The 62,022-nt window shown below is 43.9% G+C and overlaps 2 protein-coding genes and 1 pseudogene across 3 annotated transcripts; 2 read left to right on the top strand and 1 right to left on the bottom strand.

The window, feature by feature from the left end:
* The first annotated feature begins 3,342 nt into the window (after positions 1 to 3,342).
* On the top strand, positions 3,343 to 19,230 carry CTSH (cathepsin H). The gene is made up of 11 exons (XM_024742725.1): positions 3,343 to 3,372; positions 4,040 to 4,145; positions 5,710 to 5,780; positions 6,365 to 6,469; positions 9,021 to 9,107; positions 9,869 to 9,924; positions 11,742 to 11,823; positions 13,095 to 13,163; positions 15,940 to 16,046; positions 17,859 to 17,984; positions 18,802 to 19,230. Exons 1-11 carry the CDS (start codon positions 3,364 to 3,366, stop codon positions 18,875 to 18,877), a joined length of 894 nt encoding a protein of 297 aa, XP_024598493.1. The 5' UTR covers positions 3,343 to 3,363; the 3' UTR covers positions 18,878 to 19,230.
* An 815-nt stretch (positions 19,231 to 20,045) lies between these two features.
* On the top strand, positions 20,046 to 22,766 carry LOC112398273 (40S ribosomal protein S20 pseudogene; annotated as a pseudogene).
* An 8,988-nt stretch (positions 22,767 to 31,754) lies between these two features.
* On the bottom strand, positions 31,755 to 54,242 carry MORF4L1 (mortality factor 4 like 1). 2 transcript variants are annotated; one of them, XM_024742765.1, is made up of 13 exons: positions 54,043 to 54,168; positions 49,567 to 49,613; positions 47,799 to 47,866; positions 44,425 to 44,541; positions 42,810 to 42,896; positions 41,922 to 42,002; positions 38,950 to 38,975; positions 38,380 to 38,468; positions 37,230 to 37,331; positions 35,962 to 36,050; positions 34,298 to 34,470; positions 33,931 to 34,015; positions 31,755 to 32,508 (listed from the first exon to the last, which is right to left on the bottom strand). In XM_024742765.1, exons 1-13 carry the CDS (start codon positions 54,080 to 54,082, stop codon positions 32,424 to 32,426), a joined length of 1,089 nt encoding a protein of 362 aa, XP_024598533.1. In that variant the 5' UTR covers positions 54,083 to 54,168; the 3' UTR covers positions 31,755 to 32,423. The 2 variants fall into 2 exon arrangements, with proteins under 2 accessions (XP_024598533.1, XP_024598531.1); XM_024742763.1 differs by lacking the exon at positions 44,425 to 44,541 and having other exon boundaries at positions 54,043 to 54,242.
* Positions 54,243 to 62,022: the final 7,780 nt, after the last annotated feature.

Raw genomic sequence — 62,022 nt, 5'->3', positions numbered from 1 at the left:
AGCAGAGGAGCGGGTGGCTAGGTGCCCAGGGTCCCTCTTGCTCGGGGCGCGGCAGAGACTAGTACGCCACAGCAGTCTGCGGCCCCTTCTGCCCTCCACCCCCCATCTGGAGACTTAGAGGACGTTGATCTGCCCGTGCCAGAGGCAAGCAGGGACTTTCCAGCCTTTCCTAGTAGCTTTCAGGGACTTGCACATAGGGGATCCCCAGAGGTGCCTTGAGAGCCCGTCTGTACGATGGGCTGGACGGGCTGTTCGGAGAAGTGACTTGCACTTAGAGCAATAGCAGTTTTAGCCCCTGAAGACTGAGGGTGTCTGTTCCAAGGGCTCAGGGTGGTAAGGTCCAGCCCCAGGGCTCCCCTTTATGGCCAAGTGGGCTGTGAGTGGCCCAGCTTCATGCTGCTCTTACACCCCTTCTATTGCTGGGGGTCCAGCCACCTCCCCCGGCTGAAGGCTCGCCCCTGCAGCGTCCCTCCTGCCCTGCCACTCCCCACCCTCAGTCTCTGCCCACTGCCCACAGGCTCTGACCTCAGCAGACCACCAGCCCCCTCACCCTGGTCGGGGGACAAATTGTAGCCAAAGAGCAGCCTGGGGATGGGACAGAGATCACTGGGGCTGAATCTTTTCGACCAGAATCTTGCCTTATTCCTCCCGACCCATTTGTCCAAGGAAGTCCCCCAGTCTTGCAGACCTGGGAGGACGCCCAGCTCCAGCTCAGTCCCAACCTAAGGAAAACCCAGCTGCCCCCAAGCCAGGGCTCTGCTTTACCCTGGCTGTGTCCTGCGTGGAGGAGGAGGGCTGGTGCTGGAAGCCATCTTAACACCAAAGCAGGGCTTGGCAAACTTTTCCTTATGTAAAGGGCCAGATAGTAAATATTTCAGGCTTTGTGAACCACACAGGCTCTGTAGCAGCTACTTGTGTTGAAAGCAGCCATAGGCAGTGTGCAAATGAATAAGCGGGTTGTATTCCCGGAAACTTTTACGTATAGACACTGAAATTTGAATTCAAATGATTTTAAGGTGCTACAAAATGTCATTTTTAAAAAACCATTTAAAAGTGTGAACACTTTTAGCTCGTGGGCCATACAAAAACAGGCTAATTCCTGTTCTAGACACTCCCACATGGTCCCCGAGACAGGGCGGTACATAAAGGATGTGTGCTTTCTTCCAAAAGTCACAATGGATTGAAATGGATCTATCTGAGGTTGGGGTGAAAGGTCACCAGAGATCTCTCTCGCCCAAGATCATCTCTGGCTTTTTCTTCTGCTGACCTCCAGCGAATGAGAACTAATACTGGGTTTTCACACCTGCTTGTTGCTTTTGAAACCTCTGGAGGCAAACACTGGTCAGTTGTCCTAAACTCCATCTGCCTTAAATCCTGGTCCTAAATTGAGATCTGTCTTCCTCTGAAGCCATCCGCTGTAGCAGGCCTTAACTAGGATTTGCAATCCTCTGAAACCCCACGCAGGGCATATATTGGGGAAATGTGCATTTCTTCCCCAGGGAAAATGGCTATCACTTGCTTTCTGGAACAGATCTGTGACCCACAGGGGGAGATCCTAAGTTCCATACAACAGTGATCTTCAAACTGTGGGGTGTAGATCAGTGGGGAAACACAAAAAAAGTTGTAAGTGATACCGGCACAGACAGGGAATCTATTTCCAAACCCTTTACTTCCAAGAGAAGAGAGGACCTCACCAAAGTATCAGCTGCCGGGGTCCTAGAAATAATGTTGCATAATAGAGCACCATGTTATTTGGGGCGTAGGAAGGAGTGCAAGGAATTGAGTGACATTGCTCTAAAAATTGCCTTCTGTTCCCAGAAGCAGTAAGCAATGAACAATCCTGTTTATTTGAGCAGAATTTCTCAGGCCTTTCAAAGGGCTGAGACAAAGACCAGAATTAATGCTAACCCATTCAAGAAAATCGGTAATATTCACCCGTGAATATATAAATCCATGGGGAGGGGGGTTGTTAGTAAAGTTTAATTTACCTCATTAAGAGATGCCTTTCCAATACAAGTTTACTTTTTATGTTTAACAAATACTTTTCATAAGGCATATTTGACATGTTTTAATCAGTGTTAATAATGATGGTGATGATGATGACTTAATCCAGAATAAATTTTTATAATAGTCAGAGGCATATGGGTCACAGGGAGTAACAGTAATTTCAATTTATACTTTCTGTTCTTGTTGTTGCATAAAAGGATGCTAGAGCGACCAAGTATAAACAGATACTCCCTTAGGGTAAAATTCTGTGAGATGTGGGTGGAGATGGGCGTTCGAGGAGAAGAAGAAACTATCTGAAATATCCAGCTCTTATAGAAGGGCTTGTTCGTGTTACTGATGGTGGATATCAAATCATGATGGTATCGTGGATCTTTTTGGCCGGCTTTAAAAGAATGATGTAACAGTCTTATTTTTATATGTCATTCTTTACAATAAGCTGGAATACATCCTTTGCAGCTATGAACATTTGAAGTGCAGTTTTTAGATAGCTTAAAAATGTACAAGGGTCGGGCTCCCCTGGTGGCGCAGTGGTTGAGAGTCCGCCTGCCGATGCGGGGGACGCGGGTTCGTGCCCCGGTCTGGGAGGATCCCACATGCCGCGGAGCGGCTGGGCCCGTGGGCCACGGCCGCTGGGCCTGTGCGTCCGGGGCCTGTGCCCCGCGTTGCAGCTATGAACATTTGAAGTGCAGTTTTTAGATAGCTTAAAAATGTACAAGGGTGGATATAGCAGGGGTCTACAAATGACTGGCCAGCCCGTTTTTTGTGAATAAAGTTTTATTGAAACAGTCACACCCCTTCATTTTCACACACAAGGGCAGAGTTGAGTAGTTGTAACAGACTGTAGAGACAGCGAAGTCTAAGATGTTTACCATCTGTCCCTTTAACAAAATTTTGCCCACACTTGGGATATATAGGTTTTGAAATTAACTTCTTCCTGAAGTATAGCGCAGAAAAAGGCACAAATCATTAAATATGCATTTTAATGAATTTTCATAATCTAAACATACTCGTGAAACCAGCACCCAGATGAAGACATAGAACATCACCAGCACTCCAGAAGCCCCCTCTCTACCCCCACTAAGGACCACCACTATCCTGACTTTTAATACTATAGGTTAATGGCATGTCGTTTTTCAAAATTAATTTGGAGTACAAAAGCGGTAAGAGTTTGAGTTCCTCTTCACGTTCAGCATTAGATGACACCATTTTGGGTGCTTTAAATTTAGCCCAGCTCCCTAAAATGCAAATCAGTTCTGATGTGCCCTACTTGGCTATAGACGTTACTGCGAGACACCCAGGCCTAATTTTTTTTTTTTCTTTTTTCTTTTTGCAGAGAAGTTTCACTTTAAGTCATGGATGTTGCAGGTCAGTGTCCACCTTCTTTCTGAAGTTTTTCACTTCACTAAGTTTCCTGTTATCAAACGAAACTGTGCTGGATTTGAGATAATGAAGAGGGATTTTCCAACCCCATCTCCCTGGGTCTTTCCCAACTGGGAATCGGTCAAACACTGGGAACGATTCAGTTAAGTGAATTCCTTCCAAACAGTGGTCCCCAGTGATGAAGTTGGCTAGCAGCCTTTCAAGCCTTGAGATTCATTTCTGTATTTTGTATTCACGTCACATTGTGTGTTTGCTGCAAAATCAGTTGGAAAACGCTAGTGTGTGTATTTTTGAAACATGGTGATTTCTGCCATTAACTTGACCTAGTACCAGTTGCGGCGTCCAGAGGTGACCTGCACTTGGCAGGTCCTTCACCAGGGCCTCTTGATCTCTTGGCTGACTCTCTGGCAGCTGCATGGGCTTCATTCTGGCCACAGGTCCCCAGAGGCAGCGGGGGGCGGGGGGGGTTGCTTTGTAACTTCCTGACTTTCACTACAGAGACCCAGGGCAGTGTCCTGCCTGTGATACAGATTTGGCCTGAGAATCGTGGCAGAAAGAAAACCTGCAATCCTCCTCTTAGAAAACAAAACTGTCTCCCTCTGGTGAGCTGCATTCTGTTTCTGTGACTTATTGCTGATGTGTTTTGTTTCAGCACCAAAAGAAATACAGCTCGGAGGAGTACCACCACAGGCTGCAGGCGTTTGTCAGCAACTGGAGGAAGATCAATGCCCACAACGCCGGGAACCACACATTCAAAAGTACCGTGGGGACACCTTTCCTGCGGGCTTCTCGCCCATGGCAGGAGGGAGCATCTCAGATGGGGAAGGAAATCAATGAGTGGCGCCACTGATTAAAGGGCCCACTAGGGGCTTGGGGTGGACAGAGCAGCAAGCCAGGCTCTGAAGCTGGGCTTGGCTGACCTCAGATTCTGGCTCCCCCATTATTTTCTGAGATTCAAGGGGTTGTAGCTTTAGGACCATGCTGGTACCCCTGGATGGTTGTGAAGTTTACGGGAGGTGTACAGAAGCCCTGCCCTGTTCCTGCCATCTGTGGGTCCAGCCCAGAGGCTAAGCCCCTGGATTGCTGTTGGGGCAGCCTCTTTAGAGACGTGCCCTGGACTCATGAGCAGCCTCTTAGGACACCTGCCTTCCCTCCGGGTTAGTTTCACTAGAAACACACACACACTGCATGTATACTGAGGGCTCAGAAATGACGGTAGTGTCAGCCAAGTTGGTATTGTGGTCAAAAGCATGAGGTGGAAGGAAACCAGAGCTTGAATCTCACTTCTGCCCAGTATTGACTGTGTGACCCCGCTCTGAAGTTTTACTTGACTGTAAAGTAGAGAGGATAACGCTCCCCTCGCGGGTTAGGAAGACTGAAGGAGGTGGCAGGTGGCCAGGCAGTTGGCGCAGGTGTGCTGGTTCTGTACCCTGCCGTTCACCAGACTCACTGATGGGGTATCTAAAAATATGGGTGCCCAGGCCCCACCCCAGACCCATGACGTCTGCATCTCCAGGGTGCAGCCCAGACATTTGTACTGTGGAAAAACTCCCCCATGGGACTTCCCTGGTGGTCCAGTGGGTAAGACCCTGCACTCCCAGTGCAGGGGACCCGGGTTCAATCCCTAGTCAGGGAACTAGATCCCGCATGCGTGCCACAGCTAAGAGTCCTCATGCTGCAACTAAAGATCCCACATGCCGCAGCGAAGATCCCGTGTGCCACAGCTAAAACCTGGCGCAGCCAAAATAAATCAATAAATATTACGAAAAAAAAAGAAAGAGAAAGAAAGAGAAGGCAAGCTCCCCAGGGAATTCTGAAGCACAGTGAAGTTGACCTTGGTATATTGGATTACAGTTGAACAATGCAGGGTTAGAGGCACTGACCCTCTGCACCGCTGAGAATCTGAGTAAAATGTATAGTCTGCCCTCCACACACACGGTTTCTCTGTATACCCAGTTCCTCTGTCTCCACGGTTCTGCAACCAAGGATCCAACCCACCTGGGATCGTGTTGCACTGCAGTGTTTACTATTGAAAAAAATCTGTGTGTAAGTGCATCTGCCCAGTTCAAACCATGCGGTTCAAGGGTCAACTGTAAAACCAACTATACTTCACTAAAAAATAAATTAAAAAAAAACTTTTTTTGAAAGGGTCAACTGTACACGACATTTAAAAATTTGAAGGAGCCAAGTTGCAGGGGGCTGTAAATCGGACACACGTGAACGTGGCGTTTCATTATTTTTTCTCTTTATTAGTGACTTACTGAGCTCCTCTTTTTTGTTGTGTTTTTTTGTTCATTTATGGGTTTTCCTTCTCTTTTTCAGTGGGACCGAACCAGTTTTCAGACATGAGCTTTGCTGAATTAAAACGCAAGTATCTTTGGTCAGAACCTCAGGTGGGTGTGATTCATTGTGACCAAACCTGAGTCTTTTCGCTCAAACCTTTGGAATCAGCTCATAGCCCGCTCTGCTTCCAGAGCGGTTCGGCCCCTCGCCAGCTGCAGCTGGGGAGCCCCCCCCCAGGTTCTTGGGGGATCCAGACACGTCAGCTCCCAGCAGTTTGTCAGTCCATGCTCATGGCCTCTTGCAGACCCCAAACTTAGAGTTGCTGGAGAAAATACAGTTGCCCCTTAAAACTGAATTTCGGATAAACAACAAATAGTGTTTTAGCATAAGTATATCCTAAATATTGCAAAGGACAGACACTACAGACTTATTCATCATTTATCTGAAATTCAAATTTAACTGAGTGAACTGTATCTTTATTTGCTAAACCCGCCTACCCTGTCCTAACGACCCCCAATCTGGGCTCCCAGAAGGACCTGTCATTTAGCATTTGGAACCAACGGGTAGAGGTGGGATGGTTCTGACAGCTACAGTCTTTCTTATTCTCTCTTGGTGATTCCACTTTAATGACATACTTTTCCATCAAAACGGTTTCTCTTCTTCCCCCTGAAAAAAATGTAATTCGTTGTTTCAGAATTGCTCAGCCACCAAAGGTAACTACCTTCGGGGTACTGGTCCCTACCCACCCTCCATGGACTGGCGGAAAAAAGGAAATTTTGTCTCACCAGTGAAAAATCAGGTATGCATGACAATCCCCACCTTTCCCCCCACACACACCAAATAGCCACATTTTCAGGCAGTATGCCAGGAAGAAAAACTCAAAAGAATCCCAAAACACAGAGAGTATATCCCCAACTCTATTTTTTTTCTCATCATCTCTCTAGCTGCCTTCCTCTGAAAGGCTGGGAGGTCATTGTTTTTATGGATGGCTCTGGGGGATAAAAGCGTATTTCTTCATTGGGCTGAAGTTTACCCATCCCCCTTGTTCCACCCCACTGTGTAAAGTTCCCCGTTGGCCCTAGGTCTCTTCTACAGTCACCCAAAACATCACGTTCTCTGTGCCCTTCAGTAACTGCACACCGGGCGGGACCCCGTTCCTACTGCCCACACATCTTTTCTTCCCTGTCCTCCATACGCTGCACGAGGCACCAGGGCCCAGCCCCTCCCTGGCTGGCTGCTTTCCCACAAGGGAGGTGCAGGTGGTTAGCGAACAGAATGGAACCCAGCGTTTCAGACCTGTTCTCAGGAGCACCCCCACAGGGCACAGCATGCCTGGCAAGGGGAGTGGCGGCGTCTTCCCCGCACTCACAGAGGTGAGGACCCGGCCGCTGGCTGGAGGGTCCCAGCACATTGCTCTGTCCTGGAGAGTCCGGACCCACCCCTTGTGTCCCCTGGAAGTGACAGTGCAGTGGCCTTCTTCAGGAAGATGCCGACCTCTCGATCCCAGGAAATACAGGTGAAGGTTTCCCTCCTGGAAGCACTTTGCTTTCCACTGAAACTCTCCATGAGAAACATTTTCTCCCTTTCCTTAACGCCACATGGCACAGCTCCAAATCCTCCCAGGCTCACTGGGTTCCCAGAACCTGCCTAGTGATCTAGACGTTTAAACCAGCACCCGGAAGCCGAGACAAGTCTCCCCTCCCAGCAGTCGGAGGGGTAGAATGAAGTCAGCCCTCTGCCCCAAGCCCCAAAGGCAGCTTTTAGACCATCTGAGAATTCCACGACCGTTCAAAGCAACAAGCGTTAAATGTGGAAGCCCGAAACCTGCTCACCCTGTGGGCAGGTGAGAAGGGGAAGTCTGCCAAGAACGTTCCGGGTCCTTGTGTTAACTGACCCTCGGGCAGGACGGAGCCCCGGGGCGGAGGGGCCAGAACAAGGCGATTACCCTCATGGGTGTGTGTGGTCTCTCGCTGTAGACACCATGCGGTGACCGGATCTGACATTAGCTCAGCAGCCTTGAGGGTTTCTCACTTTACAGAGGAGGAAGCGCTGAAGGTACAAGGCAAGCAGATGACAGAGGGCCCTTCCATCCAGGTCTCTACTCAAGGCCAGTGCTGGCCACTCGGCCCTGCCCTGCCTCCTGCAGTGGTGGCCAAGCCCAGCCTCTGACCAGCCAGAGACGCTCTGACCAGGCCCTCCCTCCCTGCCGAGGGAAGGCTTTGAGAGGAAGAACTGGGGCCCGGGGTAGGGTGAAGGCTCTTTCCAGGGAGACAGCAGTGAGGACTCAACAAGGACAGCGAAGGCGGGAATCTTAGGAGAAGTTTCAGAAGTAAAATATGGAAGACTGAACCAGCAAGGGGCAGAAAAGAGACCAAGATGCGGCTGAGAGAAAAACACAAACAACAGCTAATATTACGGAGCCCGTGGGGTAACTGCACGACGGGCAGGATCTCATCTACCCCTCTGACAAACAGCCCTGTGAGGCAAGCACGGCTGTTCCCACGTTACAAATGATGAGACCGAGGGTCAGAGTGGGCAGCAGCTCGCCCAGGTCGCACGGTGGGTGTGGGGCAGAGCTATGATTTGGACCAGGCTGGCAGTTCCAGCGCCCGACTCTGAGCCCTCGGGAGGCGCCAGGAGGAAGGTGGCCGGGCAGCGGCAGTGACCGTGGCAGAGGACGGGGAGATGGACGGGTGGGGCAGGACACGCAGAGTCTGAGGGGTTTGGGGCATATACGGGTGGGATCATCTGGGAGACAGGGTGTCTGGGCCTGGGTGGAGGTGAGGGCTGAGCGTTTGGGGAGTTGTCAGTTTAACAGTTGGGACTGTGGGTGAGATTCGAGGTGGAAAGGTGAGAGAGAAGCTTCTAGAAACAGGACTCTGGCGAGTCCTTCTGTTGGAAGACAGTGGGAAGAAGACGAGCCAGCATAAGATTCAGAAGTAGAGGGACTTCCCTGGCGGTCGAGTGGTTAAGACCCTGCGCTTCCACTGCCGGGGCATGGGTTCCATCCCTGGTCGAGGAACTAAGATCCCGCATGCCAAAAAAAGATTCCGAGGAACAGAAGAGCACAGAGTGGGGTCGGAGGGAGGGCTCTGGCCGTGTAGGCCAGTGGGAGTTGGTAGCGGGGGCCCAAGATTGGGAGTGCACGGGCGCTCGTGAGCGGTGGCGGCCGCTGCTTCCCCTGTGCGAGCCTCGGCCTCCTCGTCTGCAACACGGGGAGAAGGATGCCGGCCTCGCGGGCCTCGTGAGGGTCAGAGTGGACAGTGTGGGCCAGGGCTTTGTCAGCTGAAGTCACGGGAGCCCGCGGGGTCCTGGTCCCTGACCTCCCTCCCCCTCCCCTTGGCCTCTAGGGCAGCTGCGGCAGTTGCTGGACCTTCTCCACCACCGGGGCCCTGGAGTCTGCTGTCGCCATAGCAACTGGGAGGCTGCCCTCTTTGGTGAGCGATCAGCCATGGTGCTGGGGGAGGGATGCGGGAGAGGGGTCACAGCTTCACTCCAAGGCCTGATTCGGAGGGCCCGGCCTGGGCCGTCAGGCTTCTTTGTGGCTTTTGCTGACACTGCCATTTCAGTTGGACTTCAGGTGTCCCAGCCTCACGGACATGCAGCGTGCAGACCTCAGCTGACACTTCAGAAGGAATGAGGCTTGTTGAGGAGATGGCCCAAGGGCTCATCCGTGGGTGGATCGGGGTGTTCCTCGGTGTGGCCACCTGGGGCCTTCCGAGAGCAGAGCCTGCCTGGGTGGCAGCCCTGTAGGAACTGTGCCCCTCTCAAGCTGGTTACCTTCAGGCAAGGAAGAGTGAGCGGGGACTCCTGAGCCCCTGGAGTGAGGGGTGACTGCCCAGCCGCTGCCTCCTATGTGGGGAAGAGGGGCCGGCAAGGCTGGTGAGGGCCACCAGGAACCAGCTTGAGGGAAGGCCTGTCCCCTCCCCCTCTCATCTGCCACCACGGGACCCCAGGAGCCGCACATACGTGCACACCGCCAGGGCCCCCGCGCCCTCTCACCTGCCCGCTTGGCTGCCAGGCCATCGCTGAGCTTCTCCCCGACAGGGGCTGGCTGCTGGGGAGACAACCCTTGCCCTCTGGAAGCTTAGCATCTGGTGCCCTTGGGCCCGGGCGGGCGGGGCTGCAGGTGTGGGTCGGCTCGGGAGGCATGGCGCTGGAGGCGCTCAGCTCACCGGGCGTGCGTTCCTCCCTCCAGGCCGAGCAGCAGCTGGTGGACTGCGCCCAGAACTTCAACAATCATGGCTGCCAAGGGTACGGCCCTGACCGGGGTGGGGGGCTGGGGGGCCCAAAGCCCCTGCTCATTTCCCGGGGTCACTTCTGTTGGGCCTCGTACGGGTGGGGCACTGCCACAGCCTCTGCCCTCGGTGGGAACAAAATCGGCCCCGCTTGTGGAGGGGGAAGGTCACCTCACACGCCCAAGGTCCCTCAGCTGGAACGGGCAGAGCTGTAATGCAAGCCCAGGCCTGGCTGGTTCCAAGATCCGTCCTCGTTCCCTGGTGTCACCCGGATTTCACCCCACAGCACACTTGGCCTCACCGGCCACCAAGGCCTCTGGCGAGTGGCCGAAAGAATTAATAGAATGAGAAGCACACCATCCTCCAAAACCAAGATCCACACACAGGTGTCTGCGTTTGGCCTTTCCACAGGTTCTCTAAAGCTCTAGCCACCCCAGCTTGGCAGGCCGCGTCGAGGAGCTTTCCTGTAGATGTGGTGCAGGGTTCAGGCATAAAGGCTGCGTCTCTGCTGGGCCTGCTTTCCTGGCCCTTTTATTTATTATTATTTTTTTAATTTATTTTTTTGGCCATACCACATGGCTTGCGGGATCTTAATGCCCCGACCAGGGATCAAACCCGAGTCCACAGCAGTGAAAGCACCGAGTCTTAACCACTGGACCGCCAGGGAATTCCCCCGACCCACGGGTTCTTAGGGATTTACCCACGTTTCTCTGTGTCTCCAGCCCTCATCTCCTCCTCACGTGCTCTGAGACCTTTCCTCGGGATGAGCGGCTTTCCCAGAACATACGTGTGTAAAGCCAGGCCCTCGTGCTCCCCTAGGGCACGCTCCCAGCCTCGCCTCCGCTCGCCTACCTGCAGCCCATCCCTCTCTCCAGCGAGTCCTGGGAAGGCCCGGTGCTCCACCTGCTCTGACAGAGCCAGCACGAGGGCCTCCACGCTCAGGCGGCGTCTGGGAGTCGGGGGTGAAGCCACGGCCTAGTTGCTGATCCACCATCATATCATGGTTAGCCTCATGGCTTTTTGGTCTCTTTCCTCTTTGCAACTTATAAACACCACCCATCACAAGTCTGAAAGGGCATCCTGGGGCCCCACCATTTTTCCGAGGGATCTGTTTGCTTTGGTTTACTTCATTTTTTCGTTCATTCAGCAAGTACGACAGCACCTGCCCTACATGTAGGCACGAGGGATACAGCAGCTAATGTTCTAGCTGTGCCGCAGGTGGGGTGGTGACAGATGCTCTGGACAAAACCCAGAAGGGACAGGAGATTGATGGGGAGTCGTGGCTGGAGAGCTGTTGAGTCTTCTTTACTCCAGGAGGCAACACGAGGTGAAAGAGCCACCTTTGGAACCAGATCCTGGCTGTAGCTCTGGGGCCCTGGGCAAGTTGTTCAGCCTTTCTGAGCTTCAAGAAGTAACAGCAGCTACCTCCCGGTGTTCCGAGGGGTTGGAAAGTCATGTTTGCAGAGCGCCTGCCCAGGCGGGGCCCAGTGGACACGGTGGTGGCAACGACAGTCAGCTGGGCAGATCCTGTCGGGTCCTGTTCCTGACAGAGCGAGGGGCCTGGCTTCCAGAGGTCTCTGTCCCACGGAAGCATGTGTGGCTGGACCTTGGACCCTCCTTGATAGCCTCTTCTGAGTCTGTTGAGCTGTATCCTGGGGCCGGGCAAACAGGGTGGCATTGCTAGCCCCTCAGAGACTTCTCTGCCCCTGGGATATGCCCCAACCACGGCCTCCCAGCCCTGCCAGGGCAAACATCTCCAAGCTCCAGCCCCTGCAGGCCCCGCCTCCATCGGGGCCAGTCTCAGGTGGGCACAGATGTGTATGCTTCTTGCAGGGGTCTCCCCAGCCAGGCCTTCGAGTACATCCGGTACAACAAGGGCATCATGGGTGAAGACACCTACCCCTACAAAGGCCAGGTAACTCTGGGCAGCCTGGGCTCTCTCTTCTTGATCTGTAGTGCTCCCCATCTCCGTTCTTGTCCCAGCCTCGGAACACATCTCTTCCCCTGCACCCCCCTGGAGGACCCCCTACTTCCACCTGGATTCTCAGAATTGTCTCTTGCAGCTCACTTTTTCCCCTCTTCTACTTGCCCAAGCCCCATCTGTCAGCCAGCCGGGGGGGCTCTTACTGCCCTGTGTGTGGCAGCACCATCAGGCTGCCCCGCCCTGCCGTGAGTGCACCGGGACGCCGTCTGTTGGCTTCTTCCCTCCCCGTTTGTGCGGACAGCACTCCTGGGCCCATACCCGCTTTGTCCAGGGCCTCCCCTGCCATCACCTCAACCCCGCCTGTGCACGGCTGGACACCTCGACTGTCCCACAAACCTGGGATTCCTCCTGTATCTCCCCTCTCAGCGATGGGAGGACCACCCTTCCCTAAAATGTCTTGGCGGCCAGTGGTCCGTTCTTGGGGCGGCCCCCTGACCCAGACCTCACCTCAGTCAGCCTTCTGACCAACTTAGACCTTCTCGCATCTGCTCCTTTGGTCCATTCTGTGTCCCTGCCTGCACTCGGACCTTGGCTTCCCTTCACCCTAGATCACTGTGGGTGCCCTCTCCTTGCCCCACCCACCCACCCAGGGGCCGCCAGAGTGGCCTCTGAGACTCAGCTCTGACCACACCCTGCCTTGTTCAGAACTCTTCAAAGGCTCCTCCGGGCCTGCAAGAGAAACTCCAGACTCTTCGGCCTGCCTTTCGAGGCCTGCCCTCCCCCCACGTCGCACAGATCTGTCTTCCCAGTCTTGGCTTTTACTTCACTCTCCCCTTCATAAGCCTTCTGCTCCCACCCACCCACTTGCTGGTTCCTAAACGTCAGGTCCTGCCTTCTTGTCATCCTGACCGTCTCTCCCGCCTCAGAAGGGCTTGATCTTCCCTCCGTGTGTCCTCTGCACCTGCCTCTTGCAGGTGAAGTTCCTTGGGCTGAGACTGGCCCCTTCCTTGTGCTCCCAGCAGGTGCCATGCGAGCCCACCTCTGCCAAAGCCAGCACAGGACCCTTTCCTCCCACTAGACTGTGAGGTCCTTGAGGGCAAGGAGGCCTCTAGTTCTCTCATAAGTGACCTCATCACCCAGGCCCTGGGACCTGTAGCTTTTGCTTTATAAATGTTATCAAATTGCATAGGGGAGGACTGAAGTCTCAGCCCGGGGCCGAGCATCCCTAACCTGTATCCCATGACCTTTGCCACCCTGAACAGGATGGTGACTGCAAGTTCCAGCCCAGTAAGGCCATTGCTTTTGTCAAGGATGTAGCCAACATCACAATGGTGAGTACCGATCCTTCTCTCGGATAGGGAACGTGTTCGGATCAGGAGGCCAGTCTCCACTGCCGTCAGATGGCCAGTGGGCACTGCAGGGCAGCCTTTCTGAGCAGCACATCACTTTGACTCACGAGTTTTGATTATCCTTGAATCTCAATCACCATGACGGGGGCAGGATGGAAGACAGGAGGGAAAGAGCAAGAGACGCATTCGGGTGCTCTGGTTCTGACCTGGGTCTGTACGACTCTTCCGTCTTGTGTTTCAGTTTTCTTGTCTGTAAAATGCAAGAATTAATCCCCATCCTACCAAAGAGGATGTGAGGATGTGTGTGATATCAGGTATGTGTGTGAGAGATTGAATGTGAATGCACAGAGTATGAATGTGTGTCAGTCAGGATAAACCAGGTTATGCTGTAGGAACAGCTCCAAACTCTGGATGGCTTAAAACAATCAGATTTTATGTCTCATTCGTGTGACATGTCCCTTGGTTTAAGCAGGGCTGTTCTCTGTGTCCTTGGCTTCACTCCAGGACCCAGGCAGATGGAAAGAGTGGTAAATTATGCACTGGCTCTTAAATCCAAAACAAGTTACACAGCCACACCTAACCTCAAGTAGATGGGGAAGTCCATAACTTCAGTACAGCACAAACCATACTCTGTCCGAGAGGGAGCTGGAATAAGTGTGAACAGCCCTCGTGACTCCACTGTTGGCATGTTTGCAAGCATGGGCGAACATGCATAAAGAGTGAAAGAATATTTCCACGGGTGTGTGTAGGTGTGACGTGTGCTGATGAGAGCAGTAGGCTGAGGGTGTGTGCCCACAAATGTGTGCGTAAATCACAAACGTGATGACTGTGTAATGACAGTAGCTACCATTTAATTAAAGCATGTGCCATGCAGTCAGCAACAGTAATGAAATTTATGGAGTGCTGACAGGAGCTATACCAACCACTTAACATGTATTATCAAGACAACCCTAGGAGATAAATGTCATTATCACCTTCATTTTATAGGTGAAGAAAGGTTCAGAGTGGTTAAGTAACGTGCCCAAGGCCACAAAGCTAGAAGTGGAAGCTGGATTTGAACGGAAACCGTGTCATTCCAAAATCTACACCCTGTATTTGGGATGTTTCTGACTATGGTAGATTTATCTTCAAACAAGAGCCAGTGGGCTTCCCTGGTGGCGCAGTGGTTGAGAGTCTGCCTGCCGATGCAGGGGACGCGGGTTCGTGCACCGGTCCGGGAAGATCCCACATGCCGCGGAGCGGCTGGGCCCATGAGCCATGCATGGCCACTGAGCCTGCGTGTCTGGAGCCTGTGCTCCACAACAGTGAGAGGGCGCGTACCACAAAAAAAAAAAAAAAAAAACAAGAGCCAGTTTCTCTTAGATACACTCACCAAGGGCTGACCGACTCTGGCCCATTCGTATCCCATTAGGCAGTGAACCGGGAGCTCAAAGGTATCCCTTTTGCCTGGTGCCCAGGAGAGCCTTGCCCATGGCACCTGCAGGGCCCTAAGAGCAGGCCAGCACTGGCGTCCGGCCCTCCTTGGCAGGGCCGAGGGATGGCCACAGGAACGGCTGGCCCCACGACATGCTCCCCCTCTAGGTGAGCAGGCCTCCGTGCCTTCCTAGTCTCATCTGCCCTGACCTGTCTGTGCTCACAAGGCCTTTTCTGAGCACAGGGAAGGGAGCGGCTTGCTTATCAGGCAGCTGTTTGCTCTTTGCAGTTGTGTCACTGCCTGCCCCTCCACGGAGGTAGGACGGAGGAAGGGCTGGTGCCCCAGCCCCTCCAACCTGACCCTCCCTCAGCAGAGCCCTGGCCTCAGCTCACCCTCATTTCGACTCCCTAAGTCTCCAGCCAGGGGAATGGCCTCCTTAGCTCGCGCTAACCCAGCGGGTCCCAGCAGGGATGCTTTAAGAAATCCTGCTGCATGGGACCCACCCTGGAGATGCTGATGTAATCGTCTGGGGCGCAGCCTGGGCACTGGGATTTTGTAAAGCTCCCCTGGTGATTGCAACTGCTGCTCTCGCCCAGTCTCCGCAGCTCTGTTCCAAAGCCACAGCCTCCAGGAAGCCTCTGACTTCCTCATGCCACCTTCCCCATTGGACGGGGATGCATCCGCCTCGGGCACACACACACATTTCTACCACCGTCTGGGCCTTATCTGCTCATGGACTTCTAACCCCTGAGTTCTACCAAAAAAAGCTCCTTAGACTGGCGTTGTGGGTGCAGGGGTTCCTGCGGGTGGGAGTGGGGGAGTCACACCCATCTCTGCACCCCCTGGAGCCCCTGGTCCATGGGGGGGCCTTGGCATGTGGCTGTGAGTGAGCGAGCGAATGAGTCCACGCTGTACCCTGGGCCTGACCCGGAAGGGTGCAGGATTCCCTCGGAGCAGAGCAAGGAGGGGGAGAGAGAGGAGCGCGCAGTCCAGCCCAGCAAAGCCGAGGGAGGTCACAGGGGAGCCAGGATTTGGGAGGAGGGGCCCACAAGCCAAATAAAAAACCCCAAGGATCCCGGCCATTCAGGCGCAAGAGAGCAGGGGCCCCCATACCAGCCCCCAATACCCAGGGCTTGGCTCTGCTGTAAGGAGGGGCAGCTCCCCCTTGGCGGCAGCTTCCCCTTGGCGGCAGCTTTTTGGCCTAAAACAGACTTCTCTTCCCTCCACAGAATCATTGCTTTGAGCCTCTGTCCCCTACTTTGGGGCAAAGGGCCATATTTCACAAGTGGGGTGGGGAGGTGGCAGAGGCCACGTGTGTCCACCTGTCGGCCCCTCTGTCCACAGAACGACGAGGAGGCGATGGTGGAGGCGGTGGCCCTGTACAACCCTGTGAGCTTTGCCTTCGAGGTGACTGATGACTTTCTGATGTACAAAAAGGGTGTCTACTCCAGGTGAGTCGGGGAGGGGCTGGGTGGGCATTTCGCACCTTCCGCCAGTGCATCAGCCTGCAGCCCTGAAGGTCAGGATCCACGGTCCCCAAGTGGGAGCAGGAGAGGCGGTCCCATGGTTGGTCAGGCCTGGGGTCCCGGCCCCCATTTGAGCCCAGAGCTCACCCTTCCTCAGCAGAAGAGCTGCCTCTCGTGATGAAAACCTGTGTTCAGAAATCTGAAGATGTGACATGGGAAATGGCTGCTCTCAGACGCCAGAATCCCGTGCTGAAGCCTCCACCGCAGGGTTTTTCAGGAAGCCCGAGTTCTCTAACACTGGTGTCGTCTCACCCAGGCCTCTTGCCTGTTTTGCAATTTGAGCTCAGCCACTTCCGGTAGCATCTCCTTCATAGCCTCTTGTCATCTGGCCATTCCCAAGTGCAGGTGTTCTCCAGGGCTTTCTCCTCAGCCCTCTGCCCTCTTCTCACACACTCCTTGAACTCCACGGCCAGCTGTTTGCTGAGAAATTCCAAGTCTCCATCCGCCAGCCTGGTCTCTGCAGAGCATTAGACCCACAGATCTAAGGGCCTCGCCGCAGCATCAAGCTGGATGGCCCGTGGAAACCTGAGATCCTGCATGTTTCCATCCCTCACCAGACGCTGCCCCATTAGCACTGCTCAGAAGCGTACTCTCCGCTCCCTCCCCGTGTCTCTGCCCACCGTTGCCTCCTTCCTGCTCTGTCCTTGTGCCCTCACCGCTGGTCCATCCTCCACTCGGAGCCAGAAGTCAGCCTTCGGGAACACCCTTCTCACCACTCCAACTTCTCCATCCTCCAGCATCTCCCCACCATCTCGTGTCTTAGCTCGGCCGGGGAAACCCTTGTGATCTGGTCCTTCTTTCTCCAAGCTCATCTCCCGTCAAAGCCACCCGCGTCCTCCCTGTTCCACCCCGTGCCCCTGCCCCACTGAAGAGCTCATAGTTTTATGAGAGTCCCCTGCCTCCCCAGGGAAGCCTTGCCCCTGCCCCACCCCGTTCCCACCTGGTTGGATCCCCTCCCTCGGGCTCCTGGCAGCTCCCCAGCCGTCACAGCCCTTGGTCCATTGTATGGAAGTAGCCTCTCTGCCATCCTCCCTGCCGAAGGAGGTGTCCTAAATCCAGGAGCAGAGTTTTGCATGCTGCTGGTGTCTCGCACCTCGTCCCTGGGCCTGGCACATACCAACAACTCAGTTACACGTCGGCTCAGTGATCACACGGCCACTGCAGTTTGTCCTCTTGAAATTTTCAGTTTCCTCATGAGAACTAGTTCACTAGCTAAAATGAGAAACCTGTGTAATTGTCCCAAATACAAGGTAATCTTAAAATTACATACAGTGGCAACAAAGCAATGCCATGTGAAACTCCAGCCGGACACTGTTGCCCTCAGAAGGTGCAGCAGGAGGGCTGCTCTCTCCTGTTATGAAAGAGGCATCAGAAAGCGTCAGGTGTCAGAGCTGGGCCAGCACCACGCTAAATCTTGCTCCTTTGGGTGAGAAGAACCCAAGGGGCTGAAGAGAATACTTTTCTTTCCCTGTGACTAAACGAGAGTTAATTCACCACCTTAAATGCCTCCCAGTCCCCGCTTTGGGAAACCTTGCTCTAATTCACTTGTTGGATGTGATCGAATCACCCTTTTTTTTTTTTCTTTGGCTGTACTGCATGGCAGGCCGGATCTTAGTTCCCCTACCAGGGATCCAACCCACGTCCCCTGCAGTGGAAGCAGAGTCCTAACCCCTGGACCGCCACCGAAGTCCCACATATTTTCCATATTTTCAAGCCTCTTTCATTTTCATTTTCCAGTACTTCCTGTCATAAAACTCCAGATAAAGTAAACCACGCAGTCCTGGCTGTTGGGTATGGAGAAGAAAATGGGATACCCTATTGGATCGTGAAGAACTCTTGGGGTCCCCAGTGGGGAATGAAGGGGTAAGCAGCTTCCAGGTCCCGTGTGCTGGGAGGGGGCGTGATTGCTCAGGTCTGGGGGCCCTCGGAGTGTGCGGGCGGGGGGTCTCCTCCACCTCAAATGTGGCTTCCAAGAAGGGGCTGCTGAACAGAGCCTTTAGCCCGGGCCAGGAAGAGGGGAGCGTGAGGATGTGACCCTCACACCCCCAAGAAGCCTCCAGCAGCCCCTCTCCCATCCTGCACCCCAGATTTTGATGACTCTGTGTCCAGAACAGGAGTCCATTTGGCTCAGGAGGTTCTATGACCACCACTAGGAAACAGTTCACAACACAGGACCCTGCTGGGACTAAGCCAGCGTCTGGGAGGGCCTGTGGGTGAGAAATCCAAGCACCAAGTTTACCCGATGGCTGACAGCCCCTCCTTCTAGAATGGGGCTGGAATCAGGTGGCCTGGGTACATACCTTGATGGGACTTTGTCCCTGTCTCTTCTCTCAGACTCCGTGTCCTCATCTGAAAAGGGGGTTTTCATCTGTTACCCGAGGGGTCCCAGTGGTGATTAAATAACTACATGAGGGCCTAGGCAGGGCTAAGAACGGGGCCCTCGGCAAACTCTGGGACAAGTGAGAGATGGACAGAATAAGGAAGAGAGTTCAGGGGGCAGCCAGGTGGAGGGAAGGAGAAGTTACTCACAGGTCAGAGATTTCCTGGTGGTCAGATAAACCCAGTACTGCTGTTTTGTGAGTAAGTTCAGAGGGCCTAATCCCTGGAGTCAGACCTTGGTTCCAGAAGGGCCTGTGGAGAGGAAGCCGCCAGCCAGGCCTCAGCCCCTCCCTCTGTGCAGGTACTTCCTCATGGAGCGCGGGAAGAACATGTGCGGCCTGGCAGCCTGCGCCTCCTACCCCATCCCCCTGGTGTGAGCTGGGGCGGCAGCAGCAGCAGCGACTGGTTGGTGGATGGAGGGAGGACCGGGCAGCCTGGGGCCTAAAACCCTGCCCTGGAGGAAGTGAGTGGTGGGAGACCCCCCCAGGGCCCCGAGCCTGGAAACCCAAAGAAAACGACGAGGAAGAATTCCATGGAGCAACAGGCCCACACACGTCTTCTGACACAGAGGTCACCACCAGCCATGTGCCTGAAGCAGGGTTTTTAACTGACTCAGCGCCACATGGACCAAGAATGTTTTCTTCCCAGAAGGGCTGCCCTTCCCATTTGGAGGAAGCTCCACTGACAGTCTTTTCTGTGGTCTTTATTGAATAAACCTTCAGTGAGCACCTCCCTGAGTCAGGCTGTGTGCTGGGGCCTGGGCCTGCCTCCGGGCCCTGGCCTCCTAAGAGGGAGGCACCAAGGGGTGGCCGGCTCTCTGGCTGGGAGGACGGCGTGGGTGCTGGCGCCACTGTCTCCCAGAGGCGGGACCCGGGAGGAAGAACAGGCTTCATTTGAGATCTTGACTGTCCCCACATGGGGAAAGAGGAGCTAGTGTGCCAGGCCCTGGCAGAGCCAGGATTCAAACCCACGACACCGGCCTGGAAGCCTGTACTTCTCCACTGGGCCTCCCCCGTCCCAGCTTCCTGCTCCTACTGCCCTGCCCCTCCGCCCGGGACTGCCCCCATCTCTTCCTCCCCTGATGCTCCCGCCACCTCCACTATCCCTTCTCTTGAGAAAATGGTGTCTCCATCCAGAGGGTGGCCGTGCAGTCTCTGCTGCTTCCCGATGCCTCTGGGCTCCAGGGAGTAGGGTCTGTGGCACGAGTTGGTGCTGTTTGTCCTACAGTTCACAGATGTACCTAATAAGAAAATCTTTCATGTCATTTGGGCCTCCTGGAGAGCTAACGGCTTGAGACTTGTTATTTTCATGACAAGCCCTATTTAGAGAATGCAAGTGTGGTTTAATCTGTTACGAAAGTCTAGTAATATAAGTCACCACAACAGTAAGTCAAGACAAAAACCAATCACCTTAATAAACAGTAATCGGATGAAATTCAATCTATTTTATTCTAGTTAATCTACTCTAGATTTTTAAAAAACACTAACATGAAGTGAAAGCATAATTCCTTAATACAATAAAGATCCCCAAACCCGGGGCAGTGGTATAAAAGGAGTTCCATTAAAGGCAGACAGGGAACAAATAGGCCCAAGATCAGTACAGTCGCTTAACATCAATCTGGAAAGTCTGGCTGCTGTGGTGAGGAATAAACCACATTAATATGTGCGCACGGTATACTAATGTGGCTGCAAACCGTCAAGAGGATGTACATCAAAACTCAGAACGAATGAAAGGAGTTCAGGGAGTGGCTGCTTACCAGATACAGACACAAAAAAATCAAAATCCTTCAACAAAACTCAGAAGAAAAGTATTTTACACTGTAACAACGAAACTAGTAGCCAGGAATAACCACACACACACACACACACGTCCTACATGAAGAAAATGATTAAATTACTAAAAACTGTAAAGGAAGACTTGAATAAATTGAGAAGCATACCATATTCTTGAATTTGAAAGCTTACCATAAATAAATTGATTCTAGCCCAAAATAAAAATACAGGATTGGTACATTTCCATCTAAAATCCCAATATAATTTTTTGATACTTTCTATTTACCTGGGGGAGAAAAAGCCCAAGATGGATTTTATAACTGAGTAATGAAAATGGATTTTTTCACATATCAAAATGTATAAAATGTCAACACTTAAGAGAGTGTATCAGTTAAGAGTAGACTAACACCCAGATTATGAGAATTCTATACATAAGTAGCAGACACAAATCAATTTCTACTATTCAATAGGAGCTAAGAAATTGGACAGTATTTGGAAAAACAGCTTAACCTGAATCTTCACTTAGCATTATATCATTTAAGTAAAGTTTTAAATTTTTTTAAGTTTTAGATTTACAAAACTATTGTGAAGATAATACAAAGAGCTTCCATATATCCCACACCCAGTTTTCTCTATTATTACTATCTTGCAATAGTATCTAATATTTGTTGAAATTAATGAACCAATATAACCAACGTGTTATTAATAATCATATTTTTATTAAGTCATTCATTTTAGAGAAAGATTCTGGATGAGGTTTCAGAGAAATTCAAATCACCACAGAGAAGCAAATAACCATTTTCAAAATTAACCTCTGGGGGGTTTCCTAGCTCATTACAGATTATGGGCTTGGACTTGAATGCAGGCTTTCTCTCCACAAGCTCCCAGGATGTCTGTCTGCAGCCCTCAAACGCACAAGGTGATCATGGATCTCCTATAAAGGGGGCTTGCAAAGGCCAATTCCCACCCTCTCCTTCAGTTACCAAACAACTACTGAGTGGCAGCTGTTTGCAACTCCCCTCTTACACCAGGCTCCTGGGAGAATACAAAGATGCTCCCGGCATCCCCGTGGGCATGACTGTTGTGAAACAGGAAAAATGACCCATGCCTTGGTGCTGTTTGGATTTAAGGTTCTATCCAGGCAAGGTTCTATCCAACTGGGATGAAAACATTCCAAATGCACTTGAACTCCAAGGATCCAGAAGACAGTCTGGTACAGGGCAGAAGCTAACTCTCATTTGTCTCAGTCACCATCTCTTGACCCCTCCACATAGGCCCTGTGCTGAGGTCTAGAGATCTGAGGTTTACGGTACTCATCTTTGGCCCTAAGGAGCTCCCATGCTGGGGGAAAAGACAACAAAGTAAAAAATAGAACAACAACAACAAAATATAAGGTCCAAAGATGAAAAAGAAATGTACCACAGGAAAACCACAGATCAATGTTCCTTATCAATATAGATGCAGAAATCCTCAATACAATGCTGCAGGCAAACCAAATCCAGCAACATGTAACGAAGACTACACACCGTGGGTTTATCCCAGGAATAAAAATTTGGTTCCACATAAGAAAATCAATGTAATATACCGTATTAATACAATATGGTATATTAATAAAGGACAAAAACTGCATCTCGATAGACACAGAAAAAGCATTTGCAAAAAAAAAAACCACCACCCCTTCATGATAAAATAGTCAACAAACTAGGAATAGAAGGGAACAACTTCAACCTGATAAAGGGCAGCTATGAAAAACCCACAGCATCACTCCTATGCACGGTTGTATCAGAAGTCCTACCTGGGGCATTTAGGCAAAAAAAGAAATCAAAGCATCCAGAATGGAAAGGAAGAAGTAAAACCATCTCTGTTTGCAGATGACATGATCTTGTATCTAGAAAATCCTGCTCTTTGAGGAAGATGCAGACACAGCTGCAGCTCCAGTGGAGCCCTGGGCTGCCCACTTCTGCTCCTGATTCACAGCTGTGCTGTTCCACCTGAGGAACAGTCTTTCAGGAAGCCGTGACGCAGCCATGGCTTTTAAAGATATCGGAAAGACACCCACGGAACCAGAGGTGGCAATTCACCGAATTAGAGTTACCCTGACCAGCCACAGTATAAAATCTTTGGAGAAGGTGTGTGCTGTCTTGATCAGTGGTGCAAAGGCAAAGAATCTCAAAGTGAAAGGACCAGTTCAGATGCCTACCAAGACTCTAAGAATCACCACAAGAAAAACAACTTGTGGTGAAGTTTCTAAGATATGGGACTGTTTTCAGATGAGGATCCACAAGCAGCTCACTGACTTGGCACAGTCCTTCTGAGATGGTTAAGCTGATTACTTTCACCAGTACTGAGCCAGGAGTCAAGGGTTGAAGTCACCACTGCATATGCTTAAATCAATTATTTTGAGAAATTATGTTGTTTAAAAAAAGAAGAAAAAAAAATCCTATGGAATTCACATACACAACACAGAAACTACTGAAGTTAATAAACAACTTCAGCAATGTTGAAGGATATAAGATGAACACACAAAGCCAACTGCATTTCTATACACTAGCAATGAACAATCCAATTTACAACAGAATCAACAAGAATAAAAAACTTAGGAAAGAATTTAACAAAAGATGTGTAAGACCTGTACAATGAAAACTATAAAACATTATTGAAAGAAATTAAAAATGATCTAAATAAATTGAAAAACATCCTATGTTCGTGGATTTAAAGACTTAATATTGTTCAGTTGGCAATACTCCCAAAACTGATCTACAGATTCAACACAATCCCTATTAAAATCCCACCTGGCTTCTTTGCAGAAATTGACAAGCTAAAATTCCCATGGAAATGCTAGAGACCCAGAATAGCCAAAACAATCTTAAAAAGGAGAAGCAAATGTGGAGGTCTCACTTATCCCAATTTTGAAACTTACTACAAAGCTACAATACAATAAAGACATTGTCGTACTGACATAAGGATAGGCACAGATCAATGGGACAGAATTGAGAGTCCAGAAAGAGACCTATACATTTGTGGTTAATTTTCAACAAGGGTGCCAAGACAATTCAATGGGAAAAAAAATAACCTTTTTAACAAATGGTGCTGGGACAACTGGATATCCTCAGACCAAAGAATGAAGCTGGACCCTTACCTAACACCACATATAAAAATGAACTGAAAATGGTTCATAGACCTAAATGTAGGAGCTAAACTATAAAACTCTTACAAGGGGCAAATCTCCATGATCTTGGATTTGGCAATGGTTTCTTAAATATGATACTAAAAGCACAGGCAACAGAAGGAAAAACAGATAAACTGGATTTTATTAAAGACTTCTGTGCTTCAAAGGACACCATGAAGAAAATGAAAAGACAGCCCACAGAATAGGAGAAAATATTTGCAAATCAAGTATCTGGTAGGGATTGAGTATTAAGACTAAAAAACTACATCTCAACAATAAAAACACAAATAACCCATTTTTAAAATGGTTAAAAGATCTGAATAGACATTTCTCCAAAGAAGATGTACAAATCACCAGTAAGTACATGAAAAGACATTCAACGTCATTACTCAATAGGGAAATGCAAATCAAAACCACACTGAGATACCACTTCACAGCCACTAGGATGGCTATAATCAAAAAGATGGACAATATTAAGTGTTGGAGGATGTGGAGAAACTGGAGCCCTCATACACTAGTGATGAGAATGTAAAATGTTGCAGTCACTTTGGAATAGTTTGGCGGTTCCTCAAAAGTTAAAAACAGTATTACCATGATGTCCCAGCAATTCCACTCCCAAGAGAATTGAAAATATATGTCCACACAGAAACGTGTACATGAGTGTTTGTAGCAGCATTATTCATAATTACCAAAGCGTGGAAATAACCACGTTCATCATCTGACAAAAACATAATGTGGTGTACTCATACAGTGGAATATTGTTCAGACATCAATAAAATGGTGATACCACGTGTATAAACTTCGGAAACACTATTACATTGTGCAAGTGAAAGAAGCCAGACGTGAAAGACCACGTATTGTGTAATTCCATCTACACAAAATGTCCAAAACTGGTAAATCCATAGAAACAGAAGGTAGATTGGTGACTGCCACTGGCTAAGGGGAGGATGGAGAGTGACTGCTTATGGGTCTCGGCTTTCTTTTGGGGGTCTTAAAAATGTTCTGGAATTAGATTGTGGTGATATTTGCGCAACCTGGTGAATATACTGAAATTCATTCAGTTGTATACTTTTAAAGGGTAACTTTTATGGTATGTAAATTATATCCTTTTAGAAAAGTCTAGGTGTGTGTGTTGTGAGGGATTTTGGTATGGGATGCTACCCATACAGTTAGGCACTGGCTCTGCCCCCAGGAAACCAGGGGCTTCACAGATGAGACTTTTGAGCTGAGTTTTGCGGGATGAATGGGCTTAATGAGGAACAAGGAAGGCATTCCACGTAAAGGGCAAAAGCATGTTCAGAAGCTCAGGAATGGCAAAGAGCACTGCAGGACAGCTCTGTATAGGGGCCTCTGTATGACAGGAAGTTGGGGCTGGGAGGTAAGAGGAGGCAAATGCCACACCAGTGAGTCTGGGAAACCCGGAGAGTGACAGGCTCCTGTATGTTTTGCTTAAATCAAACAGAAACATTTGTAGAAATTCCAAAGAGAAAATTTCAGTTTAATAAGCTCTAACTCTCCATCATGTTTTATTTGGGTAAAGCATTGGGTTTTTCTTTGGGAAGCCATGCCATGCCCCCGTTAATCCCTAAGGTTTTACTAGAGGGACTCTATACCCTCACCCCCACCCCCAAGACCATGTGACCTAGGCCTTGTCAATGACACCACCTCATCCTCCCAGCCACAGTGATTGGTCCAGAGAACAGCACATAGCTCAAGATGGGCCACTCAGAGGCAATGAACAAGGGATTTTGTGGAAAGCAACAAAAGACTCTTCTGGTGATCATTTTGTAACATATAGAAATATTGAATCAATATGTTGTACACTGGGAACTAACATGGTGTTAGAACATAGGTCAATTACACTTCAATTTTTTTTAAAAAGGGTGTGGAAGTAGATTCTCCCCTGGGGCTCCAGAATGAATGCAGCCTGCTGACAAGTGATTTTATCAATAGTTTCAGTGAGAGTGACTTCTGACCTCCAAAACTGTCAATAATAAATGTATGGTGTTTTAAGCTAAAAAAAAAAAAAAGAGAAAAAAAAAGGGACTCTCTTTCCCTGGGTGGCTAAGTTAGTAAGACATAACCAGTAGCCTTCTGTTTGGCCACTCTGCTGAAATGTGGAAATGCCAAAAATAAATGAAGGAAAAGCAGGGTCAAGGGATGAGATATTCCAGAGAACACTGCTTGAGCATCTGGATCAATGCCTAAAGCTTTGAAGCACCACAAAGCACCTTAATGCCTGAAACTTTTCCACAAAGTTTTTAGTTACATGAGCCAATGAATTCCCTTTTTAATTTGAGCCAGTTTGAGTTGCAACTAAAACAATCCTGATGAATGCTGTAGGCTATGTTTAGACAAACAAGTCTGTACTCAAGACCTAAAAATATCAAGGCACATTAATTGTGGAAGATCAGGGCCTATCCTTGCCACCATCAGTATTACTGTAGGTGGACTAGGCATCTCCTCCCAAGAACGTGTCTGCTCGTGACACTGACATAACTTACATGGCATTTGTATGAGCCAGTGCCACATCTGGCCTTTAGAAAGTGCTCAGGAAAAGAGGGTTATCTTCTGCTCATTTGTCCAAGAACCAAGTGTGTATTAAGCCCACAACATGTGGGACTTCCCTGGCGGTCCAGTGGTTAGGACTACGCACTCACAGTGCAGGGGGCACGGGTTTGATCCCTGGTCAGGGAAGTTCCCGCATGCTGCTCAGCACGCCTTAAAAAAAAAAAAAACCCCAACATCTGCCCCGCCCTGCCCCCGGAGGCAGGGAAGGCACATGGCAGGGGGGCAAGTCAGGTCTAGGAGCTGCATTCACAAACTCACAGGCTTCCAACTGAGTTTTCTTTCTGCCTTCTCTGAAGACAGCACAGGGAACTATATTCAATAGCTTGTAATAAACTATAATGGAAAAGAATCAGAAAAAAAGAATGAAAACATATATGTGTATATATATATGCATAGCCAAATCACTTTGCTATACACCTGAAACTAACACAACGTTGTAAATCAACTATACTTCAATTAATTTTTTAATCTAAAAAAATTTTTTAAATGCCAAGCTGGTATTAAAAATTAAGCAGAATGGAAGGTATACCTGATTCCCACCAGCAGTCACTTAAGTTTTCTGACTCAGAATGAAGTTTAAACTTTTAATAATTGTTTTTAGCATTCAAACAGCATTCAGAAAGGCAAACGAACTGGCAACAGAATAAGTAAACACATGAGTTTAGCTGAAGGCTGTGTCTGCAGGGACTGACTAGGAAACAGCCACCCTGGAGGGCAGAGAGGGAGGGATTCTGCTGGCTGGTTACCAATGAGTCAGGGCTGCAGGCCAAGTCCCCTAAGGGGATGCCCAGCAAGGGCGCCCCGGCCTGCCAAGTCCAAGGCACCTGCGCCTGGCACCAAGGGAGCAGAGGTGGTAAGAAAGGAATTCTTTCCCTACAGTCCTGTGGGGCTTGAGAGTCCAAGGACAATGCTGGTCTGCTGCCTGCAACAAAGGGCAAGGTAAAAGGCCCACTCGTCTTGGGAGTCAGCAGGTTACATCAGCTTGTTGCATATACAGTGACATTTTTTTATTGGTTTTATTTCACAAGCTCCATTTGCCAGGCAATGCACCTGGGTCATGTACAGCATTCACTCCTCACAGCACCCCTATCAAGTGGACACTATTATAACCCCCACTAGCAGGTGAGGACAGTGAGGCCCAAGACGGGTTAAGCAATGTGCCGCACATCACAAAATCAGTAAGTGGCCAGGTCAGGATTCGCACACAAGTCTGTGCTCTCAGCCCCTCCACTCTGCCACCTCTTCAAAGAGGATTTAGAATCCTTGGGATTCTTAAAACCTCTGAAAGTAATTTGAATATGCGCATAGGAGACCTGGCCTTGCCCCTGCAGGCCCATGGGTGGTAGCTGGGCACTATCCATGTCTGCCTGGGGTTTCCCTCCTCCTTGGCAGACAAGCCCTTTCTTAAACTCTCCTCAAACTACCCCACTGAGGTGTCCTTTCTCTTGCATCCTGGCTGATACAAGGGAGTATCTGAAGGGTAATATTTACTTTCTTTTTATAGTTCTTGGTCTATATATTTTTGAACATTTTAAACTAAGTATTCTAATGCAGAGTGATAGAGAGTTTGAGTCTTAAGCTAGAAACAGAGAATGGATGTTTATTATGGGAAAAATCCTTTGACTAGGCTTCCATGGTTATGTGAATCTAAAAGCAGCAAGTTGTTCTGGGGAAAGATGATAAACATAAACAAGCCGCCTGGTTTGCTGTGTGTGGTTCAGCAAAGATTGCCTCTCCCTGGATTCCACAGTTCAGGGCAGACGTTTGCACAGGAACCCAGAGGATGAAGTTGGGGCAGCCAACAGGGTAGTCTGGGGTGGCAGGCACATGGCAGGAAAGGCCCTTAAGGTGACTCCCCCTGGAGAAGGGCAGAGGCCCTGGAGGCTGACCCAAATTCAGAATCAAAAGGTTCATGCAACAGCCGAGGGAAGCCACTGAGGACTTAGGGACCCTGGCAGATGTCCTGCTCTGAGGAAGGAAGGCTGAACATGTGACAGCCAAGAGAAGTTGTTCTAGGGCACCAGAGTGGGCTGCCACAACCCTGTGCATGTGTCCCCAGAGTGGGCAGACCCATGGACCATGGGGAGACCTTCACTTACACCAGCGACACCTGTGGTCACCACGGTCAATCAGTGTGCACATCCAACTTTCTGGTGTCCCAGTCCAGCTTGGGAAGGACGACTGACCCCTAGAATTCTTTGACATCCAGGGGAAGGGTGATCTAGAGGGAGGTATAAGAATTGTTGCTTATGGACATAAAGGCTTGAGCATCACCTGGAAAAGTGAAGTGAAGGAGTGTGCCCCAAGTTGGTGACACAGGTCATACCAGGAACCTCCAGGGTCCCAGACCAACCCGCCCATGGGGGCATCTTTGTGTCTCCAGCTCTGGGACCAGCAAAGGTAGGATGATGTCATCCTTGAATAAAAACAACAGAGCTATCACCTATGCCATGAACATCGTGGAGAGCATGTTGCCTTTCCTGTGCATGCTCACCAAGGCGGGTAGGGTGGGGTAAGGGCGTCAATGCTGGTACCACTGCTAGACTCACAGGACGATGAGCTCAGATCAGAGCCACAGCTCTGCCCATGGATAACTTCATGCCAGAGAACATCAGATAAAGGAGCACCAAACCCTCAAGAGGTCTGTCTAACCTTGATCACTCCCAGGCACAACACCCATGAATCCCACCCCCCAGTCCCTCCCAAGGGCAGGAGACATCCTCGCAGGCTCAGCTGCCCTCCAGTCTCTCCCAAGGCTGCATCACAAAATACATCCATCTGTTCTTCTGAAACCACCCACTTCATCTCTCATTTCCTCCTCATTTTCAATTCCTACTTTTCTAATTATTCTCAGTATCTAAATGTCGCAATATGAAAAAGCAATATTTATAGAGACTATTTTACTTCGGTTTCTTTTTTGCAGCTTTCCCCAACCTGATTCTCCCCAAAGGCTGCTGGGACCAGCCCAGCCTGGCTACCCCACTGCACGGCAATCTGACAATTGGCTTATCAAGACAGCAGGATGGTTGAAGGTGCTGTCCTCCTTCCTCTGGGTCCCCACGGGGCTGAGTTTCTGTTTCCTCTGTCCTGGCCCCAGTGGAACTCAGATGTGTCCATCTGTCCATAGGGAAAGGTGTGGAAGGACCTGCACCACAAGGCTAACAGTACTTAACTTGGAATGTATGTGAGGAAGAACAACCAACAGACTTCTGGGTTATTTGACTTTCTTTCAACAAAGCACATACATCTTTTGTAATGAGAGTTCTGGGGCTGTTAATCACATCCCTCTGCTTTATTGCTGGATCTCACAGCCAAGGGAGGGCGCTTCTTGCCACCCCATCTCCACTGGCCTGCCCCACCGCACCCCTAGTCTGGACATTCCAGCCTGCACTACAAATGCAGAGGAGCAGGGGTCAAGAGCAGGGAACACGGTGAACTTCAGACCCACCTGAACTCTACAGGTGGGTCTGAGAGAGGGCCAAAGCCAGCTGGAATAACGACCTTCTTGCCATTTTAAACAAATCAAGACAAATGTGAAAGAAGCTACCTTGTGTCATGTGGGAGTGAGTGAGGGGTGAGGGAGGAACAACTTTCCTTCCCCAAACTCCTTAAGAGGGTCAACCAGTTGGCAACACCTATTACTATCCTATGGATAAAGACAGCAAACCGGAGAAGGAAGCTTCTCCTTAAAGTCATATTCAAGGAGTTTTGTTTTCTTTTTTTAAAGCTCTGTTTAAGAAATCTACATAATTATCTGTGTATATATCTGTCCCCTCTCACTTATTCTTAGGGTTTGCCACAGAGGAATAAGGGAGGGAGGGAAGCTCTCAATATTCTTAACTGCAAACAAGCCATTGAAAACCCTTTCTTGAGTTCAATCAGTTAGCTTAATATTTGGCTCCTAGATCAGTTTGATCCTGACCGGGTTCATCTTTCTCAAAGGTGACAGTGCCCTAATTTCCAGACAGAAAATATTGTTAACCCCTCTCCTTCTCTTCCCCTGACCCCAAGAAATTACTATACAGTGAATCTCTAATCTAGTTTTTCTCAAATAGGATCTTGCACTGAGACTGTTAAAAATGCAATTACATTCTTACTTTCAAATGATTCAGAGAAAATGAAAGTGTGTGGAGAGAGAGAGAAAGAACATGTGTATACAAATATGGCAAAATTGCGGAGCACAGGCTCCGGACGCGCAGGCCCAGCGGCCATGGCTCACGAGCCCAGCTGCTCCGTGGCATGTGGGATCCTCCTGGACCGGGGCATGAACCCGTGTCCCCTGCATCGGCAGGCGGACTCTCAACCACTGCGCCACCAGGGAAAGCCCCAAAAGGTAAATCTTATAGGTGAAGAGTATACAACTAAGTATTCATCCTACTATTCTTACAACTTTTCTGTGGGATTGAATTTGAAATTAAAAGTTGTGAAAATTTTAAAATAAATAAAATCGGCAGTTTTATGAACCCCATGTTGAGCCTGCTGACCCACATCTCTGGGGGGCAGGGCCGAGAATCTCACCATTGCCCTGGACAATGCAGTCTCAAATGGCTAAAAGAAAATATGAGGTTAGAGAGCAAGCAACAGTTAGAAAGCTCACATCATACAGATGGGTTCTGGACTCCCCCACACATCACTTACCCACTCGAGTTACTGGGAGAAAACCTAGAACTAGCAGAGGTGCCAACCCTGTAAGCTGTCCTGACCCACCAGGAATGGCAATGAGGGTGGCCACAGCGGGGCCAGACACAGGACCTGCCCCCGTAACGCTCTACGTATTTGGCGTGGGGCTAGGAACCTCGAGGCATCTGTGTGACAGCAGTGCTTCCAGGTCAACAAGGTGGCCTTGTTAGCAAGTGGGGGAACCTCTGGAATTCAACCTCCAGTCTCAGCCTATTCTTTCTTTGAGCTAAGTCACACCTGCTGAGCCAGCTTCTTGCCAAACCACAAAAGGGGAGGAAAGAAGATTCCAGAGCTGACTTGATTCTGTCTCTCCTCTGGACAAACAGTGTAAACAGAGAGCTATTCTGTTTGATCACAATGTCAACTCATCTGTAAAAAGCACATAACAATTGTCTGAGACGTTGTGTCAACCTATCACCAAACCTTCCTATCTCAGATGAAGAGACCGAGGCTCAGACAGTGAAGTGACAGTCACGGCCAGGGGAGGACAGAGCCAAATCTGAGCCCAGCTTTGGGCCAGTCGATTTCATGTTTATAACCATTCACAAGAATATATGGACTGTATGGGAGAACAAAGAAGAAATCACAGGAGGTACTCCTAGAAGCAGAGATGAGATGCCTTTTAACTTCAAGAACTTCCACAGTACAAAGGTGAGGGATAACACAGGTCAAAACCTCTCAAGGAGGCCTATATTTAAACTGGGGGAAGGAGCTCAAATTATAGGCATTGTGAATAATGTTGGTAAACACCTCAAAGTAAACAATTAGCAGAAAGCTAGCTGTCACACAGGTAAAAAAAACTACCTCAATGCTCAAAATTAAGAATAATAGTCTATGAAAAGCAGAGAAATAGTCACGTGAACCTCTAACTTTTTAGCCAGAACTCAAGAGGGCAAACTACCAAAGCTGCTGTGGATTAAAGGTAGATAATGAAGCCAAGCTTCTCATTCCATAAAAGGCCAAACAAGAAAATCACTCACCTGAAAAATCACTGTCTAAATACAAGAAGGAATACACAACATACAAATGTTTTGTGATGCATCCACACAAGCACACTGCTCCTTGAAATTTAAAGAAAAAATTTATTGAAGATCTGAAAAACAATTTCTAAAAGATTGACTTTTCCAGAAAACTGTAGCTACACAATGCATTGCGTCTATCATGTTAAAACGTGCATTAGACACAAATACAAAAACCATGAAACAAGCCACCATTCTTTGACAATCTGAGCAAAGATAAAATGCCTAAGGAACAACATGGATGACTTGCAAAGGATGGGCTCTTTACTGTAAGCACCATAAAAAAAAGGGGGGAGCACAAATGGATGAGTGTGTTCAGTTATACACACTGAATTGAACCTTTGGCACTAGGAATCAGAGCATTTTGTCATATAGCATTAACACATATTATAAAAGTGCGTAGTGTCAAAGGAATAGAACCACCAGCATTCAAAAGCAGCTTTGTCAACTAAGCAATAAAACACTCTACAGTACGTCTCTCTGTTGTCCATCATTGAATACACTGGTAGCAACTTTGAAATGAAAACAAAAAAAAAAAAAGAAAAGAAAAAAGGAGCTGTAACCCCTTTTATTTTCTGTTTAAAATCAAACAGAAAACAAACATCACTTCTGTTATACACTAACATTTCCAAAGTACATCATTTGTACAAGAGAAGGACTAAGAAACAAAAATGTGTTTACAGAGATCCAAACAAGAGTGAGTATAAGCGCCTCACACAGCTTTCCGATGGTACTCAGGAGGAGCCACTTCATAATCGCTGGCACTAAACAAAGTTGCAGAGTTCTTTGCCAGGTATCTAAAAATGAAATATTCATTACAAGCATGAAAAAGAATCATATTTTGATACTAATCTCTTCTTAATTATATACAGAAGCCACACAAAGCACTTTAAAATATACTAAAATAATCACAACCTCACAGTAAAACTATGTAATTATAACTCAGGTAAATAGGGTTATATATCAGACAACAACACAAATAAGAATGGAAGTCCAGAGTTACTCCCCTTATTTCAAATAAGCAAAGAACAGGAGTCACCAGAATACCAACCTGCGCACTTGGACTACCTTTAAGAAACAGGTGTCGTTAGTCTAAAAGAATAACATCTAGGTGTTTTCTTTAGCTCTCTGAAATCATATTAAATATAAATTCAGAAATTGACCAGTATTTCTCAAGTTTAAACTTGGAATTAACACCATAAAAATCAAAGGGACCTGAAATGTCAAGTAGTAGGGCACTTTCATTTCATAAAGAAGTGGAGAAGTGGGGGTAGAGAAAGGATATTAATTCATCATTGGTAAAGCAAAGACTATAAAGCTGTTTAGATTCCCAGGTTCACGTTGGTTTTAAAATTATTATAAAATACACGGTGCCATTTTAAGAAAATTCAAACACAGAACTTATATATAAAGTAGCAATGGAAAACTCCTTCTCGCCCAAAACTATGCCCAAGAAACAACTCCCTGTTAAGTATGATCCTTATTTTTCCAAATCTATTCCAAAGATTGAAAGTGTTTCTCTACAAATCAGAGGAATCATACCATACTCTACTGCAATTTATTTTTTTTAAACTGACACAACATGGACATCTTTCTTGATTCATATATTTAGACCTACCTCATCTATTAATAACGGTTTAAAATTCTTCACCATTTTTTTTTTTTAATGCAATAAACATGCTTGGAAATCTCTGTGCATTCAAGTATTTCTACAGGATAAGTTCCCAGAAGCCTAACTGTCTGGTCAAAGGGTAAAAGCACATTTGAAATTTGTATATGCATTGCCAAAATGCCCTCCAAAAAGCTGTAAAAAGCAGGATTGCCCTTTCCTCCATTCCTCCAAAAATATAAGCCAATCGACAAGAGATATTTTAATTATGTTGAACATATTTTAATGGCCTTTTTACTGAGACTTCTGTGAATTTCCAATGTCTACTTTTCACTGGTTTGGTCATCTTTTTCATATTAAGAACTGTTCTTTGTGTTAAAGATACCAGCCCTTTAACATGTATGTGTAACATACATTCCCTTCATCTTTAAGAGCTTACATTTGCACTTACATTGTTCCATTAACAATGTATCTACTCTTGTACCAATAGCACACATTGTTCTGTTTAGTTTTATAATAGTATCTATATAATGTCAATCTATCACAGAGTAATTTTCAGTACACTAGATTAATTCATGTTTTTACTTCAAGCATTAATTTTTAGACTTACTTTAGAAAATCATGAAGATAATTCAGTAATAAAGCAAGGCTCTTCTCATCCAGAGGTGTATAGGCCAACATTGCTCCAATACGTACTATTTAAACAAAAGAATTTAGTCAAAGTTACATCCAAGGTAGCACTATAAGCATGTATTTTAATTACATGAGCAAACGCAACAATCACTGATTCCTTTAAAGTATATGATTTTAGAAACCGACTTTGGATTTTACTATATTAAATAGAAGTTCAAATTGGAATTAAATCATTATTTTTGAAATGTTATTTTATGTTACCACTTGATATAAATTAGGAAAGACAAAAATATTAAAGGCTCAAAGGAAAAAAAGTAAAATTGCTTTCTAAATGGCAGTATTACCAAATAATCTCAGTAGATGTGGTGCTCCATACACCTGAGACATGGGCGCATCAGGGTGATCTGCGAGGATTTCAGCATACTGTGGTCTCTCAAATTTGTAGAGCAGCTGAGTGCCCAACATTACATTGAAGTATTCCTTGATCCCTGCCACAACTTCATTAACAGCATACTCCCTGATAAATGAAAAAAAATATTTACCTTCAAAGCAGGTCACTGAAAGGAATTGAGAGATGAAGATTAAGTCAACCAACATAAGGGTAACGAATTAAAAGGTTAAACTAATGACCCTGAGCCTCTACTGAACAGATTTTTAAAACAGAGATTTAATAAGAAGGCAAGAAATCAATTCCAAAAATAGACCAGTGGTGAGCAAACTATAGCCCTCAGGCTAGGGATGGTTTTCACATCTTCGAATAGTTGTATTTTAAATGGTTATATAGGTACTTAGTTATAGCTTCGATTTTACCTGCAACATTTACTTATCTGGCCCTTTAAGAAAACGTTTACCAAACTACAGAAAGGTTATCACCTCACACCAGTGAGAATGGGCATCATCAGAAAATATACAAACAACAAATGCTGGAGAGGGTGTGGAGAAAAGGGAACCCTCTTGCACTATTGGTGGGAATGTAAATTGATAGAGCCACTATGGAGAACAGTATGGAGGTTCCTTAAAAAACTAAAAGTAGAACTACCATATGATCCAGCAATCCCACTACTGGGCATATACCCAGAGAAAACCATAATTCAAAAAGACACATGCACCCTAATGTTCATTGCAGCACTATTTACAATAGCCAAGTCATGGAAGCAACCTAAATGCCCATCAATAGACGAATGGATAAAGAGGACGTGGTACATATATACAATGGATTATTACTCGGCCATAAAAAGGAACGAAATTGGGTCATTTGTAGAGACGTGGATGGATCTAGAGACTGTCATACAGAGTGAAGTTAAGTCAAACAGAAATACAAATGTTATATATTAACACATATATGTGGAACCTAGAAAAATGGTACAGATGAACCGGTTTGCAGGGCAGAAACAGAGACACAGACGTAGAGAACAAACCTATGGATACCAAGGCAGGGGAAGTGGCTGGGGTGGGATGAATTGGGAGATTGTAACTGACATATATACACCAATATGTATAAAATAGATAACTAATAAGAACCTGCTGTATAAAAAATAAGATTCAAAAAAAGAAAACATCTGCCAGCCAAACTCCCTAAAGCAATGAAATTCTATTTTACTAGTTTCTGATGTTTTTTTTAAATTCATTTATTCTATTTTTTATTTTTGGCTGCGTCGTGTCTTCGTTGCTGCGCGCGGGCTTTCTCTAGTTGAGGCGAGCGAGGCCTACCCTCCGTTGTGGTGCGCGGGCTTCTCATTGCTGTGGCTTCTCGTTGCAGAGCACAGGGCTCTAGGCACGCAGGCTTCAGTAGTTGTGGTGCACGGGCCTAGGTGCTCCGTGGCACATGGGATCTTCGCAGACCAGGGATCAAACCCGTGTCCCCTGCATTGGCAGGCGTATTCTTAACCACTGTGCCACCAGGGAAGCCCCTGATGGTACTGTTTTAAAGTACACGTTTCAGATAATTTATTTAGAAATAATGTTTGAAATGTCTTTGGGTATACTTCAAAGATACGTATATTCTTACTTATTATCTGTGTTTCCTCGAGATTTCTTGTAATTTGCATAATCCTCTAGAATGGAATCCACATTCTTCTTGGCAGGAAGATAAAAGAGCTATGAAAACAAAAATACACTTGAATACTAATATCTTCTTTTTCAAAGGAAAAGTATACTGAAAAAGCTTTAACGCAATAAAAGATGACCTAATAGTATTACAAAATAGAAAAGGGCACTGTTCAGCACTTAAAGTATGGCTAATGTGACTAACTAAAAATTTAGTTTTATTTCATTTCAATAGCCAAAAGTGGCTAGTGGTTCCCATACTGGACAGCACAGCTCTGAAGACTCAATCTGTTGGACACATTACACTATTACTATATATGGAATACACTTGCACATAAATTTACCTCTGTGATATTATCAAGTCATCATGTATTGTATAGTATTATGTGCCAGACCCTGTCTGAAGCACTTACCTGAATATTCTCTTCATCCTCACATCAATACTATGAGGTTGGGACCCATTATTCCACTAAATGTAAACACTAAAACACAAAAAGGCCGGGTAACTTGCCCCAACTCAGTAAGTGGTAGAACTAAGCTAAACCTAGCAGTTTAGCTCCAAAGGCAAATCAAGAATCAAACGAAGTCCACATCACTGTACAGTATATGACTGATGTCTATGAAGTTTCGTAATCCTCACACAGTCCCTACTTCTCCCCTACCCCTGCTTGTGCTATTTTAGAAATTGGTTCTTTTGTCCTGTAGAGTGCCTCATTCTGGACTTTGATGACTACCCTTATGATGTTACCTACATACCTCATAATGTCCCTATCTCCTGTACACAAGTAATTAGACCTAGGATCTTGTCAGATTCAGGTTCTTTTTAGAGGTCACAAATACCATGCAGCCAGTATTGTGTGCTTCCTATTACATTCCATTAGCAGCAACATATGAGACAATATCCCATTTTCAATGATAGTAAGACAGGAAGTAACATGCTTGCTTTTATGGATTTTCAAAATAATGTGTTCCTGCCCTAGCAACTGCCAACAATGAGTTATCTTGACCTTTAAAAAAAAAAATCATTATAAACTCACAGACTTTGATATATGTACTTTGTTTTAATCCCAAGTCCTTTCTGATGATCAAATTATTCAGTCCCTGAATTAAAAAATACTCATCAGTCATACTTTCAATATTCAAGTCTATAAGCTTTTCCTTTAGAAAAAAATTTTTTACACTAGCAAGAACATATCACATAGATTACAATCTGTGTAGCTTTCAAGTTACCTGTTTTTGCCGGGTAATTAAGTCCCAGTCATCAACAAGCCATGGTTTTAGTTCTTCAGGAATCTTTACTTTAACTTCAACTCTGTTCATGAATGTTTCCTCCTAAACAGAAAAAAAGGAAGAGTATTAAACATCTGTCCTTTCTTGCTGCGTAACAGCTCCAAGTGTTTTCTAAAGGATTTTCTGAACCTTTAGAGCCTCTGGGTATAAATTAATCATTTACTCAAATGGACTGCTGGAATTGTCATTTCAAAACTGGTAAGTGAAAAAAAAAAAAAAAAAAACTGGTAAGTGGAAAGATCATATAGCTAACTCCTGGGAGAAAAGAATCTTATCTTGACAGTCCATTCAATGTCTTTTCATGTGAAAGTAAATATTCCTTAGCAAATTTCCTTTTCCTCTATAAATGACCACTCCAACTTGATGCATTTTAACTTAGTATTTTCAAATTTACTGATTTTGAATAGTCACACCTCCAAAGACTAGCCCAAACACGACCATCTTAAAGTTACATCTTTAATACAGAAAATTAAATGTACTGTCTTCTAATCTGTCTTCAATAACTGCCTAAAAATACCTAATTTTTAGAACATACCACTGTTTTAACCTCAGCTTCAGAAATGTAAACGACACTGGTTAAAGTTTTAAAACCCCTATTTTCAAAATCATAACTTTGGAAATTATAAACATACTAAATTAGAAACGAGACACTGTACTCACTTATGTAAGAATCCTACACTATTGTACCTACACATACATGCAGAACTGACAGGCTTTCCTGGCACTTTTTGTGGCTTTACTCAATCATCTTGGGACACACTAAACCATTTAATGTGACCTAGCTAAGTCTATTCAGTCTAATACCAAAGAAATATTTAGTGGTGTACATGAACACAGAGCTTCACAATGAACACCTGATGATGAGTTGGGGGTAAAATCTAGCAGGAACATATCTAGTGCTACAAGTGAAATAAAGATGTATACAAATATATCCTTCATCCAAAAAAGGGAAGTATTTTCACTTCAGTAGTTAACCATGTTAGCAATGCTTTTGAGACACTCAAAGTTCTATGACTTTTACTGTGTTGTAAAATGACAAGATTAAAAATTCTAACATGCTATATATTCATAAACTTAAGGAAAAACTCACATTTTCAACAGTAGGATCTACGCGGGCCCTTTTCTTGCGAGGAGGCTGAGGTGTCTCACTGGTACTGCCACCATCTCCATTTCCAGGTGCTGTAAAAATTTGGGGGTCAGGAAGGGGTATTTTTAGCTTAATAAATGAGAAACTCTGTTAAGGAAACTAGTTTCATGACATACCCTCTTTTGACTTTTCCATTACATTGATTTTACTTAAATCTACATTAAAGAATCATATTCCTACCAAAAATATAACTTTTATAAACAGCTCTACCAAACATCTAGTACAAAGCGACATTTAATAATATTACCATCTTACATTTAATTTTAAAATGTTATTGTCTCAGGATCAGTCATTAAGTAACATGAAAATAATAAACGCTTACAGGCTTCTCCATGGTAGAAGGAGCATGAGTTCTCTACTACTATGTACCTAACTCTGTAACATTGCTGTGACTCATATTTGAGATCAACATAAGCTTACTCTAAAACTTCATAACTTTAAAAATTTAACAGTGAATTCAAAATGCAAATGTTATAAAAGGCAAAATAATTTAAACAAAGTTAATATTCTTACTTTTCTGTTTGTTCTTTTTTGTTTTCCTGAAAGGAGGGAAGAAAAAGAGAAAAGATAAATAATTATTGCTAGTAAAATTGCCTCTGTTTAAATTCCTTTTACCAGGTTAAGTTCACAGAGAAATACTGCCTTGTTTGCTAAGATCAGGCAGCGATCTTATTTCCTGCATATTCTCATTCACTACTCAGACACAAGGACTTTTACTGATAGTTGGCTAAATCTATATCTCCCTCCACATACTAGAAAACCAAACCAAAACCACATCAGGAGACTTCCTTCCAAGGTTATGTTATTCGTTTGTAAGTTTATAGCATGCTAAGTCATAAAAATATACTTCGTGATAATATTATTAGTTCCAAAAACACAAAAATAAGCTCCAACGGTTAAAATATTTTCTCCCAATTACTTTAGTACCAGCATAATTTGATTTTAGATTTGTATGTTTCAGACCAATCCATTACTCCACTCGCACTGGTCCAAATTCTTTCACTTTATTTCGTCTCAACTATATTCCCTCCACTACCACACCAAACACTCTGTTCTCCCATTCGTAGAACAAAGCTAATGTCTTGGTTATCATCTCTAACAGCAACTTAACTCATGTTTACTTATATACACACTAACAAAGAGTAAATTACTAACTTTGATTTTATACATAATTATTTCTGGAATACGAGGAAAACAGTTTACAAAGCCCATGATTATAGATTCTGCCCGGAGGGACCATAAAAGAACACCTGAATATTTTTACTTTTCTACAGCTTTAATACTTACGAATGTTAACGACCTGTATTTATTTAATTTAGAGCTTGGGGTTCATTTGATGACTCAAAATTAACTTATGTTGGTTATAAACACAAAAATCTGGCCATCTGATATTACAGGTTTTTCCCTCCTTCTCTAAGGCTAACTTCTGTAACACTAATATTTGTTGGACAGTATTTCTGAGTCAGATTAAACCATGAACTTTTACATGTCAAGAACACGTGCGGACCAAGAGAAGCCAAGAAAGAACTCCTTTCTTACCCAGTCTATACCAAAGAATTAAAGAAAAAATACTGACAACTGAGCTCAACTCTAAAGATCTATAAACTATACTTCAATGAATACCAGTGGTGTAAAGACACTTGCTTCAACCTTCTTGCTTGTATTAATTAAACATGCAAGCTACTTTCTCGAAGTACACCAACAGATTTCATACAATAAACTGCTGGTGTTGTCTGACTTCCTATTTCTAAGCTTCAGGACTAAATGTTATAATCAAAATATGAACTGTTAGATTCAATGTATCTGAAAGAATAACAAGCCCAAAGTCATTCTTGAGAAAAGTCATTCCACTAAATAATGAACAACCAAAGTATGCTTGGAAGCCAAAGCACTGACAAAATTCACGTATATTCACTATTAGTTTATAAAGAATAAGCGCCCAACCTTAAGGACCTAGATGTCAACAAAGTAAAGGTAAATCTGGTTCTCATATTTTCCAACCAGATGCATACATGTTTATGTATATTCCGAGAAAGCTACAGAACAATTACCAAACACTAAAGATGGTGTAAGGTATAAAACTAAATATTAAAAATTGTATCAAAATCTCAAATCAAAATGAAAGAATTAAAAAAAAATAAATCTCCAGGTTTAATTACTCAGTATTTTTATTTTAAAATAGATCTTCTATTCTACCAGGGCAAAGCAATACTTAAAATTACATGATGCCTTCTTAAGTACTCAGATTACAATCTTATCAAAGTGTCACGTTCCCATTAAAAGGAAGACTCCTTGAGAAAAAGACTCACCCAAAAAGGTTAAAACCCCAAATATTTCAAAATGCATCATTACCTTCATTACTATCACCTAATTTTTAGGTAGTAAAGTCAGACTAGTTAGGTCTAAAAGCAACAGAATATAATCTCAAGGAAAACATACTTCTCTTAAATAAATCATATTTTAGAGCACGTTACTTTTGATCCTTTGAAAAGAAGCACATGACGGACCATTCATTAAACCTATCTGTTCTTAAAATATTCAAGTGGCAAGAAAAAATGATCTTTTAATAAAAGTTATGATTCTTTTTTTTTTTTAAAGTTATGTTTCTTTATGTTCTTTTATTAAGCTACCATTCCCACACTGGCTTTCAGGTACATAAACTTATTACACCAATGTGTGTATGCATATGACTTACACACATAGTCTTATTACCAAGATGTTCTAAATCTTAAGCGTTAACAAGGAATGGTTTTCTTTTTCTTGGGGGTTGAGAGGAGGGGGGATGATTTGAAACCTTAACATCTCACACAGTTACCATGGGTTTCAAAAGGGGAAACCTTTTAAAACTAATACACATATTTAGCACTACTGAAAAAGCCAATCTATCCTCCAATCTCAAAATTTGGGTCCTGATAATTCAACACTATACTTGTAAAAGAAAACACATTATATATATACATATTTAATATAACTTAAAAGAAGCATTGTAAGGGACTTCCCTGGTGGTCCAGCTGTTAAAACTTCACACTTCCACTGCAGGGGGCGCGGGTTTCATCCCTGGTTAGGGAACTAAGATACTACATGCCGCCTGGTGCGGTAAGTAAATAAATAAGTAAATAAATAAATAAATTTTAAAAGAAGGAAGGTTGTGAATGTACTTAATGCCACCCAATTGTACACTTAAAAGAGTTAAGTGGTAAATTTTCACATTATGTATATTCTACTACATAAAGGAAATATTCCTTTACTAAATAAAGGAAAGGTGGGGGGAGAAAAACTGCTAAGGACTCAGTATGTAATTAAGGAATCAGTATGTAATTAACAGGTATTTTCAGCAACCCAACACCAAGGGGGTTCTCATTGGCATTTTTCCAATCACAACCACGTTCCAGTTTTCATTTTCAATAAATCCTAACAGAAGACAATGTGTGTCAAGTTTGAGTTTCACAAACAGTATGTAAAATTAAAACAAAGATAGATCTTACACTTCAACATTTTTCTGTTGCAGACCAGAAGTCTTCTTTCCAGGGGCAGCCCCTCTCATCTTCCCCTCTGCATACTGCTCCCTTCAAAAATAATTTCAATAAAATCATCTTAAAATGAATATTTAAGCGGAAAAATAAATTGATCACTTGATTCCATTCTGAAATTTATATTCAAATTGAAGTCCCGAGCCTATACATATTGTGGTACCAAGTTTTTATTTAATGAGTTCAACAGAGATCATGTATTTACAAAAATCAATTCAAGAAAGGAAGAACAGTATAAAGGCCTAAGATTCAGCTCTTCTATACTTACGAAAATTAAAATAAATGTAGTAAAAAGTGACAATAGATTCTCATATAACTGAAAATTCCATTTGTTTTAAAATTCACCAATCCCAATGTTTTTTTTTAATCTGATCCCATTTTATCATTTCCATTTTCTTAATATTTCAGTTTTGAAATTAAAACAACTACCCTATAGACCACACAGTCTTTCAGGGTTCCTTTTCTCAATGTGCTTTCAGAGGTGAATAACAATGGGGAACCCCCGCTTCCTTTCTTATTCCTCCCCCACCAAGTGTACCTTCCAAACAGCCCAGGAGATAAGACCGTAACAATGAGTATGCAACTTCAGAAATTTCCAACAACATCCTGCTCTGTTTTCTACCTACCTCTAAGGACAGACTCCAGAAATGATATGTATGCTACTTCCTTTCCCCAGGAGAAGCTTTTCTGATCACTTGAAGTCAAAGTCATAACACAGCAGCTGACAGGTCCCAAGGATCATTTTAAAGGCAGGCAGCCAACATGACTTCCATTGTGGATTTCATTTCCAAAAATTAACTTACAGGCATTTCTCCTCATATTCATGTTGCAAAACAAACTTACTGATTGGCTTTTTGAAGTTCTCGTTGTTTCTGCAAATTGGTGTCCACATATTTGAGTACTCTGCTTTCTGGAACCCATTCATCCCAACTGAAAAAGAGAAAAGTTAAAATATCATTCAAAACTATTTCGTTATTACTCAGACTGTCCTCCAACTATGTTTTTTTAGAAATACAAGAGGCAAGACTTTAGACTTCTCTGAACTAATTTGACGAACTGGCATTACAAATTCATTCTCAACTAAAGTGAAAATCTGTTCTGTAAAAAGGCAGTAAAGGGACTTCCCTCGTGGTCCAGTAGTTAAGAACCCACCTTCCAATGGAGGGGATGCAGGTTCTATCCCTGGTCAGGGAACTAAGATCCCACATGCCACGCGGCAACTAAGTCTGCACACCAGAACCACTGAGACGTGCACCACAACTAGAGAGCCCACATGCTGCAACTACAGAGCCCACGCACAACTAGAGAAGCCCGCATGCCACAATGAAAGATCCCATGTGCCACAACTAAGACCCAGTGCAGCCAAAGAATAAATAAATAAATGTTTTTTAAAGGCAATAAACATATTCTCAGAAGCAACATTCCAAATCTAAACTGCGAGTCCAAAAAGAGATTATTCAAATTGTTTTTTTTAATGGCATAAAAGCATGGCATTTAACATAAGAGCCCCTAAGCAACTATCCTTACAGAATAAAGCTACCTAAAAGACCTTTAATTCCAAAAAAACCATGAGGCACAGGAATCCATAATAATCTGACTTCTTCAAGAACTAAAACTAACTGGCTGGTTACCTGTGATACAGAACTACAGAACTCTCTGTGCCTTAGTTTCACCCGTAAAATGAGGATAATAGTACCTATCTCATAAGATTGTTATGAGAATTAAATAATACATATAAAACACTTGAGAGTTTGACATAAAAAATAAACACTCAAGGTCTGTCAGAAACATATTAGGAGGTCTACAATACGGAATACCACCTAGATCAGCTCAGCTAAGACTGTAAATTGAAGTGTTACAATGGTTATCACTCACTCACAAACGAATACACCAACTTTCGAGGCAAAACCATTCTTGGTGTTCTAAACTTCAAAAACTAGAACCAACCACTCTCTTAAAATATCTAGTTGCTAAGGCCTTCTGGCACTTAGAAAAGCTCCTTCAAAACAAGATCTTTTTTTTAAATTTTATTTTATTGATGTATAGTTGATTTACAATGTTGTGTTCATTTCTACTATACAGCAAAGTGATCCAGTAGTATGTATATTTACATTCCTTTCATATTCTTTTCCATTACAGTTTATCAGAGGACACTGAATATAGTTCCCTGTGCTATAGTAGGACCTTGTTGTTCAGAACAGGATTTCTGATGTGGCTTTTTTTCCAAAGGGGAAAACAAAGATAAGGTATTTCTTAGGGAATGCTGAACTTTTTGTGCAAATTTTTTCCTCCTGCTGATGGAGCTCCTTTAGTGACACAAAGAGATGTATCCTCAAAGTCTTTTATTTAATAATTTCCCACCTTTGACCTCTTATGTAAGACAGCCAAAAGAAGAATAAAAAATAAAAAGCAACCCTCAACATGATCTCCTAGAGAAAACTTTAAAACATGCATTTACCTAGAGGTCAGGAGGGGGTGGTGTACTGAGGGAGCTCCTTCAGGAACAGGAAAAAGTGCTACAATATCCTCACGTGTCTTCAAAGTTTTTTCAGAGCGCCTGGGCCTCACAGCACTTCTGATACAGACAGCATAGTACAAAGTAATCTCAGTAACTAGGTGTAGAATTTAGCTTAAGCTTTAAGATTTATTTACAAATATAATACTTAAATGTCTGTGTCAACAAATTCCAATAAGGTTTTTGAGAATTTAGAAATATCTTACTATCTATTGTGCTTTTGAAAAGTATACATTCACTGAAGTTTAAGAAAATTCCAGTTTGGAGACTGAGCTTTTGTGGTATGCTTTCCTGAAAGTACAGTATCTTATGAACTGTACTCAAAATGAGGATCTTATTCTTATACCTGTTCCAATTCTCTCTAAATTAAAGGGAGCTAGCAAATTTCTATTTACCACAAAGTTCTATTTTAGAACCTTGCAAATTCCTTCCCCCGATATAAAATGCATCTAAATAAGGACCTTGATCTAAAAACCAATTCTTGAGTTTCCTTCACATGTCAGGAGCTAAAAACCCTTGCTGAACCACAGGAAAATGAAATGACAACATCTTTTGCTCTGAAGAACACCACTACCAGGGTAGTAACTGAAGGCCAAATATCCAGAAATTTTTACATACAGCTCAAGCATAAAAGAATCTCAGAACTTTCTAAAGGTAGCTTGTCATTAATTCCCAAAGTCACAATGATCCATGGCACTACTTACACAGCACTAAATAAAAACATAACATACTTGCTGGGTATTTGAGCAACTCTTCCTCCTTTCTGTATGGATTTAAAGGCTTCTCTAAATACTTATTAAAGATCAAAAATTTCAAAATTCCTTATATTCATCTATACACCAAAACAACTACAAAAAACACATCCTTGTTAATATTCCTCAATGTCTACAAAGATATAAAGATCTCCAATATTTAGTGCTATTTTTTCCTTAATTCTTTTTACAAGGAGTAATATATAAAATGAGACAAACAAACCAAAAAAACTGTGTACCCTATCATTTATTTGTTACTAGATAACATAACAAACGAAACAAAGGTTTATTTTCAAGCAATACTATCAGAAAATGCAAGCATTTTATGTATTTCCACAATTTCTTATAAGCTACAAATGCCACTTAAAACCCAGTCTTCACACTGTACATACCTACATGTAATTTTATAGAAAATATTATACATGAAAGAATTAAGCACAAAAGCTGTCTTCACTGCTATTAAGATGAAATCCTAAAACAGTTAAAGTGTACACGGGGATGGGGTCAGATCTATTCCATGAATTTGCTATTTGCTTTTCTTTAATTTCCTGGATAGACTTCCCATACATGATATGCATAAATAAGATATTCTATTTCCTATAGAGAACTGAGATTCTCTTTGTATCTTGATATACTCTCAACTTTACCTGACGTTAACAGAATATTGATATGTAACATATTAAGTCTAGTAAAAGACTGCAATACAGTTTTAAACACTTCATTTTTTTAACAGGGAAGAAAAAGCCATAAACTACACTGGGATCCAGAAGATAAACTTTCCTGGATATTAGACTCAATTTAGCATTAATCCTGAAATCCCATTTAAAATCATAGACATTTACTTCTATTAAGACCAAAGGAGGGACTTCCCTGGTGGCGCAGTGGTTAACAATCCGCCTGCCAATGCAGGGAACACGGGTTCGAGCACTGGTCCGGGAAGGTCCTGAATGCCGCTGAGCAATTGGGCCCATGCACCGCAACTACTGAAGCCTGCGCGCTTGGAGCGCGTGCTCTGCGGCAGGAGGGGCCACTGCAATGGGAGGCCCGTGCACCACAATGAAGAGTGGCCCACGCTCACCACAACTAGGGAAGGCCCGTGCATAGCAACAAAGACCCAGCACAGCCAAAGATAAATAAATAAAATAAATTAAAAAAAAAAAGAAGAAGACCAAAGGATTAAAAGCCCACCGGGTCACTCTGAGTTACTGTATTACCAACATATCATTATTATAAATATTTTAATTATCATTAACTGGAAAAAAATCATTTGTTGAAGGCACTTTTACACATTTTACATCTCCACCTTTCTACAATTATACTAACGGAAGAAAAAGTAAGGGTCTGGTATTTCTTCTTAGCTAAAACCATTTTGTGATAAAATTTTCTAACTAATAAATAAAATTAACTGGGTTGGTCACCTGGCTGTGGGACTGTATGAAAGACCAAAGTCACAGAGTCAGTAAATGTCAAGGAGAAAACCTCCTTCCAAAGCAAGTGTATTCATCAAATCAGATGGCAGTGCTCACTTGGAGAGCTACCAGAATATGGCTACCAGAGTATGGCTAAGGTGACACAAAGCTTTAAAATCTGCTAGAAAACAACTCCTCAAGCACTACACTTTCTGGCAGTACTATTTTTGAAGGACAAAACACCATTAATAAAATTAAAATCCTCTCATAGTAAAAATTACAGGCTACTCAATTACAAGCACCAAAAATGAATTAAATTATCAAATGTGATATTTATGGGCCCCAAGAAGAAGGACCCATCACTGACAAAGAGCTCCAATGGCTAAACATTCTAGAACGTGTTCAATCTATAACCACTGTCCACTCCCAGCAACATCAATATCACTTCTAAAAAAGAAAAAAAAAGTTTTAACTCTTTGGGGTGCAAAATTAGGTTCTGTAACTAAATTTCTGTACCTCTGTTAGGTCATATGCCAAAAAGTGAACCACACGAATTCACTTTGTTAGCATTTAATTATGCTTCTAAAGTTCAAAACATGAGCTGGTTAATACTTCCAAATCAGGCAATCTTTTTCCTCCTCCCCCCGCTTCTAGGTAGAAAAAGCCAACTAGCTTTGAGTATAACTGCTTGAAATATCATATGTAATCACTAAGTTTGCATTAAGGCAAAAGACTCAAGCTGTCCTAAAATGTACCAAAACCAGAAAATAGTTGGGCTAATTATTATTAGACATTATACCGGAACACAAAAAATACTCCAAAGAATGTAAAATAAAATGGCTGTAGGGGACTTCCCTGGCGGTCCAGTAGTTAAGACTCCAAGCTTCCAGTGCAGGCGGCGTGGGTTTGATCCCTGGTCAGGGAACTAAGCTAAGATCCCACATGCTGTGCAGTGCAGCAAAAAAAAAAAACAAAAAGGCTGTATACCCTAATTTCTATTCTATTTTCATCACACTGCAAATGGTTCACCTTTGCCTCAACATGTATTTACATTAAAACTGCAAGAATTAAGAAGCATATGCTTGTATCAGTCTATGACACAAAGCTACCTTGTTAATTATAAATAAAACATTGCTTTTAAAGATCTAATACTCACTTTTTATTCCAACCACTGTAATGTATAAAGTATTTCACTTGTTTATCCTTTATGGCAACCTTTACACACTGAAATAAAAAAGAAAAAGTTCACTTAGAAATACTGAAGGAAATAAAAAAGACTACCTGGATAATTTTCAAGTAACCAATCTTTCAAAGACGAACTCTACACTTAAACTCTCTGGTGGCCAAAATGAACATAATAAGATGCAACTCTTTAAAAGAGCATTATTTAAGCCTTCAGACTACTTAGGTATCCAGAGTTATAAAACTGCCGAACAGTAAAGTTTGTTGGAGTCAGTCCAACAAATCTGAAGAACCATAAGCACAAAAGGTCCCCCTAAAACCTTACATCACTGGGCTAGATAAGCTATCCAAGAACAGCTAATGAAAACAGTATTTGTGCTTTCTCAAAGTCCAACTAGCCAAAAGCTACATTTATTTCAAAAATAAATTCAGCTGAAGAATTATTAAATTATTTTAAAGAATTAAAAATAATTTTGAATAATTTGAATCATTAAAAAATTTCATTAGTTTACACAAGGCAATAGCTGTTCTGCTGATTATCAGCAACTAGCAAAGTGACAGATGAAAAACATCTTGTGTTCTTCTTAAAAGCAGCCAAACAAATTGGATCGAATCATTAGAAGTCATTAACTATGAAAAAATGAGGACTGTCTGGATTTAAGTTTTTATCAGATGCAAATCAAGAGAACCACAATAGTTTAAGCTATTTCAATCACCATTTAAAATTGTTCACTGGAGTGTTTCTGCTGCCAGCGCAGAAAAATCTGCCAGTCCAGTAGAGTTTGCCAGAAGTTGATACAACCAAAAAAAACTTTCAAGGATATAAATGATAAACAGGACTCAGAATATATTATAAGCTGCAGCGGTATTATACCATTAAGATATACGTACACACACAAAAAGTTCTTGACCATCTCCATGAATCCAGTTTCAGCCATTTTAGAACTTTAAAAACATACATCCACTATGTATTCAAAATAAGTAAAAAGTAGTGAAAATGGTTAGTCACACTGACACTTTACAGTCTTATTTTCAGAGACATATTCACCTAGAACATACACTGAAATTGCCTTTAAATATTATACTGTTCATTTTTTAAAAACTACCACTGTAAAAAGTTGACACACCTTAAATATTTGTGCTAAAAAAGTTACCAGAAACAAAATACTAAGAACACCTTTGACTTCATAATGCATCATCCCACTTACCTTTGGCTAAATGGAAAATCAGTTTTTATTACCTGAGCACAACACTGATACAGAGCAAAGGGAAAGGGAACCCCCCCGGAACCCCCCCACAATTCAAACTTTGCCAAACAATCCAATAAATAAGTTAAATGTACTCATCTTAAATGTTAGTTTTTACCTTTAATGTAACTACTCAGTGTTTACTCAGCACATTATATTTGCAAATAAAGTTAACTTTGGCAGTATTTTCTCACAAGTCATTGACTACAAAATGCTATTTTGCTCCCATTAATAGTCAATATTCTAACTTTCCCCTCAAATGCTCTTTCCAACTACTGGACCTTTAGCAGCTCAGTAAGATGAACGGCAAGACAGCAATGCTTTATAAGACCCACTAAGAAAACAGTAAGACACCCATAAAGAGAAGATGAGGAACTATGAATCTACGAAAATCTATGAAAAAGGTAGCTCTCACTAAAGCTACCAACCATTGAAAACTGGTATTATCCAACCAGTAATTTCAGCCAACTTTTCAAGAGAAAACAAGTTTAATACCTTTGCTTCATAAAGAAGAGGCCCATGGAAGCACAGCACTCTCTCACCTGTAAAAGTAAAAAAGACAAAAAAAAAGTACTGGGTTAGTTGTGATTTATTTTCATATATAAGAATATGCACATCTGGTTGTGATGGAGAGCCGTCACACTTGTACCATGGTATTCCTCAAAAGAGTAGGCAAGTGGGTAAGGCAATGCATCCATCAACGCTTCAGATCAAACTTCAATACAACAAAAACACCTTAGCAACTGATGTAAACAACAAAAAGTAATCAGGATATCAATCTATTAAAATCATCAAATCATCTATCACCTGCTAAACAAATTAAATCTACTGTAGCTATCTACTGGCAGAATTGGTTTATTTTTCAATGTACTGATACATGTGGCATTTAAAGACATCTTAAGTTTAGGACCTTATGCTCTACCTATTCATTCTCTGCTTCCAACCGTCTTAAACTGAGTAAACTAAGAAAAACACTCTGTGCATAAAAATTTCAATGTGTGTCAGATACAGCTGTTTTTTTTAAAAAAGAGGTCCCACTATGTTCATGCCTTCAGTGTGTTCAATGATGTTCTGGGTGTTGGGCTGCTTCAATGGGAAAAAGTAAAGAAAAAAAGAAAAAAACCCAGACAATTCTAACCTTTGGAACTTACACTCTGTGTTGCATCTACCATTAAGACTTGCAAGACTAAATAAAATGTTAGGGACTGGAACAAGATCTGGAAGACACCCCTGCTCATCAGACAAATCAGGCAGGCAATTCCTGGCAGTACCTTAAAATATCATTTGATTGTAGAAGAAATAGACTTCTCACATTATTTTCGGTCCACTTGATTTCAACAGGCCCAGAGGTAACAAAAATGCCAACAGAGTCAGCTCTTTCAGCTCTAAAATTAAATTAAAATAGCCTACTAGCTCATTTCTGAAAAGACTACAGGGCAGTATAGGTGACACTGACATGTAACCAATCAGTTTTGCACAATTTACTGGATTTCCTATTTTAACTATCTTCATAAGCAGTAAGAAGAGTGACTGATGAGCTACTTGGTAAGGTCACAGGGAAGGGCCCATGCTGAGGAAAGCAACTGGTACCAAAGCATAGAAGAAACACGACAAATTCTTGTGCAGTGGTCCACTGAGGAACCACTGCCTGAGGCTACTAGGCCTATGCAGAAAAAGTGGAGACTAGAAAGGAGGAGACCAAAGACTTCTCCCAACTGTCAGGGATAAGAACAGAAAATAGGTATGAATCAAAAGCAGTGAGGAGGACAGCTAAGCCAAAGTAGAAACACTTTAAACTGACTTCCAGCATGGTGGGAGCATTAATGAGAAAAGGAAATGGAGGGAGGGGTTTCTGATCAATTTTGGAGTAAGTTACAGTGGCTACAGGACATCCAAACTGGAGCCATCTGCTAAGCAGTTGAGTACACGTGTCTGGAGTGCAAGAGAAAGCTAGGCTGGAGCCACTGCTGAATACTGTGAATAAGAATGAGACCATGGGGATATAGATAAGGTATAGGGCCTAAAGAGCAGCACCAAAGATCAGACCTGTGTACCCAAATTTAACACTCCAGGTACTCTCTAAAGGCACCCTGAAAATGGCCTCACTCCCCTCTCCCTCCTTTTGGCAGCTGCCTCCAAAGACAATTGCACTGAGGCTAAGATCCTTTGACCTCCATTCTAGCTACCTGGCCCTAATATCCTGTTGAAAAGATATACAGTAAGTTGAAGAGCATGACCCAGGATAACAAACGCCTATTTTTTTCATGGAAGTGTTAATTGGGGACTGTTAATTGGGGAAGGAGCAAACCACAGTCTCAGGTATTTTCTTTAAATCTTTCTTCACTCTTAATCCTTTCTAGTATCAAACTACAAAGGTAATTTTGCCCAATGCTCTTAAAATTCCAAGGGTGACGCGATTCCAATTCCCCATCCTCCCACTCGTTTGCTTACTGGCAACATTACTCAAATTCCAGCAACAGTCAGTCTCCTAACAAGCTAAGAGTCCTCCCCCAGACAATGGGCTAGTTGCCCAATAGCTTTCTTTACCTTATGCTTTAACATTTCAAGTGGAAAACCAAGTCGAGTGCAAAACAGTCACTGTGCTTAAAAACAGCTTATAACATGTTGCACCATTATTAAATAAAAACTTCCAAGTTTAAAAGAACCATTTAGAAAAAAAACTGTTTCTGATCATTCGTATTTCCACCATTACAGAAGCTCAATTCTTCTGCAGTGTTATAATTCTGTGAGTTCCAACAGAATATTCGTTTTTCCTTCCAAGATATTCTCTGAAAATGTCTTATAAATAATAATAATTTCTTAAAGATGGTTACAACTTTGACACAAGAGTAGAAAACATGTCTGGAAAGTGGTAGTAATGGTAAGTGCAGAGACTTGGGTAGCTTTCAAAACCTTACAGATACACTAGTTCATACTCTTCTCTAATTCACCACTATAGCAGCACATGGATTCTCCTTCGCTGTTATCACTCTTACCATCCCTCTAGTTTAGAACTAAAGCACTTCCTCCAGTAAGCCAACCTTAACTGTCGCACACCTGGGTGATCTTCCTTTGATATCCTTCAGTGGGGATTAATTTTTTGTGCCATGGATCCTTCACAGTCTGGTTAAGCCTTTGGGCCTATTCCCAGAATTTTTCTACAAACACGTAAAACAGTATTACAAAAGAAACCAACTGTATTGAAATAGTTACCAAAACATTTAAAATATCACGTTCTATGGTTTTATATGAGCTTCTTAATGGATATAAGCATTTTGCCACTGATCCAATTACTACCACAACTCTGAAATAATGACGAGCATACATTTCGTCTCAATGTATCTCCCACCACTGTAATGCTGGGACATGAAAACATACAATTAATACTACTGTGGTTTTTTGTTTCTTTGTTTGCTTTGCTTGTTTTGTGGGGGAGGCGTTCTAAAATTCACAACTGAAAAATACTAAATTTTAGTTAGACAATAGAAACCAACACTTTTTCCCGTTCAAGTTCACGGATCTTCTGAATTATAAACACTGACCCTAGATTAAGAATCCCTGCTCCAAAATATATGGTTTAAAAAAAAAAAAAAAAAAGGGCAATCCATAGAAGGTAGTCACACAGCTTCTCAGCGTGAGAAAGCAGGTATTAAGAGTCAGTCATAGCAGAAACACGCTTAGAAACGTCTTAAATATTCCACAGAGTTACAATATACTTGGGTTTTGTGTAAACGACTAATGCACATTAAAGTTTGAAAATCGCTACAATTTTTTGCAGACGTCTCGACATCTACGGTAACTAACACATCCATAATAATGAAAGGGAATTTTAAAGTGTTCTTGCTTGCCTCACAGAATTTTACTTCCATTTTAGTTTACTCCTAAACTTCCACTTTAATATAAATGATTGGATACGTTAATTGTGGAAATTAAAGAGCTGTCTTCTTCGACGGTTGAAATCAGATTCTACCGTCGGCCAAGACATGTCGATCAAAGACAATAAAAACTCAACTTTCCAATCAGTTAACCAAATATTGCTGCAATTAGTCAAACAACTGCTGTACTTAAAAGATAACAGCAAGGCAATGGGACTTCTAGGTGGAAACATAATACCGCGTTCAGGTAGCTTTTATTTATTGCTTTACAAGCAACCGCACAGCAAGAGCGCAGTCACATCCCCATAGGATCTTGGCACTCGGCTTTTCGGTAAGCAAAAGAGACGCCTGCCGGCAACACAAAGCCGACCCAGACGCTCGCGCTTTTTCTCTCCAGTTCCCACCCACCTCCCTGGGGTAAGCATCGGGGAACCGGTTCCCGCGCGGGAGCGGGCGAAGAAGGGGGCGCTGTATCTGCCCTAAAGCGGCGTCGGCGGCCGGGAGCCGGGGACCCAGGCGCCGGCGGCCATGATGGCGCGGCCATCTTGCAGCAGCCATTTTACAACGCAGTTCTCCCGCCCCGAGACGCGAAGCCCACACCCCCCAGCCGCAGCCCGGCGGCTCCACCGAGCGCGACCACCTCTGGGCTCGAGGCCCCCAGAGAGCGCCAGGCGTTGGCCGCCCACGCGGCCGGGGTGCTCCGCGCCGGCGCCCGAAACCGCCGCCCCTGACTCCCCTCCCCCACGCCACATCACTTCCCCTGACGGCCGCCATGGCGCTCCAGTCGCCTCCCTACAATAGGCTACTTTCTCCGCGCCCTCTTCCTCAGAACAAACACTGCACTAAGGCTTCGCCACGCGGCAATGGCTCCCTCTGCCACTCTAACGCCTGCCTAACGCTTTCGCTTCACAAGGTATTTTCTCCTCATGACGCACCGAAATAACCCGCCGCAATGCGCTTTCCCCGCACAAAGCCCTGTCCGCCGCCTCCTCCGGGTGCAGCCCTTGCCACCCCCGGCCCCCAAACCTCAACCACCCCGAGCCCGCCTCCCTCTCCTGCGCCGATAGATGCTTTTTCCCCAGGAGCTTAGACTCACCCTCCTGGAATTTAGGCTTCGGGTCCTGCTTCGGCGCCATTTATAAGTGATTCGCCGCCGCCGCCGCCTCCTCCTTCTCCCACCACCCCCGACTACCGCCCCCTACTCTCTACCCCACCCAACTGCGCGTCAGACGCGCCGTCAGCCACCGCCAACTCTACATCCTGGGCCCGATTTGCCAGCGGCCGCAGACCTCACAGTATCGCGACCCGCGCAGCCGCCGCTCCAGCCAACGGCTGCCCTCCGCGCACGCGCCCCTGCGCCCGCGCCGCCCCGGGGCACGCTGGGATTGGTAGTTCCCGGGCGCTTGAGGCGCCGCGGTGTGGGGGAGGGGTGGCGGCCTCTTCCCACCCCCTACCCCAGGACCGCCTGGGCTTTTTAAAGACGGGATTTGATTTTGCTTGTTTGTTGGAGCGAGGGCAAGGGAAGGCAGTGCCTCACTTTAAGAATGGGAGAGGCCCACTTGCGGAGGCCCACGGGCAGTACAGGGCCACAATGATGTGGGCTTTGAAATGGCCTGAGAGAAAAGGCTGCTTCCTGAAGCCTACTTTCAGTAGCATCTCAAGTAGTTTCCGCCTAGAAAAGTTTCACGGCCAGCAATCTGGCCAGAAGGGGGGTAGGCAGTGGAGTCCGCGTCTAGAAGTTTCGTTGTTTAGCGAGCTCACTGACAGTTTATTTGGTGGGACTGACGGCCATCTGTCGGGTCCTGCACCTCCCCTTCTCCAGCCTGGGTCCTGCGGAAATGAGGACGGAGAGGGAGACACTAGGCAGGCTGTGGGGACGAGCTCTGGCTTTTTGGGGTGATGTACTTATGCCCGCCGTCCAAAGAGGCTACCGTGAATAATACCAAGTAATACCCACGCTGGGGTTCTGCACCTGTCCTATGTGTGCACTTTTTGGTCACCTGATGTCTTTGAACTGTTACTGAGTACACACACGGTTTAAACGAATTTCCTCGTGTCGTTCCCCTGTTCAAAAAGTCTGTAGTTTGCTCACCTGCAAAATGGGGAGAATAAGACCACCTTTCCATCGGTGTACTGTGAGACTTGCATGGAAAGGCTCAGTGCAGCGCTGAACAGTGAATCGACGCTCAGCAAACGTTAAGGATGATCAATCCCAAGGTCCTTAGCTTGGCATTTGAAGTCCTTCCACAAACAGTCCCCCACCGTCCTCCAGGCTTTGTGCTTGTCTCCATACCTTTTCTAAATCCTCCCCTGAGCATGCTATGCACCCCATGAATTCCAGACCCCTCTCCATTTATCTGACTCCAGTTTCTCCTTCAGTCTTGCCTGAACACAAGCCCTTCTTTGACCGCAGAAACCCACAAAGAACCCTCACTCCATTTGTCTGCACAGCATCTGGTCTGTTCCACTCCTTAGAATATCAAAGAAAGGGGCAAGGGCCTCTTTGTGACCCCACCACCACACCAAAACTCTGAAGTATACTTCTTTTAACGTTTTGAATACAGAATATTTTAAAATAATTCAAAATAATTTTAATATAAAACTGAAGATAGACTTCTCTGGCTGTCCAGTGGTTAAGACTCCAGTTGGATCTGTGGTCGGGGGAACTGAGATCCTGCATGCTGTGCAGGGCAGAAAGAAAACAAAAACAAACCAAAAAAATTGGACTGCTTGGCTAATCTCTCTGTCTTTCCTTATCTGCAAAATGTACCTCATTGGCTTATTCTGAGGATAAGAATCAGATAGTGTGCATGAAGCTTTAACAACAACAACAGAAAGTGAAGATAGTGAGAAGTCCCTTTCCCACTTCAGTCCCTCATCCGCTCCTTCCCCCACAAAGGTACTACTATTGTAAGTTGTTTGAGTATCCTTGCAGTGTCTTTATCCTAGCACCCTCATTGTGTTCTTTCTCCATTTATATTAAAGTTAATTTTTTTGCCTTTATGTTTTAATTATGCAAGTAATATCTGAATATTTGAGTTGTACATGAGGCAACAATTCAGAGGTATAAAATACAGGGCAAAACTTGAGGAATCCTTCTGTTTTCCCTCATTTACTTCCCCATCATTTTGCATGGACATTTTTGTATGCTCCCTAATTGTTTTTCCTTTTACCATAAATGGACTGTATATATTGTTCTGTGTCTTCTTTTTTTACTTCATAACATGGCTTAGAGGTCACTCCAATTACTTATGTGTCTATCTCACTTTTTTTTTTTTTTCTGTTTTTGTTTTTTGCGGTACACGGGCCTCTCACTGTTGTGGCCTCTCCCGTTGCAGAGCACAGGCTCTGGACGCGCAGGCTCAGCGGCCATGGCTCACGGGCTCAGCCGCTCCGCGGCATGTGGGATCTTCCCGGACCGGGGCACGAACCCATGTCCCCCGCACCGGCAGGCGGACTCCCAACCACTGCGCCACCAGGGAAGCCCTCACATTTTTAATTGTTCGTAACATACTTCAGTATAAATAGACCACATTTACCTAACCTTGATTCTTGCTGGACATTTAGGTTGCTTTCAGTTTTTCATACTGTTAGAAACGTATGTCTTTCAAACTAAACCTTTGTGCCCATTGTTTTTATTTTTTTAGGCCCCTAGATATAGAATTACTGAGTCAAAGACTGTGGGCATTTTCAACTTACTAAAGGCTTTATCAACTTAGATTTCAACCAACAATTAAAGAGAGGGCATGTTTTCCCGTATCCACGCCAAACATGGTATTATCAGTCTCTAAAAACTTGTTTTAATATAAGAGGAAGTCATGTTGTGCAAAGGAAGCCAGACACCAAAGACAATATACTTTAACGATGGTGTCAGAAGTCAAGATAGTGGTTTGCTGGGGTAGAAGGGGGAATTGGCTGGAAAGGGGCGTTAGGGAACTTCAGAGTGCTGGAAATGTTCTATAACCTTAATCTGGTGTGGTTACATGGCTGTTTACAAATGTAAAAATTCATCAAGTTGTACACTTACGGGTAATACACTTCACCATACCTATATTATACCATAAAAAAATCTTTAAAAATCACCTTATTTTACATTTTATGAAAACTTCAAACATAGAAAAATAGAAAGAATATATTACATATCATCTCGATTCAACAATTGTAAATATTTTCCCACATTTGCCTTATAATACATACATATGTGTGTGTATTGTGTGTGTGTGTATGTGAAGACATCAGGACCTATTATGCCTGATTTCTTCGGTATGTACTTCCAAAATAGAAAGTCATTCTCCTACGTACCACAATACCATTATCACACCCAACACAATTAACAATAATTCCCTAAAATCATGTAATTCCCATTTCACATTTCCTCACTTGTTCCTAAAATATTTTTATGTTTGTTTGCTTGTTGATTGTTTTTTCAAAATAGGATCCATTAAATGACAATGTATTGCATTCGGTTGTTAAATTTCTTAAGTCTTTTAAAATCTAGACAGGCAGTTCTTAAGGTAGGAGTCCATGGATACAATCAAAGGGTCCATGAACTTGGATGAGAAAATAAAATTACATCTTTAGTTTCATCAAATTCAAAGTGAAATTTAGCATTTCCTTTCATTATAAATGAAGGTAGCAAACCTTGAAAATATCAGCAGCACCTGTGGTTTTGTCACAATAAAAATGTTTTCATATCACTTTAGTTCTTGCATATATCTTAGAGATATTACTTACAGTCATTACTTTGAAATTACTGTAGTTATCAGACCTGTTGCTAGATCTTATTTAATGTATTAAAAATGAAGCATGGGGACTTCCCTGGTGGCACAGTGGTTAAGAATCTGCCTGCCAATGCAGGGGACACGCGTTCGGGCCCTGGTCCAGGAAGATCCCACATGCCGCGGAGCAACTAAGCCTGTGCGCCACAACTACTGAGCCTGCGCTCTAGAGCCTGCGAGCCACAACTACTGAACCCACGTGCCACAACTACTGAAGCCTGCACGCCTAGAGCCTGTGCACCACAATAAGAGAAGCGACCGCAATGAGAAGCCTGTGCACTGCAACGAAGAGTAGCCCCCGCTCGCCACAACTAGAGAAAGCCTGCGCACAGCAATGAAGACCCAATGCAGCCATAAATAAATAAATTAATTTATTTTTTTTAAAATGAAGCATGTACATGACCATAGTATATCTGAAAGTTTTTTGTTTTTGTTTTTTGCAGTACACGGGCCTCTCACTGTTGTGGCCTCTCCCGTTGCGGAGCACAGGCTCCAGATGCGCAGGCTCAGCAGCCATGGCTCACGGGCCCAGCCGCTCCAAGGCACGTGGGATCTTCCCGGACCGGGGCACGAACCCGTGTCCCCTGCATCAGCAGGCGGCCTCTCAACCACTGTGCCACCAGGGGAGCCCTATTTTAAGGTATTTTGATAACTGTATTTCAATATAATTGTTTTCCTTTATAATCCTATGCTGTTTTTTATTTTATACATTTAAAAACATTCTGGAAAAAAAGTTCATTGGCTTCACTGGACTGCCACAGGAGTGGGAGGGGAGCCCTTGGCACAGAACAGGCCACCCACACATACCCTTTATTGTTAGTGGTGTTAGTATCCGTTCGCTACATTTGCTTTTTGAAAACCCTGATTCTTTTGAATCTTTGACATTCTGCATTTGTCTGATTGTTTACTTGTGGTGTTACTTAACTCATTTCTCTTTCCCTATATTTCCTATAAACTTAAGTTACAGCTAAAGACTTGGTTAGATCTAAGTTGAGTGTTTTTGACAAGAATATTTTATAGGTGATGCTCTGCACTTCTCACTGCATCACATCAGGAGGCACATGATGTCTGGTTGTCTCATTAGTGATGCTAAATTTGATCACTGGGCTAAGGAGGTTAAGATACTTAGGGATTTTGTATAATCAAACAGTATTTAAATTTATGGAAATTTAAAACTATATACAAAAGCAAAGTGAATTGTACAGTGAATCATGGTGTGTACTCAACACTCAGCCTCCATAGTTACTAACATATGGCCAGTCCTGTGTCTTTGGTACCCAATTATTCCTCCCCCACCAAAATACATACACACAAATTCCAAATATCATGTCTATTTCATTTCTAAACAAGTGAGTACATATCTCTAAAAGATAAGGGCATTTTAAAAACACTGTACCATCATTACATTTAAAAATAAATAATTCCGTAGTATCTTCAAGTATTGAGTCAGTGTTCAGATTCCCTGAGTTGTCTCATATAATCTCATGATTGTATTGTGTTATGTCACAGTGTAATCTTATGATTGGTTGATTCTAATCAGGATCCAAACACGGTCCATGCATTTCATTTGATTGAGTTCACTCTGTCTCTCTCTTTTTATTGCCATTTACTTGTTGAAGAAACTGGACCACTGAGAATTAGCACACTTTCTTAAAATGATTTATTAATAGAATAGTTGAATATAAAGTCTCCAAATATGAGTTCCATGGGAGAATAAAATGTGTTTAACTTAGTATATCTTTGAATATATCCTTTTAGTACAAATAGTAATAAGTCAGTAGCCAACATAAGTCACCAGCCAACAATAAGAAGAAAATATAGTTCGAGATTGCGCTAATTTCTAAATGTTACTTCTGAAGGAGCTATAATCATAATGTCCTCACTTGAGCTGAATTTATGTCCACATGTAAACAAACCATCGCTTTTCCTACAGCTTCAGAAATGAAAGGAAAGGAGATGAAAATGATGACAACACTTAATATAAGTAGGAAAGGAAAGGAAGATGATGGTAACACTTAATATAGGTATACTAAAATAAATTTAAAATCAAAATCACCTCCAATAGAACACTGATTGCATTAGTTTCCTGGGGCTACCATAACAAAATACCACAAAATGGGTGGCTTAAACAACAAGTGTAGAAGTCCAAGATCAAGCTTTTTGTAGGGTTGGTTCTTTCTGAGGGCCCTAAGGGAGAGTCTGTTCTAGGTTTTTCCCCTAGCTTTTGGTTCTTTGCTGGCAATCTTTAGCATTCCTTGGCTTATAAACTCATCGGCCCAATGTCTGCCTTCGTTTCACATGGCATTCTCCCACGTGTCTAAATGTACATTTCTGGGTGCATGCCTATGTCCATAGTTCCCTCTTTTATAAAGACACCAGTCATGTTGGATTAAGCATGCATTCTACTCTGATATGACCTCATCTTAATTAATTACATCTGCAACAACACTACTTCCAAATAAGGTCACATTCTGAATTACTAGGGGTTAAGACTTCAACATATGAATATCAGGGAGTCGTAAATTCAACCCATAACACTGATCTTCAATTTAAAATGGATGTATATTTAAAAGTAAATGTATCTTCATTGACTTCTCATCAATTTACCAGTTTGCTTTTTCTCTGACAGAGTTTGCCTTTTGAAAAATTCTACTTCGCCTCCCATCACCTAGAGATTAGGTATTCCTTTGTAATAACAGCAGTATTTAGAGAATCTTCATTTTCGATTGTGAAATTTTCCATGTGTTTCTTCCAAAGTCTGAAATTGTATATTGAACTGATGGTAATAACATACAGTAATTTGGAGAATGTTTGAGAATTGCTGGGAATGACGGAAGATATTTAAGACAAGGAAAGAATTTGCAGCTGTGAACATAAAAGCAAAGTTTTGCCCTAAGAAATTGAGTTTATTTAGGAAAACATATGAAGGAAAAGATAATCCCTTGCTTTGAGATATGAGGTTTTTTTTAATTGCGGTATAGTTGATTTACAATGTTGTGTTAGTTTCTGCTGTACAGCAAAGTGATTCAGTTATACATACATATATATACATTCTTTTTTATATTATTTTCCATTGTGGTTTATCACAGGATATTGAATGAGATATGTTTTGAGACTCCAAAATTGCTGCAGGAAATATGTTCAATTTGGATCACTAACTTAGGAAAAAAAGGATTAAGAAAGCCCTGTGTCTGTTCACAATAGCTACCTGATTAGCTAATCACTGAAACAATCTTACAGTGGTTTAAACAGCTGTAATAATAATCACTAGCCCTTCCCAAAGGCACAAAGTAAATTAATTTACTTAGAGGAATTCAAGGATATGAAATTAATGTTTATAGTGTGAATCAGAGCTGATCTCCGAACTAATTTTCAGTATCGCAGAGCATAAAGTTAAAATTACACAGTTCAAACATTTTAACAGAGATCACTTCAGCAGTATGTATGAACCCTACAATTTCATTAATTTTTCATGTCTTCTATTGATATATCCTAACCTTTGGCATTCCACTGCCCTTCAAATAGACCACTCAGTAACAGATATTTTTCTACACAGATAACCTTTAACTGTGTAATTATAATATGAAATTGTTTTCTAGTTTTATTGTTCCCTTTTTTAACTTGTTCAGTCTTAGTAGTTTTTAAAGTGTTGAATTGTTTGAAAATGCAAAACTCCAGATTGAAGTCAGTTATGTGTTGAATTGCTTGAAAACTAAGGTTCTCTGAATTGAGGTTAATTATTACAGGTGATGTGAAGAGCTGCCACCCAATGGGGGCTCAAACCCAGGACCTTGAGGTTAAAAGCCCCATGCTCTACAGACTAAGCTAGCTGGGCAGTCAAACATGATCCTTTTTCTAGGTCTTTTCAAATAATAAGATTATTTAAACTTGTTCCAAGACATATTTTGCATTTAATTTTTTTTCTCATAATTTTTGGGGAAAGTTTTTTACTATTCTCAAAATTGTGTTTCACTTCTGATTCTGTGCACAAAACCTCTTTCCGTTTAATAGTGTCAATGGCCCTCTAGAGGTCAAGCGATAAAGCAGGCTGATGCTGGCGACCCCACACTCCAGCCGGGGGAAAGGCAGTGGGCTTGGGGTGCCTCCCGTGTACCCCGAGACCCCCGCTGGCAGAGCGCGCTCCCCCTTCTACAGAAGATCCGAATCCAAAGCGCAGCTGTAGAGCTGGCTGGCCTCCCGCGGCCCCCGCGTGACTTGGAGGTTTCTGGCATTTTTCTGTGACACGACGGTGGTTGAACCAATCCATGCCCCATTGTTCACATAATAGAAGATCATTA

This window comes from Neophocaena asiaeorientalis, unplaced genomic scaffold (genome assembly GCF_003031525.2).
Source record: "Neophocaena asiaeorientalis asiaeorientalis breed wild unplaced genomic scaffold, Neophocaena_asiaeorientalis_V1.1 scaffold155, whole genome shotgun sequence".
NCBI lineage: Eukaryota > Metazoa > Chordata > Mammalia > Artiodactyla > Phocoenidae > Neophocaena > Neophocaena asiaeorientalis.
The sequence above is the reverse complement of the archived record's forward strand: the minus strand, read 5'-3'. Positions and strand labels throughout refer to the sequence as shown.

Bases quoted from the DNA above. Each gene is read 5' to 3' on its own strand.
- MORF4L1 (XM_024742765.1), bottom strand. From the start codon at position 54,082: ATGGCGCCGAAGCAGGACCCGAAGCCTAAATTCCAGGAGG. The intron at 34,016-34,297 runs GTAATACTGCCA...TTGTTTAAATAG, and splicing joins ACATCTACTGAGATTATTTG to TACGTATTGGAGCAATGTTG. The intron at 32,509-33,930 runs GTAAGTCTAAAA...TTTCATTTTTAG, and splicing joins TATCTTCATGATTTTCTAAA to ATACCTGGCAAAGAACTCTG.
- CTSH (XM_024742725.1), top strand. The intron at 4,146-5,709 runs GTACCGTGGGGA...TCTCTTTTTCAG, and splicing joins CGGGAACCACACATTCAAAA to TGGGACCGAACCAGTTTTCA. The intron at 17,985-18,801 runs GTAAGCAGCTTC...CCCTCTGTGCAG, and splicing joins CCCCAGTGGGGAATGAAGGG to GTACTTCCTCATGGAGCGCG.